This window comes from Pollicipes pollicipes, unplaced genomic scaffold, assembly GCF_011947565.3.
Source record: "Pollicipes pollicipes isolate AB1234 unplaced genomic scaffold, Ppol_2.1 Scaffold_4740;HRSCAF=5597_pilon_pilon_pilon, whole genome shotgun sequence".
Lineage (NCBI taxonomy): Eukaryota > Metazoa > Arthropoda > Thecostraca > Pollicipedomorpha > Pollicipedidae > Pollicipes > Pollicipes pollicipes.
In genome coordinates, this window is record NW_023596545.1 from 24690088 (window position 1) to 24761484 (window position 71397).

The 71397-nt window shown below is 55.9% G+C and overlaps 2 protein-coding genes across 2 annotated transcripts in view; both read right to left on the bottom strand.

The window, feature by feature from the left end:
- Positions 1-6912: 6912 nt before the first annotated feature.
- On the bottom strand, positions 6913-40510 carry LOC119098083 (thrombospondin type-1 domain-containing protein 4). Its single transcript, XM_037221011.1, has 12 exons — positions 40331-40510; positions 19167-19371; positions 15686-15852; positions 14819-15014; positions 13719-13919; positions 13123-13252; positions 12547-12748; positions 11419-11598; positions 10548-10703; positions 9751-9997; positions 8088-8297; positions 6913-7700 (listed from the first exon to the last, which is right to left on the bottom strand). Exons 1-12 carry the CDS (start codon positions 40370-40372, stop codon positions 7591-7593), a joined length of 2046 nt encoding a protein of 681 aa, XP_037076906.1. The 5' UTR covers positions 40373-40510; the 3' UTR covers positions 6913-7590.
- An 11147-nt stretch (positions 40511-51657) lies between these two features.
- Positions 51658-71397, bottom strand: part of LOC119098084 (thrombospondin type-1 domain-containing protein 4) — a 52801-nt gene continuing 33061 nt past the window's right edge. Inside the window, exons 3-7 of the mRNA XM_037221012.1 lie at positions 68718-68878; positions 68273-68345; positions 66499-66601; positions 54280-54424; positions 51658-51661 (exon numbers count right to left, since the gene is read on the bottom strand). Of these exons, the coding sequence (XP_037076907.1) occupies positions 51658-51661; positions 54280-54424; positions 66499-66601; positions 68273-68345; positions 68718-68878 (486 nt within the window). The remainder of the gene's footprint in view (positions 51662-54279; positions 54425-66498; positions 66602-68272; positions 68346-68717; positions 68879-71397) is intronic.

Below are 71397 nucleotides of genomic sequence, written 5' to 3' on the forward strand. Positions count from 1 at the left end.
TAAGTTAGCATTGAGGTGGGGCAGACTCATAGCTTATTCAGCAAAGTTGTTACAATTCCGTCTTCCGGCTCTGTTTCTTGAGATCACGAACTGTAAGGAAGCCTGTGCAGCTGAGATCAAGGAGCCAGCTGGGTCTGGTCTCCAAAGACTGTCTGAGCAGTAGGAGATGAGTCCGCCATCTCTAACTTCGGGAGAAATTGAAATGTGGCCAGGTTGACGGTTGAAAGGCGCGAGTCGAGCATATATATTTCCTTTTATAATGTTGTTTAATGGCTTTCAAAAAGCTCGATTTCAAGGGTTCTGTTTCTATTTTGACCGGGTGCCGTTCACCTGAACACCGGTGTAACTAAGATTACGCCTAGGAGGGATGACATATGATATAGGAAGCCTTTTCAGCCACGGCAGGCCCACTTCGTCGCTACAGTGAGCCTCTTTAATTCGTTGGCCATTGTTAGGCCCAGGAACCCATCCTGACGTCTCGATGACCCATTTTTCGATGCTTTAGAAGCTCTACAGACGTCCTCCGAGGACATGCCCCCAAAAGCCTCTCCCTTCGCAAAGCCCCCCCCCCCCTTTGGAAGCACGGGACAGACTCGCCCGGATAAAGGTCATAGGAACACAGGGTACTGCGTCACACAAGCCAATCCTGCACTGACCGGATTCCCGATGGCATAGCTACTGAAGCCTTGGACTGGAAGATGCATGCTTTAACTGCAGTTGGTTGGTGCATCACGCGACGCGCAGTGCCAACTTTAACATTTCTGACATGGACCATCTTTATTTTCCAGGCCTGGCGTAAACTAGAACCTTCCTGCATCTGTTAATGGAACCATGAATTTCATTGTTATATTGTCTTTAAACTGATGAAAGCGATCTTGAGGTTGTGAATTTCTTTAGAATGAGTCATCCATGCACTTAAGCACCTACCCATAGGTGCACTATGTGCGTTTCGCTGAATCAGGCATATTAATTGCTTTCAGTGGGCTTGCCGTCCCTATTGTCCAGCCTCTCGCTGTTTACATATCCGCACGCACACATTGGTGAAATGAAGAACACTTTTGAAGAAACGTCATTCTTCTCAGGGCACGATTCCTTCTTGACCAATGATCAAAAGCAACCGTGCCAGCCCAGTTGCGGGTCTTGAGTGGGTCCTCACGCATGACCTCAAGAGGCGAAGAAGCGTTTCATAAGACGCCAATCGACTGACTTGCAGTTACAGGATTCAGTGGTGCAACGGCTCTGAGCAAGTGCTGATGTTAATGCTGTGGATCTCACCCCAGACTGACGACGCTCCGGTCAACCAATGCGTTTCATGTGCAGATTTTAGTTGAATGGTGACTTAGGTTGCGTCATGTTGTTTAACATCATGCCTCGGTCACAGGCCATCCTTGGAAACGGGGTCAACGCGTGGTGGTGGTAAGAACTGCGGAGGGGAAGACAACTGGTACCCCATTACGTTTCATGTGCATATTTTAGTTAATGTTGGCTTCATTTGCATCATGGTTTTCAACAATATTACTGTGATCACAGGCCCATCCTTGGAAATGGGAAGTAGGCATGGTGGTGTAGGAACTGGGGAGGGCAATGTTACCCCCATGGCGTATGCAAAGCTCAGCGCGGGTTCTTGTTTGCATTGCTTTGACAGAGAGTTTAAAACTGCGTGCCCCCCCCCCCCCCCCCTCCCCCCAGCCTCTCTCACTCCAAATCGCCAACCCTCAACTTATCAGGAATGGTAAGTCTCGTGGACTGCTACATATGACATTCAAAAATATTACTTCAAAGTATTCCACATAATTCAATTGAGTGCTACATACCTTGAAACTGCTATGAGCTGGATATTTGTTTACTTGGGATCTTCTATAGTGGGCAAACGCTTGGGAGGAAATCCAGAATTTTGTTGCGTAAAATGTTTGAATAGACATTAGACGTCTGTTTTTTTGCGCGCTGGTAACCGAATTTTATGCACTAGCTGGAAGAAATTCACACACAAATGACACTTTTCCTCGCTCCCCTCGTAACTTATGTCGATGACATCCACAATCTGCGCCGTCCAGCTGTACTCAGATTCTTCCACACAGTGTTGTTTGTTGTTGCCGGAGCCTAGCTGTGAAGAAATCGGACGGTGTTTTCCCGCGCATGTCAAACGATGTTCCGGCCAAATAACAGCTCACAAGAGGATAACGTGACTGCGTGGCGGTTGATCTGCGATTAGCCCGCGGCAGTTATCAGTTGTCGCCCCTTCCCCCGTCACTGACTAGCCAAAAACACGCCCCTGCTCGACTCGGCTGGTCTTCGTGGTCGCTCGGTGTCCTGTCTGTCCGGCCTGTCCGGCACCCTGGCCTCGTCTGCCCGGCCTGTCTGGCACCTCGAACCTGACTGCCGGCCCGCCCGGCACCCCGACCCCGTTTGTCCGGCCTGGCTGGCACCTCGACCCTGTCTGTCCGGTCTGTCCGGCACCCCGACCCCGTCTGTCTGACCTGCCCGGCACCCCAACCCCGTCTGTCCGGCCTGTCCGGCACCCCGACCCCGTTTGTCCGGCCTGCCTGGCACCCCGACCCTGCCTGTCCCGGTCTGTCCGGCACCCCGACCCCGTCTGTCCGGCCTGTCCGGCGCCGTGACCCTAACCACCAACTGCAGGTCTTCTCGGTTTAGGTTTTTTTTTTCCCCAATCCACCCGCTATCCATGAAAACTGTGCCCATACTAATCTGTCACCCAGCTGTCATCACTTGTGTTCACATGTTATGCAGTAAAATTATACAGAAGTATTACTGAATGGAGATTTTACACCCGCAACATGATATTAAGGATGATAACGCAAAAGTACTGTAAATAGGGTTATTTATAACACAACATAATAATAAAAGTGATTCACACTATATCCAGGACTGACTTCCTCATACACTCACTGGCCCTCAGGACTGGCTCCGTCATGTACTCTCTGGCCCTCAGTACTGGCTCCGTCATGTACTCACTAGCCATCAGGACTGGCCCCGTCATGTGCTCACTGGCCTTCAGGACTGGCTCCGTCATGTACTCACTGGCGACCAGGACTGGCTCCGTCATGTTCTCACTGGCTTTCAGTACTGGCTCCGTCATGTACTCACTGGCCCTCAGTATTGGCTCCGTCATGTACTCACTGGCTTTCAGTACTGGCTCCGTCATGTACTCACTGGCCATCAGGACTGGCTCCGTCATGTACTCACTGGTCACCGGGACTGGATCCGTCATGTACTCATTGGACATCAGGACGAGCTCCGTAATGTAATCATTGGCCATTAGGACTGGCTCCGTCATGTATCTCGAGACGGGCAAAGGACGACCCACATCAAGTTAAGAGTGTTTACGCTGAGTAACTGACGTACAATATACCACAAGGTAGAGGTCATGGGCGCAAAATGACCCAGATGCTGACGCGCCCTAAAACACCAAATCACCACCGAGGTTGCGCAAACAGGGCTTATCTTGACAGTTCGAAGTTTTAAGCTGGACTTATGGTCACATGTTGAAAGGGTTTAAGCGGATAAGTTTAAGCAAAAAGTTAAATTTGAGAACCAAGGCATGTGAATCGAGAAAATGCTCTGGACCAGTACAGACACTGCCACCCAAAGATGTCAATAACAAAATTATTCGAGCTTTACCACCCGGTCTGACATCTAAACTCTATGCACGGTTTTACGCTGAGGGATGCACGAAATACGGGTGGGCTAAGCGGGAAGGTAACCATGACCCTCACTGAGTATCAGATTAGAAAGTGAATTATTTACGATCATCAGGCACCACAAGTATAACTCGAAACTCACAAGCATCCCAGTAATTCAGGTCACCCCGTCCTGGCACCCAATGATACATGTATCAGTACCGTGTGCATCACTGGACAGCTCGAATTAAAGATGGCTTGGTAGAAAGGTTTCCATGACCCGTGCCGAGCAACAGAAAGTAAAGAAATTTGTAAGCGGGCATCTAGGAGATCTGTAAGGTTCCTCGCGCTCTCTGTAATCGATGCTAACTTACTTGCCTGACGATAATGCATCGCTTTTAGGCATATCATAAGGCGCCCCAAATAAGGGCTGATTGAACCAGGCATTCAGTGTTTTGAGCATAGCCGATCTATGGTTGATGCTTAGTTGCCTGATGAATGATATTCATTGAGCTTTTGCACCAAAGAATAAAACTTTTGTACTGATTCGCAGGCATAAATCGTGTGGTTATCTGTGGTGCCGTTTTAAGTTTGCGATTCTGTGGTCAATCATTTGGGCACATGTATATTACCTAATGTTTATTTTACATATATTTGTGCCAGCTCCCGCAGCCGTATCTGAATGTTTCAGACGCCCGACTCCAGCACGTGGCAGGCACATGGGTTTAAATCCCAGGAGTGGCTGATTTTTTTACCCGGCGTATGTTAGCTGGTGGAGGGCAAAATGGTCTCCATGGTAATACCGTGTGACCATGTCAAAGCATTGGATCACATGTGCAAGGTTCTCCCGGACAGGTGAAGGGAAAGTTGTGTGTTGTACTGGGTGAAGCGGGGGTCTCAAAAATTATACCTGGAGCACGCTCAGACCAAAATAAAAAACATAAAAAACAATGCATTTTTCCAAGACACTGACATGTGGTGTGTGACTTACCTCGGGCAGAACTCAGAAACAATAATGGAACCCAACGTCTTCTCTAAAAAGTTAATTACTCCGTGATCGACCGACTTCGCTGTTCGTTGCATTGTTCGGCGGCCCGTTGACACAGGCCGCCGATTTGTGACTGCCCGACACGCGCGCCTATGGACTCATACCCCTGGAACCAGATCCGTTTACGAAACGCCTCTCGCAACATCATGGCCTTATGATCGCCGTTGTCAGCCGTAGTGACTGCTGGCACATCTCTGAAGTGTCGACGCTCTCCCGAAGACTTAACTCTCAATGAATGGCTCACATGGAACGGCTGAGAGTCACAAGACCGATGTGCGAGGAGTGTGTGACGTCGAGCCTATCCTATAAAGCGAGGGCACAGTGCACATTGCTGATCATTCAACCAGCAAACATCAGGCCACCACGCAGAAACCTTGAACGGTGTCGTGAAGCTCTTATTGAAACGTTCGAAATTTGGCTCATACTTAATAGAATGACTACAAATGGCATTCGGTTGATGAAATAGCGAAATAATGGTGCCAACGGAAGATATTCGCGAGCACTTGGGACATTTTCATGACGTCTGAAATCGCCCAGCAGATGGAGCAATAACGGTAATTTTATGGAAGTCATATGAAACATCGGAGGCAAATAATGGCCAGTTTCTCAGGCCAGTGAGCCAGCCGTGCCTTGAGCTCGGCTCTCCCTGCTCGGTCGCACGCGTGCCCACGTCCAGTGCCGGGTCGAGCCTTGGCGCTGGGAGAGCCGCCGGGCCGCTGTCGGATGCCTGGCCCGTCGGCCGGAGAGGGGAGGGGAGGGGGCGTACCAGCACGCCCCAGCTCGAGATGGGTCGGCTTACAGGCCCGTCACCCCTCCCCTCCCAACCACCCACCGTCCACCGACCGCCGACACACGAGCAACAAACACACCGCGCGCACATACACACAAGCGCGCGCACACCGCGCAGACACCAGCACACGCAGACACACACGCGCGCGCGCGCGTTCTCACCGTCCGGTGTCTCAGACGTGCCTTCCGTGGGCATAACAGCAACACGTGATCGCCCGGAGTCAGTTCAAAACACTTGAACTCAAGCGTTCGGCTGCGAGATCTTTCGATCAATTGTCCCGTCGCGAGATCTTCCGCTCTTGTCCCACCCCGAGCTCTTCAGGCCAAGCGTCCCGCCGCGGGATCTTCAGGCCAAGCGTCCCGCCGGGGGATATTCAGGCCAAGGGCGACAAATACCCGCCACAGCAAGAAAGTTGCGCAAGAATGGTACGTCCAGGATGGGAGAAATATGCTTTTGTTGATGTGTCTGCAGTCCGGAGCAGCAATAGGCAGGTCAGGCCAGTAAACAGTGTTTTGCTTGGGTGATGCCTTGCCTTCGTTTGAAGTGTGGCGTAGTGGGAAACATTCAACTTTTTTATTGAAAAGGGCTTATAAGACTGCTGTCATAGCTCCCTTTTCCTCTCAAAGTGGGTGATTACTATATCCGTCTTCATGCGGCCTCGGACTGACGAGACTGCCCCCTGCCCGCTGCGCATGCAACCAGCAGTCGAGCCCGAGTCCCAGCAGATGTCAAGCGCCTAAAAAGCGTGTCCTGCACCTGACGCCGGCATAGCCTGCTGCAGCAGACCATGCTGCGGGCGGCTCGGCGGTACGCTGCGGCCCAGTCGATCGGCGCCGCCTCTCCCCAGCGCCACCGGCCGGCCCGAGCCAGCCAGGTGAGCGGGCCGGGACCCGGCGGGGAGGGTCGGGTGTCGAGGCCGGCCGCCCGGCCCGGGTCCGGTGTCGGCTGCCGGAGATCCGACACCCGACAGCCAGGGGGTTCGACCTGCCGCGACGGCGCGCACCAGCCGCGCTCGCTCGGCTGAGCGCGAGACAGCTCTCGTTGGTGGCCCTCAGGCAAATATGCGGCGAATTTAGGGGACAATGTTGAAAATTGCTGCGAGTAATGCGGTGCTGTGTCAAACGTCTTGGTCTTGCATTTTACCGAGGCTCGTGCAAATGACTTATTTTTACAATAATTTTGGCACATAATGTGACTCACGAACATGGCGCCGAGACCAAGTGGATAGATCGACAAGAATGGGTCAATACGCTAGCAAGCAGCTTATCTACGCCAACGTTCCGGGGGGATAGGAGAGAAGATGGAGGGCCGTTAAACGGATAAGTTAACGACAGCTTACCATAGATCAGACATTAACGTCGAACTATGCCCGACCACATCCGCAAACCTTTCCAGTCCAGTGAAGTTTCGATGCTGCTATGTCAGCGACAAACACATCATGCTCAATGTTCTTTCGTGTTCTCAGCAACAAACATTAGACAGAACCATGTGCGGCGCGGAACATCGTCAAATTCATACTTCTTCATCAAACACCACGCCGCCTCGAGCCACTCACGTGCGCCAGCCTTTACCATAAATACACCTGACGGCCTATTTCAATTAAGAACAAGGTAATAGAAACACTGTTAAGAGCTGCGGCGCTCAGCCTTCTACACGGTGTCTGACAGTGGCTGTCCGTGCAGCTGTACAGAGAAGATTGCCGGGTGCGCGCCAGCACAGGACGGCGCCGGCCCGAGATTACTGCCGTCTGAAGACGTTTATTAGTCAGCTACACAGTGGTCCTGGCTGCGGGCTGAGCAGCGCCAGCCACGGACCCGCGCCCGACGCCGGTAGGGCGACCTCGCACGGGCAGCGCAGAAGCAGGCACAGCAAGGTGTCCTCATCAGAAGACAGGCAGCACTATTCACACAGCTAGAGCAGTGCGCGCCGCGCTCTGGTGGCCGTCACTGGCCGCCGGCCCCATCCCACGCGCAGCACGTCACTCGTATATGGACCACCGCTGTCAGTCAATTTAGCTTGAGTGAGTTCCTCCGTAAGCGCACAGATGGCACAGCAATCGCCTGAAAGATGGCGCTGGTGCTCGTCACTCACGTGCCAACTTCTGAAATGGAGGTCTACCGAGCGCCTCTGCACGCGGCGCAACACGAGTTTTTATAGTACTTGTATTTGCACAGTCTTGCCTGTTGCACCAACGAGCAGTAGCTGAACTTATCCGTGCAGGAGTCTGGAAGAAGATCAACAGTCACCACAGGGGAATGCTCGCTAAGGTGAAGAGGTCACATGCAAGGTAAACTCAATAACCTAGCGACAATCTGGGTTTTAGAGTGCACCGACCGCTCGGTCGAACTACGTGCACCCGTAAAATTGTTTACATTGAGCTGCATGCATTTAATATGCAGATGGTGAATGCAAGAATCCCAGAGTAATCGACAATATCCAACTCGCTGATAGGATTGCCAGACACGCACGAGACACGGCGGTAGCCTACCTGTGTTATTCGCACTCGCACCACTGCCACTGCCTTCTTTGCGGCCTTCACGGCGCCCGCCTCTGTCTTTGTGCTTCCTGTGTTTGCGTGGATTCGCCAAACCCTCGGTGGTTGCGGCGCTACCATCAGTGACCAATGTGTTCTCGGCTGGCGCCTGCCCGGGGAACGGTGCTCCCCGGAGGCCATTTGCGGAGGGAGGCTTCTCGTCCAGCTCGAATGTGAAGCGGGGCTCCCCATCCAGCTCATTTGTCTCCAGAAGCTCGCTCTCCAGCTCATTCGTGGGTAGCTGCTCCTCCGGCTGGTTGGTCGCCGGAGTCTCCCTCTCCAGCTCTCCTGCTGGCAGCGTCTCACTCGGTAGGCGGGTTGGTTCAGCCCCACCCGCCAGCGCCTCTGTCGCCGCCGCCGAGGTGGCCGTATTTATGGGATCGAGGCCGCCTGACCCGAGCTCCAGCTCACGGCTCACGGCGGCCGCTGTTGGCTCGGAGCTTGAGCCGAGCTCAGTGGCTCCAACACCGGTGGGCTCTGTCGAGCCCACCGGCCCAGCTTCCGTCGGCGTCGGGGCATCCACCGTGATCCACGTGTTCGTGCTTCCCCGCCATCCGCCCACAGTGGCCTCGTCCAGCGTCAGGACGGACGGCCGCTGTTCCACCGACTTGTTCGCGTTTGTGGCTCCCCGCCATCCGCCCAAAGTGGACTCGTCCAGCGTCAGGATGGACGGCCGCTGCTCCACCGACTCGTCCACGACCGTTGGCGGCGGGGGTCCCGTCCGGTGACGCGGCGTCGGCGGTCGGCGCGCTACCTGCTGCTTCAGTCTGCCCGGTGGGCAGGCTGCCCTCCGTCACTGGCTGCCCGGTCGTTGCGGCTACGGGCCGGACCAGCGAGTGAGCAGACCGAAGGCGCAGTCAGTGGTGAGCGGGACGCGCACGCCCGCAGCCACAAGCAAGCCGGACGGACAGGTGGGCGTGTTAACACAGCACACGAGGGTAAGCTGTAGTGATAGCACGTGGCAAACGATGCATTAAAATTGCATACGATACGTGTGGCATGCAAAGTTAACATAGTGCAGTTACGTTTAGCTTTTAATGCCCGACAAAATTTGTGTAAAGGTTTCACAACTGCCTGCCAACAGGTACTATTGTGCGCGTATGCTTTGAAGCGGTTTACGTCCTGATGTGTTTGAGGTGTGTGCTATGTCATACTGCCGTGGGAGCACTGTGGGCGTGTGGACTATCTCGAAGTGGCATGGATCTTTAGCGCGCATGCGCCTCCGCATCCGACTGATTACGTGGTGGAAGAGGTAACGACACAGGAATCTCGTCGTGCACACCTAAACACGCCCGCGTCAGACACGAACGCAAAGCATGGGCAGAGCCGCATAGCGGACGTCACGGTCTCAGCGACAACACAACACAAACACGCCAGAAATCACAGTTGTCAGGACATAGCAAGCGAGACTGACCGTAGCTCAGGCTCTGCAGACTGGAGCCATTCCACCCGCATGTGAAAATTACCACCTAAGCGACCAGGACACACCGTTACCGCCCATCGACGCCAGCGTACGATGACACGCTGGCCCCCACAAACATGCACAACAGTCGGTTCAAGGCAATGTTCGCACGGACATCGACAGACTGAGCACTGCAAGTTCGCAAAGGTGAGCCCTCCAGTCCCGGCGGCGGCCGGTCGTTACGTCCGCGTTACCTACCCATCTCGGGGCAGTCGGCCAGCTGGCAGGCTCGGCTGTGGGCGGGCGCGTCGGCCGGCGGGCAGCCGCCGGCGCGGCGGCCATCGGCGTCGACACAGGCGACGGTGCGCCGCTGCCGACCGATGCCGCAGGTGGCCGAGCAGGCGGCCCACTCGGTGACGAACCAGCGGGGCGGACAGCCGGCGCCGCCGCCGCACGGCTGCCGGTCCGGCGGCCGCGCCGTGGCGGCGCACGCCCGCTCCGCCGCCACGGCGAACTCGGCGTCCGTGCGCCGAATGCAGAGCACGGTGCGTGTGGCCTGGCCGCCGTCGCCGCACTCGTGGGAGCACTGCCGGAGAGCGGCGTCGAGCGACGGCTCGTCAGCGGTGCCGCTGCGGCTCGGCATTGGCCTCGCGTCCAGTGAACAGTCGTCACGGCATTGTCAGATAGAAGCGTCTAGCAACGCTCACACTAATCAGGACCTGTTGGCGGCTGCCAATGGTCCCTGCTCCGAACATAATCTCAGAATTCCGCGATCTCTGCTGCTCCACTGAACCAGCGGTTCCTGTTCTGAATATATATCGTTCGGCAATCCCTCACCTGGCTCCAATTATTCTTATTGGTTTTTATTGGCTACTGTGGCCATCTTGCGCAACAAAGGAAGAGGAATGCTTTCACCTCGCTGCATGGCCTATCTCAACTGGCTTCAGGGTGCGTCTCATCTGGCTCCAGGGTCCGTCTCACCTGGCTCCAGGGTCCGTCTCAAGTCTCACCCGACTCCAGGATCCATCTCACGTCCCACCTGGCTCCAGGATCCGTCTCACCTGGGCTCCAGGGTCTGTCTCACCTGGGCTCCAGGACCCGTCTCACGTCTCACCCGGCTCCAGGGCCCGTCTCACCTGGCTCCAGGGTCCAGTGAACCAGATACCGCCGCAGCCGCGGTCCGTCTTGCAGGGCCGTGTCTGCTGGGGCCGGGAGCCCGGCTGGCATCGGCCGACGTCGCCGCCGCACGTGACTCCGCGCCACTGCACGCCCTGGCCGCACTCCACCGAACACTGCAACACGCCAACAACGCCTCACTTCCATACAGAACGCCCCGCAGGGGTCTCGATCCTCATTCGCTGAACTAGTGAGACATCTGCACGCCTGCACACCATGGTGCGAACATGACTCACCTAACTGTCCCGATGGTGGCCCATGCATGATGTCTGAACGCCGCACGCTGTGTTCTGCTGAGAATCGGACGTGTCTCACGCACGACTTCACAGCCCTTTGGTTACGCCACCCGTGGCATCCATCGCGCCGTGCGTGTTGGGCCTGTCCTGTAACTAGCCTGTCGCCTCACCTCTGCGGCCCCCACGCCGGTCGTCAGCTGCCTGGTACATGTGATCTTTCTGTGCGCTGGCCGACGGGTGTACATTCACTCGTGACCCACATGACAGACGGATGCCGTCTGTCATGAGGCTGTGACCTGCGTGCCGATCTTCATGTGACGTGTGACCTTTGGACCGGGCTTCGTGTGACGTGTGACCTGTGGACCGGGCTTCATGTGACGTATGACTTGTGTGCCAGTCTTCATATGGCGTGTGATCTGTGTGCCCATCTTCATGTGACGTGCGGCCTGCGCGCCTGTTCCCATGTGCCTTATGGCCTGTGTGCCGGTCGCCGGCTGTCGTGTGACGCGTGTGCCGGTCGCCGGCTGTCGTGTGACGCGTGTGCCGGTCGCCGGCTGTCGTGTGACGCGTGTGCCGGTCTCAGCTGGCGGCTGACCTGGTCGGTCCAGTCGGTGGTCATCCAGCCGGCCGGGCGGTGGTCGCTGTGGACCTGCTGCGGGCAGGGCTGGAGGCGGCACGGTGCCGTGTCGCGCGGCCGCTCCGTCGCCGGACAGCGGCCCGGTTCGGCGCAGCTCACGCGACGGGTCCGGCTGCCCCAGTCGCAGCTGACCGAGCACTGCGCCACACACGCCCCGTCAGCACGCACGCGGGGGGGGGGGGGGGCGCAGGCGTACGGATACTGATCCTGCCCCCAACAGCAGCTGACCGAGTGCTGCGCCACACACGCCCCGTCAGCACGCACACGGGCGGCGCAGGCGTGCGGACACTGATCCTGCCCCCCAACAACAGCTGACTGAGCACCGCGCCACACACAGTCCGTCAGCACGCGCACGGGGGGCGCAGGCGTACGGACACTGATCCTGCCCCCCGACAACAGTTGACTGAGCACCGCGCCACACACACTCCGTCAGCACGCGCACGGGGGGCGCAGGTGTGCGGACACAACCCTACCCCCAACAACCCTACCCCCGCAGCTGTAAGCCGTTACGATGATTGGGTAGCTGCACAACTTTGGTTGTGGCTCTATTCTGTGCTCCACGTTTAGTAGCTTATCTTCCATAATAACTCGCCTCCTCAACCAAACCCAAACTCATTGTCCACCAGGTTCTACTGTCCGATCTGCCTCAGAACTAATAGCTGACTGGACTCCACCCGTGATATGCCTAATTGACTCATCAGACTGCATTGTCGTATCCGCCTGAGTAACTTGACCTCGCTTTCCAATCTGCTCCAGTGACACGCAAGATTCTGCCATTTAATCTTCTTCATTGACACATTGGACTGGTCTGTCCAGTCTGCCCCAAATAAATCATCGGTCTCTCCCATCCGATCTGTTAAGTAATTCGCCAAACTACAATGCCTGATATGTGCTCGTAGCACATCGAACGCCCGCGGCCGGTCTGCCACAGAACTTTTACTTGCTGCACACTTCGATCTGCCCCGCTTGCCCGTCGAAACCTGCCTTTCCTCCTGCCCTAGTCATTCACCGGAATCCACTGTCCGACCTGCCCCAGCCACCCACCGGGTTCCACTGCCCATCCTGACCCAGCCACCAGCCACTCACCGGACTCCACTGTCCGATCTGCCAGCGGGCGTTGGCCGGGCAGGGCCCGGCGTCGCACTCCTGCACCTCTGGCTCCGTTGGGCGTCCCTCACACTCCGTCACCTCCACCGGCTGGCCGGCGCGCACGCAGAGGAACGTGCGCGTCTGGTGGCCGGTGCCGCACGTGCTGCTGCATGCTGACCAGGGGTTCGGCTCCCAGCTGCTGCTTGGCACAGTCACCCCCGGCCGCCGTGGATCAGACACACCTCCGCATACATGCGCCGACGTGCGCGACGCACAAGGTAGTCGCCGCCTATGGACCCTTTCGCGCTGCGCAGTATAGTTACGAGGTCATTGAATTCACAATTCGAGCTGTTTGGAAAAGCGCTTCCATATCCCAGGTCTCGTCAACCTAGGCTCTGCTCCATAATTTTATATGTGGAACTGATTCACAGCTAGATGCAGTGCGAGAAACGGAGCTTCTTAGTCAGTTGAACAGCCCAATGCAATGGCGAGAGCAGAAGTGTTCAGCTTGATGCCATCGCCCTGCTTCCGTTTGCATGTAGTCCGCCAATGGCAACAGAGGCCCCCGCTTACCTGACTGGACACGGGAAGGTGTTGCACGGCGTCGCCTTTGGCTTCGGTCGCCGGCGGGGGTCACACTTCCTGTTGCGAGCCAGCTGCTTCCGTTTCCTTCTCATGCACACCACCTCGGCGATTTGCGTTCCTGGAGAATGGGGTTGATGTGGCTGAAGCCTTTACCAATGAGACAGCTGTCAGTGAAGTCTGTTGTCACCTTACATGAGGCGATTTCGGCAATGATTGCGGCGACCGCACGCATGACCGACACTTGAACACACAACATGCGCTGAACTTATCCACCGAACACGCGTCAAGATGGTTTAAAAGCACCACAATTCACGCAAGAGACAAACCTACGCGAACCAGCCTGCCCTCCCCCCGGACCGCAAGTCAGGTGAAGGTGGCTTGCCTCCGATCAATACATGGCGTGCCCCTCAACGACGTGTGTATCACAAAGATCTCTGTCGGTTCACTGGGCTTGAGGTGTGGGGCATGTCTCTAAGGCCGATGACACAGCAGGCAGCGCAAGGCGACACAACTTCGCACCACTCCAGCGAGCGTCGTGCGGGGTCGCCGTGCCCTCCCAGCTGACGGTGGCGCGCCCGTCTCACCTCCGCCGCACGACCTGCTGCAGGCCGAGAAGCCGGTCACCACCCACTGGAACCGATTGCGTCGGCGTCGACGGCGTCGGCGGGCTCCGGCCCGGGCGCCGGCGCCGGCGGCGGAGGGGCCCCCCGGCCGGGGCCGGGTCCGGCCTGGCCTGACTGGCCGCTGAGCCGGCTGGTAGAGCGACGACACAAACCCAGCGCCGCCTGCCGACAGCGGCAGCAGTCGGCGACGGGACAGCACTCGCGCGTCAAGTCGCGAAACACCTAGCATTCGTCAGCGAGCTATGCTGCTCTTCGAGGTGAACGCAAGACAAACCATCTCACAAAATTTCCGGTTTCAACACCATCCTGCGGCTGGGTGTCAATAATACCCGCAACAGTTACACAGGCTCTCATCGAGATGGAGGCCTTTGCAGCTGTTTCCTTTTTCGATGTGTCGCATCGACTCTACGCGGATACCGGTTATGTAATTTTCGCGCCTGAAGCATTCAAGAGTACGGTACACTCACATATATCCGCATACAGTAGTTAATGGGAAGGATCAGGTGAACGTGTTGTGCCCATTTCTTTCTTTGGGTATGGCTGAGTCGGGGTTATAGGCAAATCAGAGCTCCTTTCCCGTAATATTGGAGGGTGATGGATAGTGGCTTTGCAAAAGTGTAGTTAATATTTCGAACATGGCACAAAATAAGACTGGCCGTCGACCTTTTTTTGGCATACTTTGATGCATTTACATGACGTTTGCCATTGGTAAAATAAGCATGATGAATCAAGCATAGGCGTGAAAATCCTCCAGATTGGTCATGGCCTACCCAATTACCCTGAAAATTCCAATTTGAGTTGATTGTATCGCATGGAAATAATCAAATTTATAGAGAACTTTGTGTCTTTTTGGAACGTTCCGACGGCTGCTGTCCCGCATCTGTGCACAAACATTTATCAATATATTGATTACTCAGAGCTAAAACCTTACAATGTTAGGCAGGTGTTTGACTGGCCAATAGGAGAGCCCAGGAATGACAAGAACGCGCGCAGCGCAGCCCTGGCGGGCGGCGGGCGTACTGGGCACAGAACACGGTCCCCGGCGTAGCTCTAGTTCGCACCTCTGGCGCGAGGTGGCGGTGGCGGTGGCGCCACGGCGCTGGGCGCCGGCTGGCGCTGCTGGTCGGCCAGCGTCGGCCTCGGCACCTGCGCGACACCGGTAGCGCTCGGCAGACGGGGCAGCACTGAGCTCAGGGAGTTGTTCCTCTTGATGGCGTACTCGTACTTGATACCGCGGTTGGCTTGCCGGTACAGGATCTGACAGCCCACAGACGCCGGCGGTGACCCTATGCTGGGCGGACTCGCTGCCATGCAAGACTTGGCAAGACACGGCAAGCAGAGGTTGTGTAATGTTCTAGTTGGCTACCGATACACTATTGATAATGGTTCTAGACTAATCAGCATTGGTACAGTATCGATATGGTTCTAGACCAATCTGTCCTGATACAGTATTGATAACGGTTCCAGACTAATTAGTACTGATATAGTATCGATGACAGTTACAGACTCATCAGTACTGATTCGGTATGGATGATAGTTCTGGATCAATCAGTGTTGATCGCAGATCAATCGCTCCATTAGTGGAGGTGTCACAGTCGAGTCACTGTCAGGTATGCCGAGGGTGTCACATTCATAACAGTGAGGCCAAATTATAGCGAACTTCCATTACTGACCAGGCATAGAATGCATTTATACAAGGGAACCGGATGTCATGCATTTTGCGCACACGCACACACATTTATATGCGTGCACGCATGCGTATATGCATAGACACACACATGTATATATTGTATTATTCACCACGGTACCTAGGGGTCAGTGTCACCTACATCATCGCAAGGTCGCTTACATTTCAACAAGCGGCCGGCGCCGCCCCCGGACCGGCACTAGCCATGGGCGGTAGACGGGAGGGGGGGGGACGCTCTCACCACTATGTCCACCGGCTCGGCGATGGGCCCCAGCGCTGAGATCCGCTCGCCGGTGCGCTCCGTCTGGCGCTGGTACCCGAAGCTGGCGCCGGCGCCCTTGTACGTGCCGGAGTTGTCGATGTTCCAGTCACCGTTCAGGATGAACCGGCTGTGGATGTCTCGCAATGCTGGCGACGACGGGGGGGGGGGGGGGGGTGGTCAGGAGGCTGCTGCTGCGTGGTCATGGTCGGAGCGGGCGACAGGCGGGTGAGGTCGGTGGCGCGTTGAGTCTTTAGCGATGATGACCGAGTTTGAGTTCTGCGCATTGTGTGCTAGCTGTGTATGCGGCAATACCCAGAATGAGGTAACTATCACGATACTATGGCGTGAACATGCCTCGACAAGTCACCTAACAGTTGCGCGCTCTTGCTGTGACTGTGTCAGTGGGGTATCCTACAGACACACGGAGGGCCTCCCGCCATGGGCGGCCTGTGAGTGGGGTATCCTACAGACACACGGAGGGCCTCCCGCCATGGGAGGCCTGTGAGTGGGGTATCCTACAGACACACCGAGGGTCTTCCGCCGTGAGAGGCCTGTGAGTGGGGTATCCTACAGACACACGGAGGGCCTCCCGCCATGAGAGGCCTGTGAGTGGGGTATCCTACAGACACACGGAAGGTCTCACGCCGTGAGAGGCCTGTGAGTGGGGTATCCTACAGACACACGGAGGGCCTCCCGCCATGGGAGGCCTGTGAGTGGGGTATCCTACAGACACACGGAAGGTCTCACGCCGTGAGAGGCCTGTGAGTGGGGTATCCTACAGACACACGGAAGGTCTCACGCCGTGAGAGGCCTGTGAGTGGGGTATCCTACAGACACACGGAGGGCCTCCCGCCATGGGAGGCCTGTGAGTGGGGTATCCTACAGACACACGGAAGGTCTCACGCCGTGAGAGGCCTGTGAGTGGGGTATCCTACAGACACACGGAAGGTCTCACGCCGTGAGAGGCCTGTGAGTGGGGTATCCTACAGACACACGGAAGGTCTCACGCCGTGAGAGGCCTGTGAGTGGGGTATCCTACAGACACACGGAGGGCCTCCCGCCATGGGAGGCCTGTGAGTGGGGTATCCTACAGACACACGGAAGGTCTCACGCCGTGAGAGGCCTGTGAGTGGGGTATCCTACAGACACACGGAAGGTCTCACGCCGTGAGAGGCCTGTGAGTGGGGTATCCTACAGACACACGGAAGGTCTCACGCCGTGAGAGGCCTGTGAGTGGGGTATCCTGCAGACACACGGAAGGTCTCACGCCGTGAGAGGCCTGTGAGTGGGGTATCCTACAGACACACGGAAGGTCTCACGCCGTGGGAGGCCTGTGAGTGGGGTATCCTACAGACACACGGAAGGTCTCACGCCGTGGGAGGCCTGTGAGTGGAGTATCCCACAGACAAACGGATGGTGCTCCGCCATGAGAGGCCTGCCAGCGAGGTATGCCGCAGACACACGAAAAGTCTCCCGCCGTGGGAGGCCTGTTAGCGGGGTATGCCGCACACACACGGAAGGTCTCACGCCATAGGAGGCCTGTGAGCGGGGTATCCTACAGACACACCGAGGGTCTTCCGCCGTGGGAGGCCTGTGAGCGGGGTATCCCACGGGCACACGGAGGGTCTTCCGCCGCGGAAGGCCTGTTAGTGGTGCGAACCCTAACAGGTATCAGACGGTTCAAATTACGGTACCAGCAGGCAATGAACGAATTGCCGAGGGTTTCAGAGTTTGATCTTGCAATGCTATTAAGATATCCAGAAACGAGATCGCTTGCATCGATTTTGTGTCACAGAATACTTGGCTCGCGACACCTGCTGCGATTTGTGAGCGATGCAGAAGAAAGGCAGGTGGCGTTGGGGCCGTACGTAGGATTTTGCGATGGGGGACACGTGTCAGTATCTATCCACGCTTACATGAACGCGTGTAGCATGATATGCTATCATTACACAATGGATATATATATATATATATATATATATATATATATATATTATTTGATGTGTTCATGGTTTGATAACAAGACGGGTGAATCCCCTAGGTAATTACGAGCGTGCGCTTCAAGGCGGCACGAACACTCATTTCTAAAATGAATTTTAAGACATCTATGTATATATGTTTTTAGAATACGGGGTGCTGGTCACCTGGTGTTCCGTAACGTTTCGTTATGTATGAAATGCCACTGTATCGTTTGCAGAAAAACATCGCACAGCTACAGTCAACTATGCAAAACATTTCGTTGCCCGCATAATCGCTAGGTGTCTCCGAAGTCACGACATTTGTGCTCTATCAAGAACCATACATCAGCCACCTTAAGCCGTCTTGAAGATGACCATATCTAAACGCGGTTACATCCCCGCAGCAATGACCATACGCGGGGCCGAATAATTATTCTAAAAAGCATTGCTTTTCAAGGGCTATTGAATTTACGTCAGGCAAGGGATTACATCAGCTGGCATGTTCAGCATGATTTAGAAGAAGAAATGCGTTTTGCTCATAGTTTTGGAAAGTAAATAGACCGCGGGCTGGAGCCACTGAGGACCTAAAAATTTTACTGCACCTGCACACGGTGCACCATAACAGCAACACTCAAAACGGATAAAAATGCATGCACCAGCTGTTTTGCTTCATGCAGCTGCAAATAGACACAAGCTGCATACCTTCGCCATACTTAAGAATTCTATCTCGTGTTTACGCTGAGCCATAGATAACAGTGAGCAACAGCAGGAATAAGGCGGACGACGGCGGGAGATCTGTGACTGTCTTATGGACCGGCAGGGGTCCTATTTCATCATATAAACATCAGTCTGGTGATTTCGCTGCAGCTTCGCTGGTAGCCTGGGGCCGTTGTAGTGCAAGCACCGCCAGTGGCCAGCACAAACACGCCATGAATCACGTTCAGAGGTCACTCTTTTATCCGCCCTCGTGCCTGAGAACAGCCTCCTCAGGCGTGAAGGTGATGACGAGCCTGTCATCGCGACTCAGTGGTTAACAGGAAAACCTGAGCTCTCAAGCAGCCCGTGTGTTTAAATCGATGTGAACAATTAAGAATGGATTCCTTTTAACTGATATGCAGACTTAACTGTGCAGCTGGTGCCATGCGCTACAAGAAAACTTAAAACGACTCTCGGCTCACGCGTACGCGTAACGGGCCCCTGGTACCTCACGATGACATTCCCCAGGTACATGATCAGGAACTTGCTCGATTCCTCTGCGTGACCAATTAGTCCACTGCCGCAGCACAGTCGGGCGGTGACGAATTAGTCCACTGTCGCAGTACAATCGGGCGATGACGAATTAGTCCACTGTCGCAGCCCGGTCGGGCGGTGACGAATTCGTCCACTGTCCGTAGTACAGTCGGGCGGTGACGAATTAGTCCACTGTCGCAGTACAATCGGGCGGTGACGAATTCGTCCACAGCCGCAGTACAGTCGGGCGGTGACGCATGTCCGTCGCCTACCGAGATAGTTGTCAGTGATGCCCATCTCCTGGATGTGTATGCTGCACGCGCCGGCCGGGATCTGCGCCACCAGCCGGTAGCCGGCCTCCAGGTACGGTTCGGTGAAGATGCCGGAGATGATCTGGCAGGTGGCGTTGCTGCCGCCGCACACGCCGCACGCGTCCCGCACGCGCGGCGAGCCCACCACGCCGTCGCAGGCGATATGCTGCCGGCGGAGGTGCAACAGCATCAGTGCAAGCCCACCGAGCGTCTCTACACCGCTGGTGTGTGTGTGTGTGGGGGGGGGGGGGTATAGGTATGGGTGTGCGGGGTGTATACACGTGTGAATGCGTGACTATGGTTTCTTGGCCCGCTAGGGACTACATACAATGCATACAGCTCGTTAGGTTGTCAATGATTGTCGCAATCACACGGCGTAAGGGGCGGGGAAATCATCGGTGGCCAATACGTCAGCGTGCCGCGCGAGCGGGGGTAAAGTGTAAGTTGGCAGATAGAGCATCCACCAGACTGATTGTCATTAAAATTGGCATGATTCTGGCATGTTTCAACCATAGATGTTTGTTCCGTCACCTTTACAACATCAACTTTTCCAACCATTCACCATCTGAGTATGTTCTCTGCATTATAAACGGCAGCCTCCTCTCGCAATACTCTTCGCAACGTGGTCGACAATTCCTGTGACCCCCCCCCCCCCCCCCCCCCCCCGACATCTCCTGCATGCTTATTGCGAGACAAAGGATCGGCATATGCACGACTGAATATGTGGGTGATGGGATGAGTGTGTACAGGCAGGCGTGTAAAACGTGATGTTACACTACGCGAAAAAGCATTGGTAATTTATAGAGGCTAATCGCTTTGGTGTCGGCTCTCAGACCTACGACTGGCGCCAAGACTGGCACAATATCGTTAAAACTATATTTAAAAGACTGAAAGTATCGACCAGATTAAGACCCAGTGCAGCCATCGCGCTGGTCACCCCTGTGCCCAACAGGAAGGGATCATTTACATCGACATGTACCATAAAAAGCTGAGTTAAAAGAGCGGAATCTGCCAAAGGGAAAGAGCTTGCTACGCACACGAAGAAGTTTGACATTTTTTTCTTTGTCACGATATTAACCAATTATGTTACTACTCATACCATGGATCTTACAATGAAAGGAACGACATATGTAGCAAGATTTCCAACAATGGACTTGTATTAAATGTTTCAATAAACATCTGATGTTTCACACAAATTCATTGATCGATCTGTAACGAACTGACGCATTTCACGATATTTTCATCTCTCCCGTAACCAGGGTTAGGCTCCTTCGACATATCTTAATAACAATGAGCCCATTAAACGATTATTCACGACTCGCAAAGCCTTTTCAACTTTGTCGCATTTGTTAGACGATGTTTAGGTTTAGTTTACTTATCTGTGACTCGTTAAATATCTACGCACTCAGTAATTTTGGGCGCTGGTGTGCCGCTTTAAAAACCCAAGGACAACTTAACATTTGACGCTGTAACTGGTTATCATCCACGTGCCACAACTGTTTATTTTAGTATGTCAGGAGCCAAACCAGTTTAAAGTTTGTAGCGCTAAGCAAACCGTGTCAGTATCGGACGAAACATGCGCACCACAACCGAGCGGAGTTCGTCGACCAGCGTCGATCTGCAAGCATCCTCGAGCGTCACGCGGCGCCCAGCCGTGTGTCGGTGTGTCGCGAGTCGCGTCGGTCAACATTCCTCAACTGGCTAGCCGGTGACAGCGCGTTACGCCGCGCCGCCGCGCTCATAAACAAACCGTCACATCCGCCGCCGCAAATACGGGTCGGCGTTACGGCCGCCGCCCCGGCGGGCCCGTCTGGGCGCCCGCGGACCGGCCGTGCGGCCGTACCGGTCAGCCGGACACCGGCGCCGGCGATGCCGCGACGGGCGGTGACGCAGCGCAACGAGGAGCGTGTTGAGCAGCCGCTGAGGCGGGGCACGTGCCGACGTGGGCGGCATGAGCGCTCGACTCGGGCCGTCTGTCGGCGCGCTCGCCCTCCACGGCCCCTCTGTCGGCGCTGCGGGCTGAAGCGGAGCCAGCCGTGGTCAGCGGTCGTCGGCCCGTGACCGCGACTTGCTGCTGGTGCTCCAGGAAACTGACAGCATGCGTCTGGACAAACCAAGCCTTTTCCGCGATAATAAGTTGACTTCCTTCTGCTTAGTGGGAATCGGTCAGCTAGGTCATCCGCATTCCTCTTTGTCCTTGGTGAAGGACCACGGCTGGCGGCCGCCCGAGCATCACACATCTCCAGCTGCGCTGCCCGCAGCGCCTGGCCCATTGTATTTATGGTCGGCCTCCCCGACGGAAGGCGGTCAGGTGACGTCTCGAACAGAGGCCCGGTATTGGCACGTCCGCCCGCGCTCCGCTGGTGGTATGACATGTCGCCCATGCCGTGCACGGCGCCGGACAGGACGGGCGGCGGCCGGGCCCGGCTGGCTCATGCGGCTGTCCGCCAGGCACCAGGGGCTGCGGCTGCAGCGGAGAAGCGGCGGGCGGAGCGCCGCGCCGTGGCTGGCCGGCGTCTGCGGTCACCGGCGCCGTCCTCGCCGCGTCGCCCCGGACGGACGGGGCGCCACGGCCGCCGCCGCCGCGGCGCTCACGTCTCCATCGGGCCGGCGGGCGACGCCGCCGCGGCCGGCCGCTCCATTACCACTCTCGCCGGGATACCGCCTGCAGCTCGGCCAGCCGGCGGCGCCAGCCATATACGCCGCGCGCGCGCGCCGATAAGATGGGCCGATAGAGCGGCGCACATCGGTCTCGGCCCCACGTGGGGACGGCTCGCGCACCGCCGCGCTGGAAAGTCTAATGATGTATGGCGGCGGGCCTCATTTGGCGTCGGCCGGACGGCCGCAGGTGGTCTGTCGTTTAAACGGAGCCGGCGCCGGCCGCGGCGCCGTGCCGCCGCCTTCCGTCGGACAGGCCGGCCCGGGCCGCATCATTGTCCGGCCGATGGGCTCATTGTCTGTCACTGGGTGGGCGCCTGCATGAGCTATATTGTGTGTCGCAGACAAGACATGTGACTCGGTCATTGTCCGGCAGACAAGATGCATGAGTGGGTCATCCGTCCGTCATAGACAGATGAAGGTGCTTGACAGTGTCCGGCCGCAGGTATGCAGCTGGACGAGGAATTTGTACGCTATAGATGGGTCGTATGACCAGGTCATTGTCAACCTCAGATAACGTGCGAGCGTTTGGACGACAAAATCATCGCTGGAAATTACGTTAGCGACGTCGCATAGAGCAGCAAACAGTCCCGGTTCGGCAGCCTGAACAGGAAGCTGCAACGGTGCTGATCAAGAAGCGTGCGTGTTGACACTGCCTGTCACTGGCCACGCTCGTCAGCCCGCCCGGCATGCTGCAGTCGATAGTGAGAGGCTGTTCTGACGCCAGGGTCCGCGCCCCAGACGACGGGGCCGTCCGCCAGCTCCGGACTCTCTGACGCCAGGGTCCGCGCCCCAGACGACGGAGCCGTCCGCCAGCTCCGGCCTCTCTGACGCCAGGGTCCGCGCCCCAGACGACGGAGCCGTCCGCCAGCTCCGGCCTCTCTGACGCCAGGGTCCGCGTCCCGGACGACGGAGCCGTCCGCCAGCTCCGGCCTCTCTGACGCCAGGGTCCGCGCCCCGGACGACGGAGCCGTCCGCCAGCTCCGGCCTCTCTGACGCCAGGGTCCGCGCCCCGGACGACGGAGCCGTCCGCCAGCTCCGGCCTCTCTGACGCCAGGGTCCGCGCCCCAGACGACGGAGCCGTCCGCCAGCTCCGGCCTCTCTGACGCCAGGGTCCGCGCCCCGGACGACGGAGCCGTCCGCCAGCTCCGGACTCTCTGACGCCAGGGTCCGCGCCCCAGACGACGGAGCCGTCCGCCAGCTCCGGACTCTCTGACGCCAGGGTCCGCGCCCCAGACGACGGAGCCGTCCGCCAGCTCCGGCCTCTCTGACGCCAGGGTCCGCGCCCCAGACGACGGAGCCGTCCGCCAGCTCCGGACTCTCTGACGCCAGGGTCCGCGCCCCAGACGACGGAGCCGTCCGCCAGCTCCGGACTCTGGCAGCGCTTGGCGTGTGGGTCAGCCCCCTAGTCGATCACTGTCATTCATGCAGCATGCCGGAAACTGTGGGTACGGTGGTAAAGATCGAATCCACACCAGTTTACGTGGAAGGCGAATATCGGCAGTATCTGCAGCAGCGTCACCAGCCTCGCGGCCGGCGCTTCACCCGCCGCGGCCGCCCGCCTGACTCAGCGGCCCACGAGCGCGGCCGTCGGAGGGCAGACGGAGGCGCCGCCCTTCCAGGAATCTGGTCACACGACCCGCTCCCCCGGGGCAGCCAACTATCAGTGTTTAAATACATATGACGGCAGCGGCGCGGTGGAGGCTCGCGCGACATGAGGCACCGCCGGCGCCGTCCGGCCGGCTATCCTCGGCGACAGATACAGCCGATGCGTGGCTGTGGGGCGTCAGATACAGCCTCTGTCCGGCTTCGGGGCGCCAGATACAGCTACTGTCCGGCTTCGGGGCGCCAGGTACAGCTACTGTCCGGGTCCGGGGAGACAGATACAGCCGATGTACGGCTACGGGGCGTCAGATACAGCTACTGTCCGGGCATGGGAAGACAGATATGGCCGCTGTACGGCCCCGGGGCGTCAGATACGGCCGCTGTACGGCTCCGGGGTGACAGTTACAGCCGCTGTCCGGCCCCGGGGCGTCAGATACAGCCAATGTCCGGGTCTGGGGCGACAGATACAGCCGATGCGCGGCTGTGGGGCGTCAGATACAGCCTCTGTCCGGCTCCGGGGCGTCAGATACAGCTACTGTCTGACTCCGGGGAGACAGATACGGCCACTTAACGGCTACGGGGGACAGATGCATCCGCCGTTCGGCATCGGGACGTCAGATATGGCGCTGTCCGACTCCGGGGCGACAGATACAGCCACTGCACGGCTCCTGGGCGTCAGACACAGGGCTTCAGATACAGCCGCTGCTCGGCTCCGGGGCGTCAGATACAGCCGCTGCTCGGCTCCGGGGCGTCAGATACAGTCGCTGTACGGTTGCAGGGCGTCAGATACAGCCGCTGTACAGTTCCAGGGCGTCAGATACAGCCGCTGTACGGTTCCAGGGCGTCAGATACAGCCGCTGTACGGTTGCAGGGCGTCAGATACAGCCGCTGTACGGTTCCAGGGCGTCAGATACAGCCGCTGTTCGGCTCCGGGCGTCAGACACAGCCGCTGTACGGTTCCGTGGTGTCAGACACAGGGCTTCAGATACAGCCGCTGCCCGGCTCCGGGGTGCACGGCTGCCCACCTGCTGCAAGTGCTGCCTTGTAATGGTTGTGATTGGACAGATTAGTGATAGGCTACAGGGCGGAGACGCACGGTATGGTTTTGCAAGCGGCGTTGGATTAGACATTGTCGTGACAGCTCGAGGCTGGTTTTTGATGACAAGGCAAACTGACTGAAATAGTAAGTCTCATCCCCACTGTTGTCACGTCCGGTTGTCCATTTCAGGGGAACAGCACAGGCTACAGCCCCGTCACGCTTCTTACTACGCAACTTCACTTTGTGCATAACGCGGTCACTTAAGCTAAGCTATTTATTTAAAATCGTAGTTAATTGAGGACGCCTTAAATCTTATGATTAATCATGTTTGCCTACTGTATGAATAACCCGATTATGCATAGGAAAATAATGTATGCAACAGATTAATTATACTGAAGTACTTAAATACGTTTTGCAACAGTCATTCAACAAAATTTCACTTTATATGATAAAGACGTCCGCGTTATATCGTAACGCATTCACATTTAACTAGTACGTTGGGGATTCTCGAAAAAGTTATCATTCATTGTCATTATTTCTTTCGATACCAGTGTTGATCTCTGAGAAGTAAACAAACCGTGCATGCAAGGCATATTCATGGTGACAGCAACTGCGCAAAGACATTCTCTGGATGTCGTCAGCGGTTGCATTTTTGATGTCTGAGCATCTCCACGTCATTTCCTGTTCCACATAGGACTCAGATTTTACACCAGCCCGAGATGCACAGTCATGCAGCAGAATCTCCTTAACTGGACAGCGTGAGTGGCAGCGACAAACACGATTAGTTCCGGTGCATCAAATCGCGCATAGGCTTTCCAATCTGCTACCAACGCTTTAATTCCTTTATTTTCTAATCTTAACCTCGTTCCACCGAATCCCGAAATCCACGAAATACTGCAGAGCTCTACAAAAAGGTGGCTCCATCCGAGGAGCATGCTACAGCGTCACCTGCTGGGTCCGCCTCTGCCGTCACACCACTAGCTCCGCCTCTGTCATTCGCGTTGCGACAGTCCCACGCCTCCTCGTGCGCACTGAATCGGCGCCACATGCTGCTGCGCACCGGCGGCGTGCCGCCCGGCGCCGCTCCGGCTGTAATGAGGTGCCGCCATGCACCGGCTCGGACGGCCCCCTGCGCGTGTCCGGGCGGGGCGGGGGATGGGGAAGGGGGCCACGGTGGCGGGTCGGACGGCAGCGACCCACGCCGGCCAGTCGTCGGCCCATCGCCGCACCAACGACTGAGCCACGGAGGAACGGTTACGGAGTCGACGCAGAGGCCGAGCAACGAGAGAAAACGCGCTCGAAATGGTAGCAATACTGCGTCGCAGCTGACGCCGTCGCGTGTGGCTGGAAGAGATCGCTGATGAGCGGCCGTTATCGAAGTTCTTAGCATCTGGCATCATTCTGCATAGCAGGATGCACAATTGTACATATAATTCCAAAGATGGGATCACGGAAGGCAGTGCAAACATTGCAATGCCCAGGCCCCGTGTGAACTCAGACAAACCTAGCAACAGCCAAGGGCGTGACCTGAGGTGTTGTCAGATAGCGGTCAGTACGGCAGCAGAGGCAATGGCGCAGACAGGTGACAGCAGAGCAAACTACATTGCGGGTAGTGGCTAGACAGTACGGAGGACGGGCATCGGGCTGTACACAGTGTCCTGACGAGAAAGTGCCGAGGACAGGGACAGGCCCGCAGACTGTGGTATCTGCAGAGCTGTTGAGCCGTCGGCCTTGCTCTTGTGTGACAGCCGATGAGATCGCGCCGCCAGCGTCCTGCCTTGGCATCGAGAAGGGGGGGGGGGGTGATCAGGCGCCGATCAGCCAGCCGGCCTCCTCATTATCGCCTGCTACTGCCGCCCGGATCGCCGTCTGCCTGTTAACGGCCTGCTAACGGCCTGCTAACGAGCTGGTGACGGCCCGGCTCCGGCGCCGCCCCCGCTGCCGACGGCCCGTCTCCGGCGCCGCCCCCACTCGCTCGTCGGCCTCCTGACTACTGAACACGCCCCTGCCAGGCGGCACCCAGCCGGTACGGAACTGAGAGTGCACTGCCGATCAGAAAGCATGTGGGGGGTTATAGGCCAGCGACCATACCCTGTATGCGGCACATCAACGCTGCCTACGCTGCGGGCAAGATGGTGGGCGCAGGAAGTTTGGTCTGAGGTTTCACAATTTGGGCTTCTTGGCTTAGGGTTCCAGAAGCTCGGCTTTGTTTACCAAAACGCGTACACATCCAGGTATCGGTTGGGCCAAGCTTCCCCATTCAGCACCATTGGCGTGCATCTCTCCAGATCCACCCCGTCCGCGCAATCCACATACATTCCTCCATTCAGCACGACTTGTGAAACACGTGCCCGCACACCCTTGTTTTCAACACGTGATGAACAAATCACGTTAGTTGGTCCTCGCTCGCCAAGCTGCATGCCAGGATGCGTCACCCCTGCATCAATGGCCGCTACCGTCCGACCCGCCGTCACCCAGTGGGCGTCGCCGGGCAGCCGTCGGCGGCTGTGAGCGGGTCGCGTTCACCCGACCCCGCCCCGGCCCGGTGCCGGCTCGACCCGCCGTCCACACGCCGCTGACTGGCCGATTCGGCGCGGCGGCGGCCGACCGCGGCCCGCTCTATTTGGTGCGGCCAGCGCCCGGTCGGCCCCGGCGCGCCTAAGCCTTTATTGATGGTGCGCCCAGCACGCCGGCCAAATACAAATAGGCCCGACAGAGCGGCGACGGCCGACTGACGGACGGCGGCGGGCGGCGGCGGCGGTGGCAGCGGCGACGAGCCAGGTCAGGACAGAGAGGCGGGCTGGGGCGCCGGCCCGGGGCGGCGAGAGAGCGCTCTCTCGGCGGCCGGCACTCCTGCGGCACTCCGCGGGCCGCCGTCCGCCGTCGCTGTCCAGAGCGATGTCCTGTCGATGAACAGCCCGTCACGGTCCCGGTCCGAGTGATGGTCTGTCACTGGGCGGTCCTGCGCCGGCGTCACGGCCGCGTCACGTCACTTAGGGTTTGACTTCTGGCGACTCGATCCAAGCGGCGCTCTGCACCGAGGGGAGGCCCTGTCGAGGCGGCTCTGTCTGTAGTCGAATGTCAGCTGTCAGCCGCTGCCGGATTGCAGAAACGGCACGTCACCATCGAGAGGTTCCGGGGAGCTGCTGGCCACTACCGATAGGGACGAGGAGATGCTGGCCACCACCGAGAGGCCCCGGGGAGCCGCTGGTCACGACCCGCCATCACGGCCAGCCGAGTGTTCGACACCTCTATTCACGGTGGCCGCCGCAAGCCGCGGTCACACGGTGTGTCTCCACAGCTCCTCAGCTGTGTCCCTGCCACCGACAGGCGCCGCTCAGGAGCCGTGCTGCTGAGCTGTGCTCGTCTCGCTGTGCCACGCCCTGGCTGTATACACCGCCGGGCGGGGCAGCCATGCTTGTCAGCCCCCCCCCCGCCCCCCTGGGGCTCAGCACGGGCGCTGAGCAGGCGCAACACCCGTCCACATCGCGAGCTGCAGAGGCGCCGATAAGGTCGCCCTTTAAGGTCACCATTTAAGGTCACCCTTAAGTGGTGACCATAAGGTCACCACCCTTATAGTGTCATCCTTTCGCGCAAAGGGCCAATAATAGCCATGTTGGCACGTCGGATGTAAGCACGGCTGAATCCCAGCGCCGAGGAATGCTACGGATCATTATTCCATGTTCCGATGAATGCGCGTAATCTGAGACGAGCAACGTGCGGATCATCACACTGAGGACTTTACTTCACCCGTGGTCGCGGAAGACTGGCGTCGCTTACACCCCGACTTGCGAAGGCATCCTCACCTTCGGACCTAAAACACGGAGCTCGGAAAACGGGGGAGCAGAAGGTGGTTCTGGTTCTACCCCTGGCGCAGCAGCCCCTCTGCACCCGATCTCGAGCAAACGCGCCGCCTCGTGGCCCCAGTAACAAGGCGCGGCCGCCGGCTGGCTCAACGTCGACCCTGATCGCCCGCGGCTGCCGGCGGCTCGGCTCTGCTGACTTTGGCGCCCGAGCGCGCCACCTATGACACCGACCCATAGTTAATCACGCGGCTCCCCTCCCCGGAACCGCGGCGTCTGCCGCTGCGGATGGCTTGTGGGCTGGCGATGACGTCACTGAACTGTCCCTCGGTCCCGCCTGTCCTGCGGAACACGGCGTACTGGCCGGTTCGTGCCGTGACTGGACCTAGTCTGGCCTGCTGGTGACCTGGTCTATCCCCTTGGTCTGAACTGTCCCAGGCTGTCACGAGAAGCACGACGTGACGGCCGGGTCATGACCGGACGAGATCCGTTTCCGAGCAGGGGCTTGGCTGGAACACAGCTAAACCGGTCCCAGATACAGCGAGATCGCACATCTAGCCGTATCGCCACTAATGCGCAGTGACGCAGCCAACATCGGACAGCGACCGCCACCAACACAAGCTGACAGCTAACGTTTGTGAGCCGGCAGGCCCCGGCAGCGGGGCGATCTGCATTGGTGGCTGTGGCGGCGCGGACAAGCCCCGAGCGAGCCCCCGCTCTGAGGCATCAGGCAGCAGCTCTCGACGTGGTACGAAATCCAGGAGGCCTATATCAGCGCCACCTCGGCACCCCCGAACAAGACCCCAGTGGCGAGCGCAGGCGCCCCCCGACCGCCCCACCGGCGGACAGGCGCATGGATGAAGCTTCGCATCTCTTTGGAGAACTTCCCCGAATGTCGACCTCAGCTTCCGACATGTAAAACCTAAACCACAAAAGTCGCCAAAAAGTGCAAGCAAAAACTCGATTGCCTGCGTATGTCTACCTTCGTAAGCCTTCAGTCCATGGACCGTTCTATTGTTGACCCCAGGCACGCACACGGCGACGAACGCAGTGGCAGCGGTTCGCCCGCTGTCCCGGCTCGCCCGCTGTTCCGGTTCGCCCGCTGTCCGGCTCACCCGCTGCCTCGGCTCGCCTGCTGTTCCGGCACTCCCGCTGTCCCGGCTCGCCCGCTGTCCCGGCTCGCCCGCTGTTCCGGCTTGCCCGCTGTCCCGGCTCGCCCGCTGTCCCGGCTTGCCCGCTGCCTCCGCTCGCCCGCTGTCCCGGCTTGCCCGCTGCCTCGGCTCGCCCGTTGTTCCGGCGCTCCCGCTGTCCCGGTTCGCTGACAGCCGGGTGTGACCTCAGCGGCCCGGTATGCTGTGACGGGGTCGGTGGAGCGGGGTAGGGGGGCGGACGGGGGGGTCATTTGTCAGGTCGGCTCCAGGTCAGGAGGGGGGTGGGCCTTGTTTATGGTCGCCGGCTGCCAGCTTGGCCGCGTCTCCTGCCACCGTTTCCAGACGGAGTTGTCGAGCGGGGGTGGGCGGCCCCTCCCCTCCCCCGGCCATCCCACTGCGATCCGTGGCGCGATTCGTGGCCGGTCACGAGGGAGCACGGCCGCACGGCCAAGCTGCCCAATCCGTCGCCAAAATCCAGATCCACATCTGATCCACATCTGATCCAGATCCATCGCCAAGACGAATCAGTCAGTTATACGCGGGCTCCGATCTGAGATCGACAGAACCTCAGTCACTATGACTGAGTGCTGATCAGTCCGCTCCGTTACGGCTACGGTGACTGATCCGCTGGCTGGTCACGGTAACTGATCCCCTGGCGACCTGATTCCGACCTCTGGGCAGACCGGTCAGCGGATTAAGCCGGTCAACTAATTCCAGTCACTAGGAGGGATCAGCAACATTTATGTTCCATGGACTGACGTCACGGGCCGTGATACTTTTACGCTAATTATAGCCAGGTGATCAAGTAAATATGAGCCGCCTTTCAAGACGATTGCGTTATTAATGTGTGTGATTAGTTCGATTATCGACCTCCAAGAAAACTAAGCTTTTGCTTGTTTATCTACTGACATCATCTGGCACTAAGCTCTGGTGAATTAATTTCACGCAGCGCTGAAGCGCCGAAGCCACCCTGTGAGCGGTGTGCAGTACAATGACACAGCGCGCCAGGACGTACATCATTCACCTTACTCAACCAGCGCCGTCCGAACTGCATTTCCCAAGCAGCAGTGTTCCAACGGCGTGACACAGCGTCCTCCCACGGTCAGGTCAGCAGGGGCAGCAGCGGAGCCGCGGCCGCCGAGCTCGGGACGACCGGCGGCGCGCCGGCGCCGCTCCGGCGAGTGACGCCGGTGCTGACGGGACAGGGACGGTCGCCGCCGCCGCGCCGCCGCCGCCGCCGCCGCCGCCCGATGGGCGGGACTGACCTGGTCAGCGCGGCGAGCGGCACGTGCCCCGCCAGCCCCGCCCCGATCGCCGCCCGTCCGCACGCTTCGGCGTCAAACCGCGCCGTCCACCGGAACAATGCGCCGGCCACCACTCGGTATTCAGCGTCCCGCCTCACAAGTGACGCGCCTGCAGCGCCGGCTGACTCATCAGCCCCACTGGTGGCGTCGCCAATCGTGTCCGGCACGACGCGAAATCAAGCCGTGCTGACGACGGCCGCGAGATCGGCGTCTCTCCCCTCCCCCCCCCCCCCCCCGCCGCGTCCCAACGATTCATACGTATTGTATTCCCTCTTGTGATGCCGGATGGGGACGATATTGGAATGCACAGGGGTATAGAAGCCGTTAGCATATGCTCAGAAATTCACGGCTCACATGCTAGCCCTGCCACCCCCCCCCCCCCCCTCTCTCTCTCTCTCTCTCTCTCTCTCTCTCTCTCTCTCTCTCTCTCTGTCTCTCCTCCGTCTCCTCTCTGAGTGTCCACAAGGCGCGTGGCACAAAAGTATAGAACTGCGTGTGTTTAGAACAGTGTACGGGCACGCATGAGTGGAAGTGGGCCCGTTACAGGTACCGGAGCCGGTGGGTGCGTGGGAGCTGTGGGTGGCTACAGGGGTGACGGTTATAAGAGACGCGGCACTGGACCCATCGAGCACACAGCCCACGCCGACACCGACAGCGGCTCAGCTGGCGTGGCTGGAATGTGAGTTCAAAAGAAGAAGACGGGAGGGTGAGAAGGGAAAATGGAAGGAGAATGGATGACGTCTCCTTCCATGGAACCACTGGCGCCACGTAACCAGACTACCTAGTGCTTGATTATTTGGTTGTTTGGATTCGAGCCCTTTCGGCCGGTCACGGCCACTTCAGGGCTATGAGATGAAGCACAGTGGATAACGGTGAGGTGGAAATATGCGCACCTGAGGGTTCATCCAATACAACACACATCCCCACAGGGACCACTCTTCGAAGTTTGTGCTGGGCGCTGGGACGGGCTTGTGTTCGGCGCTGAGACGGGGCTTGTGCTCGGTGCTGGGACGGGGCTTGTGCTCGGCACTGAGACGGGACTTGTGCTCGGCGATGGGACGGGGCTTGTGCTCGGTGCTGGGACGGGGCTTGTGCTCAGTGCTGGGACGGGGCTTGTGCTCGGTGCTGAGACGGGGCTTGTGCTCGGTGCTGGGACGGGGCTTGTGCTCGGCGCTGAGACGGGGCTTGTGCTCGGCGATGGGACGGGGTTTGTGCTCGGTGCTGGGACGGGGCTTGTGCTCGGTGCTAGGACGGGGGACGGGGTATGTGCTCGCCGCTGGGATGGAGGGGGCAGTTGAGCCCATTTTCGCTGGCTCATGTAGTCTGTCCGGGATAAACGGGTGTCGAGGATGTGCCGGATAAAGCAAGAATGATGATAACATGGACGGATGATGGGAGGACGGATAGATGACTAGTGCCATGAACGGCGATTTGTCATACAACCCACCCCTGTTGAAACGTGTTGTAGCACATTATTACAGTTCTCCTCGGCCACCAGCGGCCAGAGCTTCAGCTGAAGAGGACCACACATGGGCGGCTTCGCACGGCTCTAGCCTAAGTCGGGAGCGAGAGGGCGCGGTTTGCCGCGTCGCGTCCGTGGTCGTGTACAATAGACCCTCGACTGTTGCCGGATGTAAGCCATCGGCCGGCGGTGCGCGGCGAAAGTGATCGCCTCGTCTCCCTCCCCGCCGCACCGGCCGCCGCCGCGACCTTGTTAGGCACCGCGCACCGGAATGTAAACAGGCTGAATAGCCGGCACGTTCGGAACAATGGGCGAGCTCGGACAGACTCATCTGACACCGGAGCTGGACCAACAGATTGGTCGAGAATGGGAGACAGGAACGGCTCGCAAACAACAGCCCGCCCTGGCACCTATACCTGCCCACATCAGCGAGACAGGACACTGGCCCGCTGCATCCGGTTCGGGCGCACATCCCGGTCCGCAGCAGCGAGACAGGACATTGGTCCATAGCAACCAGCCAGGGCAACCGTACCGAACAACGTCCAGCTGCTCTAGAATAAGGCCACTGATCAAGCTGCCACATCGGCTCACTGACACGAGACGGGGTCTCTTGCGTCCTGCGCCGGTATCATGTACGGCGTGTGATGGCCAGAGATAGTGTCACTGGCCGCGCGCCGCTAGACGCAAGCCCGGCTATCAGAGGCAGGCACTGCAGAAGCAGACCCGGCTACCGGGGCAGGCGCCGCCAGACCCAGGCCCGGCTACCGGGGGCAGGCGCCGCCAGACCCAGACCCGGCTACCAGGGCAGGCGCCGTCAGACCCAGACCCGGCTACCAGGGCAGGCGCTACTGAAGAATGTCCGGCTTCAACCAGGCCCGTTCGCAAACTTCCCATCCAGCCCCACGTTTTCCTCACCTTTTGTTCTGTCTCTCGGCCTGGGGTGGAATTGCGGCAAGTCACCTAAGCAGAGTGCAAGGGGCGATAAACTCTGGGCCAAGATCGTCACCGATGCTCGTCGGCGATATTCCATGGCGGCGACTATTCAGACGCCGGGCTGGCGCGGTGTTGGTGAGCTTGTCACCCACTGTGACGGCCTCGCTGTATTCAGGGCCTGCCATGACTCGCGGGCTCCGGTGACGATCCGGTCCCTGTTCTCTCCTGCGTACCTCTGTATGTCAGCGTGCCACCCGGACGGCAGCGGCGGGAGCTCTTGATCTACCAGCTCTCCGCCTGCCGGTGGCATGCTCGACGTTCTCGTATCACGCAGCCTCATCCTAGAGCCTGGTGCCGACCATCACCGCCTCTCGCACCCGCAATGAGTTCCGCACCAGACTGTAGGATTTAGACGGGCACGTTGTGGGATCATGGCCTGCCTGTCGTTATATGTAACATGTGTCCACGATTTAGCTATCAACTGATGACTTTGTTTTTGACGAGGTTTGTGTGAACGACTGGATGGTGAATAGCGTGTGAATGTGGTCGCGTTGTCATCATGTTTTGATATTACATTCATACTACCATTGTAATTGTACGGTATCAAACAATGAGCCACTTGCTGGAATGATTCGTAAATGTGATGAAATGAACAGACGCAGGCACACGAGGCCCGGGGCGAGACAACGCCGGACCAGGCCGCTCAGACGGCTTCAGACCACTAGCGACCGGCCTGGTCACGAGCCATCGGGGCTGGCGTGGCTGCTAGCTAGTTTATTGACCTGGGATCAGTGTTCGCAAACAGAGGCCCTGCTCCGCCGTTACGCGTCGTCACTCAGCATTCCTCTCGCGCCTCTGCAGCGGTGTTTCTTGTGCGCGTGCTCATGTATGCATTACGTGATGCCTCGAGAGATGGTATTGCCAACATTGGAGAGAAACCCAGATTTGTACCCGGTGTTCACTCGGCTCACCGGCAGTTGGAACAGATCGAAGCTACCGAATGGGGCCGGCGAACTGAACACGCGCAGTGTATTCAAACAAGGCCCATCAGAGCACCTTCAGTGCTTACACAGGGCATCAGGTATGGCACGTTGCTTTTGATGCAGTGGTAATACCCTAGAATGTTCTCCAGTTGAGAGGTAAGCAGCTGTATTTCCAAGGAATGTGAAGTATGTCATGCATGCAGTCAGCTGACCAAAATGCATTGCAGTGATGGCTCACGAGCCGAGTAAGACTAACGGACTTGTAATTACGGCCGAGTGTAGTGTCCCGGCAGTCTCTGGGTCGCAAGGTGTAATGCTCAATGTGTGTTAATAAAAAAATGCATGCTCAATGTGTAATACTGGAGGCGTAATATGCAAATGCACGAAGGCATGACATGCAAAGCACTGACCAAGGTCTCTGCTACCGCTCTTTACTCTCCGAGAATATCGTTGCAAAGAACGCGAGATGCGTCGGTGTTCTACTATATCCCCGTGGTATCACGATTTCAGCAGGGTCAAGACCGTTTTCAATCATTTGCAAAGCGGGGACGGCCGTCCGTCAGCTAGCAGGGGCGCCCCGGCGCGCCGCTCGGCACTCTTCGACCTTTATCGGAGCTCGACCAGCACCCGAGCCCGCCGGGCAGACAGCACCCGCCTGGTGCACTGCAGCGGAGCGTCCGGCCGGATAGGACCGGGTACGGGTCGAGCTGGCTGGATCGGGCCAGACCGGACCGATGCAAAGCGAACCAAACCGGACTGGACCGGGCCGCACCGGACCGCGACGTACTCATGGCCGACTCCCGGACTGGGCCAGAACATGGCAGACTAGACCAGATCAGACCCAACGTGAAGGACCGGGCCGGACCGGACTGGACTGGACCGGACCGGACCGGACCGGATCGGACCGGACCGGACCGGACTGGACTGGACTGGACTGGACCGGACCGGACCGGACCGGACCGGACCGGACCGAACTGGACTGGACCGGACCGGACCGGACCGGACCGGACCGGACCGGACCGGACCGGACCGGACCGGACCGGACCGGACCGGACCGGACCGGACCGGACCGGATCAGACTGGATGTGACATTAGGCAATCGGTAAATGGTCTCGTAGCACCAATGGACATGACTTGTGTTTTTTCGCGCGATGAGAGCTTCTTCCAGCCGCCGGCTGTGCTCGCGGAGTGTGCCATCGGTGCGCCACGCCGCCGGTGTTCGCACCGTTTGTGTTCACGCCGCCGGTGATTACGCCGTCTGTGTTTGCGCCGTCGGTGTTCACGCAGTCGGTGCTCGCGCATTCGGTGTTCGCATCGGTCGTGTTCACGCCGTCAGTGTTCATGCCGTCTGGGTTCTCGCCGTTGATGCTCGCGCAGTCGGTGTTCGCGCAATCATTGTTCACACGCCACCGACCTGTGGTGGCCTAGACCCATCTGTCCTGGTTGGATGGCAGCCAGCGATTCTGACCAATCACCGCGCTTGGCTTTTGTCTCGTGTGCTGCTGTTCCATGTTGAAGGACGTTGGTTTGGTTGATTTTTACGGTGTTCTTGTCGGTTGTGAGTTGTAACTTTCTTTAGTTTGCAGGTGACCGAAGTCCTGGAAGCCTTGTGGTGTTGAGGCTTGTCGGTACGACGGTGCTGACGTTAGCCGTGCAGCCCACGCTGTGAACAGATTTGTTTAAATGTTGAAAAAATAAATAAATAAACAGTGGAAATGCACATTAGCAGTCAGCAATGACGTAACAAGCGGTCCGCTCCGTCGACAACCGCAAATAGGACGTCCCGCACACAACTGAAAATATCGTACGAGTACTGGCGCGAAACCGTACTCCCAGTGATTGCGTGTCACCGTAAGGGATGCATAATCATTCTCCTGAATCATGATGTACCATTTCAACACATATGTTGACCTTCTCTGGCACGGGTGTTTATACAACCCTCCAGTTTGCCGAGGGTACCTGCCAAAGTGTTTCATGCATCAAAATGAAGTTTAGTCTGCTTACTCTGAGACAATTTTTGCATGCCCGCAATGAATTATCGCCAATTTAGGTCACCGATTTGCGAACTTATTCTTAGAGCTTCGCATGAAATATTTAAAAACTGGGCGCCTTGCGATGAATTCTTAGTCCCATGTGAGTCAGGTTTTTTTTCTTCCAATGGTTCGGAGGATGCGCAGCGTCTATGAGATGTGCATCGTCAGTTATCTTGACCCTTCTTAAGGTCATTTGTAAAGGTCATTAATCCAAGTCTTGGTAATACGTGAATATGTTCCTCAACTGCGTTATGCCATGAGCTAGCATGACTGAGAAATGTCCATGGTAGTGTGCTGGTCAGTCAAGGTCAAGATCATGTCAGTCTAAATATCTGCAAAACTTCCCCCGGGCAATGCAAATAAATATCACGGTGTCATGACGATGAGCGCTACGTTTTCTCAGGTCAAAGTCATGGCAGGCTGCGAAATATCCTCATGTGATCTCATATCATCCCTTCAAGGAAAATGATGGCATGCTTTTAGTTGAATTAACTATATTTTGAGCCTACGTAAGGCTATGGAAAAACAGTGAAACAGCTGATTGCACGGCGCTTGTTCTGACACGTCAGGGCAGCCGTCACAGACACCGGTGATGTCCCGGAGTAAAGGCGGAATGTCGCGTGCAGGCCGCCCACCCGTTGTCGAATGTTGCTGTTGCACTTTGCGTGACTGATCAGCAAGCGGGTTAAACATTTCCTGTGACATTGGATGCAGCAAACAAGCACGTGTGGGCGAAGATTATGAGACGGACCATGCAGAACGCCGTACAGACTGCGTCGCGTCTGTCGCTCGCAGCCGCCGCAGCCTTCTGCACACAGTCACGTTCCTTTTACCAGGGGAAAGAAGACATCCGCTTGAGATACCAGCGATACCTCGTGTGACTCGATACATAATGCATGCGAGACGCAGCGGCCCGGGAGCATGTACCGCATACATATGTTGCCTCGTTGAAGCCAGCTCTGGTCCTGAGCGGTTCTTAGGTGCATTCGCCCACGCAACCGGCCATAGCCTTGAGTCTATGGTACCTGCTGTCAAGGATTCGCTCTCACACCAGGCCATAGCCTTGAGTCTATGGCACCTGCTGTCGCCGAATCGCTTTGACATTCGGCCAAAGTCGCGAGCCTGCGGTACCTGCTGTCAAGGATTCGCTCTCACACCTGGCCATAGCCTTGAGTTTATGACACCTGCTGTCAAGGATTCGCTCTCACACCTAGCCATAGCCTTGAGTCCATGGTACCTGCTGTCAAGGATTCGCTCTCACACCTGGCCATAGCCTTGAGTCTATGACACCTGCTGTCAAGGATTCGCTCTCACACCTGGCCATAGCCTTGAGTCTATGGTACCTGCTGTCAAGGGTTCGCTCTCACACCCGGCCATAGCCTTGAGTCCATGGTACCTGCTGTCAAGGATTCGCTCTCACACCCGGCCATAGCCGCGGGCCTGCGGTACCTGCCGCCACGGATTTATGTGCACACTCGCACTGCTCGGCAATATGCTAACTACTGGCACTCCGTATAGGGACACGGCCTGCCTATCAAAGCCATTTCCTGACACCCGTGTGTAATTTAATGGAGCAGAGCAGACATTTATCAAACTTGGCGACTGACGTTAGATAGCGGGCCAGATGCGGTCTGGCCGCCGCTCTCGGCGGCTGGCAGGCTCTGGCTACCGTGACGGAACGCTCTGGCCCGTTCGAAGCTCACGCGGGCCTGTGGCGCGGTGCTGCACGGCGGTGGATCACGTCCGAAACAGTGTCCGAGCACACTGTGCCGCGTCCAGCATGCTTATCTCAGTTTTAGGCAAATGCCTCCCGAGTCACGTGTTAGTTTGCATTCAGACTTGGACAGTATTACGGTGGAGCAGATATGTGTTAGAGGCGTAAATCGTTCGGGCAATATCGGTATGTGCGGAAGTTATATAACAAAGCACTCCCAGCGGTGGGCGGAGGCATTACCGACGAAAATTATTAATTATTATTGGCAAGAAGTTGACGGCTTCTTGGCGTCGTTGCGCTCCGATCAGAAGCACGTGGCAAGCGAGACGCACCATTGGCTCCTCAGTGAAATTCCATGGGCAAATGTTGCGCCCGAAACGAAGCCAGTCTGGGTTTGGACACGTGCGTTATCCTACCTTGTTGGGAGTGACGGAGCAAACCGCGCTCTTTCCAACGTTTTTTCGCACACCGCATGGATGGAGAATGTTTAGAAAGGTCGGCAGAGCAAAGCTACTTCTGAGCCTAAATCTTTATGACAGTTAGCATGGTGACTGTCAGCCTGCCCCATTACATTCTCCACCATGGGCTGATGACTGCAAGCAATACCCTGCCACTATGACGTTTCAGTAAAAGGGCGGAATGATAGCAGGCAATCGGAGAATTCTGATCGGTTAGCTCCAAGGTTCTAGCACTACCAGAAAAAGTATATTTACATTTTACGGGTAGCATTTGACCAGGAAGATTCCAACGTCTGCTCCGTATGAGCACAGATACGTTTGTTATGCGCAACACGGTCAATCGATGTAGTCGTTGTCAAGAAGGAAAATCTAAGACGTCTCGAGTACCAGTCATGCAATGCATCACTCATCCAGGTTGTGACGACTACGACAACGGAGCGCGCATTCTAACAATCAGCCCCGCATGTCGATTCTGAGGGCTTTGCACGATATCCTGGTGGCAGTCACAATCTAGTGACTGTAAGACATTGCTGACACGGGCCGGCAGACTTTAAACCGTCATCAGTGTCTCAGAGCGTTTGGAAATGAGATAATCTTAGCATTAAAGTACATTTGCCTCTCAAAGCCTGTCTCTTTTGGAAAGATCCAGCTTTATCTATCATTCTTGGTGAAACTGACTGAACCGTGGACAACGAGCATGTATGTATGCCACTCCCATGTCAAATGTCCTTCGATGGTCAGCTCTATTACATTTCTGGGGTGCAAAACTCTGAGCACGCATTAGAAGTCGACAGCGACAGCACGCATACGCCAGTGACGCAACTATGTTTTCTTAAGGCTACAACACACCTGGTAGCAACCAGAGCAGCACAAAAGGCGTGATGAGATTGGGCATCCGGCGCAATTTCGGCGCGCTGCTTTGCTTTGCTCACATGTTATGTGACATGTGCAGCATGTATCTTTGGGTACGCGCATGGAGTGGCGCGTGAGCCGAAGCAGCTTGAGTATGCCCCTCCCTTAGAATTATATGTGAGGCGATTGGGCAGCATTTGTAACCCGATTTATCAGTTCTGTCTAGCTCTGTAGCTTTTGGTAGAAGTGCAGAGCTCTTTTAGTTATTTTAGCTTTCAGTTCTGTAATTGTAGTTCTTAGCATAAGAATGATATGCAAGCTCAACTGCACCAGAAAATATGGGTCAGCTGTTCCAAAAACTTTAATGAAATGCTTGAAATCCAAAGAAAAGCATATTTTTACTGTAGCGTATGGTGGTTTGTTAGCCAAAATGCTTAAACGTACTTCGCTTTAAGCCTGCGACAAGTTGGTAGAGGTCAATTTTTATCGGGTGGTGAGTTTTCCGCATCTACCGGTGTCCGGAGAAAACCCGCTTGAATATCTGCAGATTCAAGCAATTCCTATCAAAACGATGCTAAATGCGAAGAGTTTGCCGTCAACCAAGTGGTAAAACATGTGTACTTGCTTTGCACCGCTTGTCGCGGGTTGGCCCTCCACGCAAGTGTAAAAAACTTGTTTTCTGGAATACGTCCACACACCGACCCCGATATCGTACCAGCTCCTCCCAGGCACACAATGGTGCGTTTTGCCTTTGTCAGAGAAATTCAGTACACGTGCTCGCCGAGTCAATTTCTCATACGCATGATGTCCTGAAATGTGCTTGCAAGCAGCAGCTTGGCAGCATAAGGTAGGAGACAAAAATTACTGAAACGAGCCATCATTACCATGCGACTAAACTCGCCACGGCGATTTCAATACGGCCCTCGAACGGTGCATACCACGTGATGACATCAGTATCACGGAAGATGCGAGACGTATGGTACAGGAACTGAGATTGTGGGTTTCACTTCCGGACATAAAGCTTCATGGACTCCATCGTCTCCAACGGAAATAGAGCGGGCCAATCGACGACATCGCCCGGCTCCTCCGTGCAAGATCGCCGTAGATCACAATGCTCCGATGTCACTTACCATCAGATGCAGCAGAAGCAGGCACGCTACTCTGCGTGGCATGGTGAGGCGCTGGTAGGCTGGTGAACAATTCACATAGTGCCCGCGCTCTGCCGCGCACCAGCCACGCTCCGCGTCGCTGTCCTCCCTCCGGCGGGTCGGCAGAGGCGGCCGGGAGCAGCGGCACCGCGTCCCACTGGGTCGGACGAGCACCGAATTATGGAAAACAAACCCGCCGCGGCGGCGTCGGCGCACGCTGGTGCTGCCACCTGCCGTACGGCGGCTCAACCGCCGGCTGGTGCTAGCGTCGTGTGCGCGGCGAGCGCGGCCGGCGCCGCGGTCTCCGGCGTCCGTGCCGGCGCCTCCGGCGGCCCATTGGGCACGGCCGGCGACACGCAGCGTCGGCCTTCGACGCAGCGGTGTCCTACTCTGGCCGAACAAGGCCTGATCCCACGTCGGCACCCTTCCTCCGCCGGACGGGTGCCAGCGCGGGATCCAGAGCGCGGAGTCCGGCGTTGGGGGTTGGGCTCGCCGACGCGGGTGGGGTCGACAGGCGCCACCACACGTCGGCGATGGGACGGCCGTCCGCCGGCCGGGCGCGCACCGCAGGGCGGGATTAGGCCTTGTTCGGCCAGAGTGGGACTGGCGTGGCGGTGTAAGCCGTGCCACGTCGTGTCGCTCGTCGTTGCGCTAGACGGCAATTGTCCGAGCTCAACCGGCGGACATTGGTGGACGTCTCATCGACACGTCCCATTGTCCCGATCTGCACGGGCCTCTCGCCAGAGCCGCGCTCTGCCGCCTCTAATCCGCCGTGTGAATCGAGCGGACGGTGGCTGGCGCAGCCACGTCCCCCGTTCGTTCCCAGGCTGTACGTCCAGCCGCTTGAGGTCTGACCAGCCAGGAGGCAGCGCTGGAGGAAATGCCACTGCTGGCCAGCCTTCGTTGGCCGGCGGGTGCAGACACCACCGGTCAGGTCTCATTCCTTTGTCACCTCATCACCCGCCCATTGGTCTCCCGTAGAGGCACGTTAAATTTGGCCGACTCAAACTAAGCCATGAGTGGGTGACTGTTGTTCGGCGTTTTGCATAGTGATTATGGGTTACGAGCAGTTTATATTAAGTGGGGATTTGGATGCCGCACCGCTCCTCATTCAAGCCTCATGGAATGCCGTTACAATGACAGTCGGGATGATAGATAGCAAACATGATGATAAAAGGCCGTTCAGCGAGTTCACGGCGTGCACAGGAGAATGGGTAAAAACAGATCGCCGGTGTGGTTCGTCGACGGACAAGGGTGCAGTCGATTCCACTCCACCAATGCCGACAATTGACTGGGTAACCTGACTTCTCAGCTGGCCTGATATGTTCTCAGGGTGAAGCTCATCTCTGCTCAGGGCGACTGGCCGCCGGGTGCCATAATCCAGCTAACCCTGTTCCTAATTCCTCAGCTGCTTGGAGTACCCGATGACTTACTGGAGGGCGGGAACACAATTACGCTGCTGTCTCGACTCAAAACTCTCGAGCTCGTTAGAGGAGCGGCAATGCATTACATTCTCCGGTTTGAAGGCTTTACGCTGCTAAGAAGACATTGCACGTGGTTGTCGGGTGCAGAGAAACGAAGACGCTGCAAGTCGAGCAAGGCAGCCGTGCATTCCCTGGCACGCATTACAGGCATAACTTTGCCAACTAGAACTGAATGTTGTTTTGTAGGCATGTATATTCAACCGCTTTTGCAGACCCCAAACACTCTTAACGACACTTTGCCGAGGAGGTATTCAAACAGTCAAGTTTTCAGCCACCCCCTTGGAATTTAATATGTTTTATTTTAGCGTCTACGGAGGCTCCCATCTATTCGCCGCGTCCCGAACTTGCATCTTAGCACCGGCCATTTTGTTGGAAACGGCCGTGTCTGGCTGGCCAGCCGTCGCGCCACTGACCGGCTCCGGCCCGGCCAGCCTCGTCTCCATTTTCGGCTAACGAGGAGCCAGTTCCGGCTGCAGTCGGCGCCGCTGTGTCCGAGGGGTGAGATGTAAATGAGCCGGCACCTCTTCAGATTAATGCCTCACAGTCAGAGAATGGCTCAGACAGGGCCGGCACGAACACAGCCATATATAACGCCTGGCGCGACCGCGAATAGTCGGCGCCATCTGCCGAGGGCAAGCCCTTCTGTGTCTCCGCAGTCATGTCAGCTTGCGAGAGCCAGCCTATCTGGGCCCCATAGCCGTGACACATGGTGGGGGCGAGCCTCTCCGGGGCCGGCACAATTATGGCGGCCGGTGGCGACAGCCTTTTAGCCATGTCATTGCCGTCATGACAGATAGATTCTGGAAAACCTTTTTAATTTTTTCGAAACTATGATACTTTGTTGGTAAAAGTTATGCCTTTATTCTCTTCATATTGTAACCATAAGGTGGAGCCAGTGTAAGTCAGGCAAGTGTGATGTTGCTGAGATATCATTTCTTATTTATGCCAAACCACGTAACTTATAGATATCGTTGTCTGTTGCATGCATACAAAACATTCGTGAGATAATCAATTGCTTGACTTATTTCTCAATCAAATGCCGTCTGCCACGGCTGCAATGGCTTAATCCTCGTCCCGGTTGGACGATTTTCATATGACAAACTGAAAAAAGGTTCGATGCGAATCCCCCCCCCCCGGCGTTTTTGAGCTGATATAGATTGAGCTTAACAAAAAAAAACACCAGTAGATTGGTCGTCTCAACCAGATTTCGCGATTAGTGCTAGTTTGCATGTTGATAGATTAGAAACTGACCTCACTATTCCAGGTTAAAAGTCAAACTTTCGTCAAAGCCGCCGTTTTTCAGCTATATAACATCATACCTCCGAAACTATGTCTTGTAACGGTTCAAAACACAAACAGGTTTGCTTTCTCGTTTAATTCCGAGTATAACGGTGCATGCTTTAATGGGTTTTAAGCATATCTTTATGACATATGACTCTGTTACAGTAGCAATGTCGGCCCGCTGCGCGCGTTTCGTGGCATCGTCGGGTTGTCGGCCCGCGCCGGCCGTAGATCGTCTTGCAGTGTTCATCAAAAACCGCCGCTACTCTAAAACCAGAAAAGCCAGGGCCACATTTTTGGTGTCAGAACACGTGCAATGGATGACCCATAGCTAATGCAAATTTGGGGGTATCTTCAAAAGACCTAAGTGTGTGGGGAGGGGGGGGGGGCTGCATCGACCCTTTCCTGTCAGGGCGAGGGTTAAAACATGTAATAGCTGTGAAAACACACTTGAACATTATCCGACCAAATCGACCTATCTCGCTAGCCCGAGCGGTAAAGATATTCTTGGATTGTACAAACCCGGCACGGACGTCTGTTGATCTAGACGTCACTGGTGGCGTTGCAGGTCAGGCCTGAGAGCGTGCATTTTCCAAGTTTGGTAACTTCGCAACTGGTGCATAATGTGGAATGTACCGCGATGTATGGTTCATGTATCCGCATTAAATCAACGGTCTTTAAACCATCTAAATAATCTGAATGGTCACGCTTGGTGAAGCCATAAAAGAGAAGGTCAGCCTTGATGACAACATAATTGCTAACAGTTTATTTGAGTGAGCACTGCACGGTCGAGTGAGCGCTGAGTAGTAAAATTCCTCCTTTGTGCGACACTTATGTATCAAACTTTACGGTCTCTGCATTTTGTAGCCAATCAGCATGGATGCTTTCTATTTAATAAAACAAACCTATGGCACACGTCGTAAGCCATCGGCGCAAACGATCCAAATTCATAACACTTAGGAAAATTGAACAGGTTCCAAAATTACACACGCTGCTTACAATTGACTGAGTGACGTCATAGTGGCATGATCTTCGGTGATCCTGATTTGAACTGACAAACTTAGAGTTCGGATCGCAAGGCGTGCATCACCATGGGGCTGAAGGCCCTTGCTTTGCACAAAGTTATTATGATATATTCATTACCCAGGGTCAGAAATAAATAGCATGGCTTAATTTAAGTACCTAAATTTAGTCTCGGAAACCTAACTCGGTACCGCACGGCAGCTTCATTTACGAGATCATTGTGGCTTTAAATAACATGACTTGAGCATTTGTTTAACCATCATGAGTTCACGACTCACATCAGTTGCACAAAACAGCCTTGCAGTAAAAAAAAAAACACGCATGCGTATAAAGCCCGATCGCAAGTCAAACATTTCAGGGCTGTCTACATGTACAACTAACCACGGGGCTGTCTACATGTACAACTAACCACTGGGCTGTCTACATGTACAACTAACCACGGGGCTGTCTACATGTACAACTAACCACGGGGCTGTCTACATGTACAACTAACCACGGGGCTGTCTACATGTACAACTAACCACGGGGCTGTCTACATGTACAACTAACCACTGGGCTGTCTACATGTGCAACCAACCACAGGGCTGTCTACAGGTACAACCAACCACAGGGCTGTCTGCAGGTACAACTAACCACAGGGCTGTCTGCTGGTACAACCAGCCGCAGGGCTGTCTGCGGGTACAACTAACCACAGGGCTGTCTACGGGTACAATCAGCCAAAGGGCTGTCTGCGGGTACGACGAAGCACCCACGCGCCAGTGATACCACGGCACACACCGACGAAAGCTGAACAGCTGAGTTAAGACGGCGGGTTGAGCTGAGCCGCGCTCCGCGGACCGTGACCGCCAGACATTCCAATATCGAGACATTCCGATAGCGCCGGCCGCACGGCCCCGGACGTGCCCGAAGCGAATCGCCTGGACGGCATTATCAGACGGCGCAGATTTACATGGTGCAGGCTGCAACCCCGGAGACACCTGATCAAGTCACTGACGATGTTCTATGCACATTCCATGCCGGTCGTGCATGTGTAGATTACAAAGCGATGCATGCCGTGTCCATTGGCGAGCTGGGGTATCAATGCCTGCCTATATATTCTCGGTAATTCATTTCGGAATCATGACGCGCCATTTCCCATTGAAAAGGCTCAGGGACACGGCCGACCAATCGAGCGTTTGATTGGCTTGGCTCTAGCCCTTCACCGCTTACTTTGCGTCAATAAGCTCCGCTTTAAGCCTGCAAATGGTATACTTCGCAGCCACGCAAAATCACTTGTCAAAGTCCATGCAAGCAACATACATGAGATGCGTAGCCAATTCCAACACAATTCCAAGTCAATATGCCACGCAGTTTTGTGATGTACGTGAACGTATCCGGCAGCCGTTCGACCCGCATTGTATCAGCATTCTTGGAACACGCCGTATCTTGTTAAATCAACGCACATGCGTCATATAAGCCGGCCAAATTAAATTCATCGTCCGATTTGTACTGTTCATGTTTCTGGTTCGTCTTTCGCAGCGAAGAATTCATACAGAGAGTTGTGGGATATGCGTTCTGCACGTTCGCGAGCGTTCCGAACGATCGGCGCCCCAGCGCAGCTAGCACGGGACAGTGGTCTGCTGATTTAGAGCGGCTACCAGACGGCGGCGGCGGCGCACCGGCCAGCGGGCCCAGCCAACTCTGTCCAGCGGCGCCCGCCGTCGTCTGCCGTGGGAGCCGGCGGCAGCCTCCAGCGGCGCCCGCTGCCGTCTGCCGTGGGAGCTGGCGGCAGCCTCCAGCGGCGCCCGCTGTCGCCTGCCGTCGGAGCCGGCGGCAGCCTCCAGCGGCGCCCTCTGTCGTCTGCCGTGGGAGCCGGCAGCAGCTTCCAGCGGCGCCCGCTGTATTCTGCCGTGGGAGCCGGCGGCAGCCTCCAGCGGCGCCCGCTGTCGTCTGCCGTAGGAGCCGGCGGCAGCCTCCAGCGGCGCCCGCTGTATTCTGCCGTGGGAGCCGGCGGCAGCCTCCAGCGGCGCCCGCTGTCGTCTGCCGTGGGAGCCGGCGGCAGCCTCCAGCGGCGCCCGCTGTATTCTGCCGTGGGAGCCGGCGGCAGCCTCCAGCGGCGCCCGCTGTCGTCTGCCGTGGGAGCCGGCGCAGCCTCCAGCGGCGCCCGCTGTATTCTGCCGTGGGAGCCGGCGGCAGCCTCCAGCGGCGCCCGCTGTCGTCTGCCGTGGGAGCCGGCGGCAGCCTCCAGCGGCGGCCCGCTGTATTCTGCCGTGGGAGCCGGCGGCAGCCTCCAGCGGCGCCCGCTGTATTCTGCCGTGGGAGCCGGCAGCAGCCTCCAGCGTCGCCCGCTGTCGTCTGCCGTAGGAGCCGGCAGCAGCCTCCAGCGGCACCCGCTGTCGTCTGCCGTAGGAGCCGGCGGCAGCCTCCAGCGGCGCCCGCGGTCGTCTGCCGTAGGAGCCGGCAGCAGCCTCCAGCGGCGCCCGCGGTCGTCTGCTGGAGGAGCCGGCGGCAGCCTCCAGCGGCGCCCGCGGTCGTCTGCCGTAGGAGCCGGCGGCAGCCTCCAGCGGCGCCCGCGGTCGTCTGCTGGAGGAGCCGGCGGCAGCCTCCAGCGGCGCCCGCTGTCGTCCGCCGTAGGAGCCGGCAGCAGCCTCCAGCGGCCCGCGGTCGTCTGCTGGAGAGCCGGCGGCAGCCTCCAGCGGCGCCCGCTGTCGTCTGCCGTGGGAGCCGGCAGCAGCCTCCAGCGGCGCCCGCTGTATTCTGCCGTGGGAGCCGGCGGCAGCCTCCAGCGGCGCTCGCTGTCGTCTGCCGTGGGAGCCGGCGGCAGCCTCCAGCAGCGCCCGCTGTCGTCTGCTGGAGGAGCCGGCGGCAGCCTCCAGCGGCGCCCGCTGTTGTCTGCCGTCGGAGCCGGCGGCAGCCTCCAGCAGCGCCTGCTACCGTCCGCAGGCGGGCCGGCGGGATCGGATTAGCCCTCACGTGGAGACGAGCACAGGGCCGGGGTGGATGCAACCGACGGGAAATGGGGCAGTCGCCTTGGAGTGGGGGGAGGGGTGCCGACAGCCCAACCACCGCCGATCCGACCTCCCACGGTGGCAGCACAGCGGTGCAGGAGGTCCTAGCCGTGTAGGGCACGACGACCTGAAGGGATACAGAAGCTGTGTGCTCACTGTAAATCAGCGACGAGACGTTTGAATAGGTTGCCATAAAGCATGGTATTCAGCAACAGGATTTTGAAAATGGACGAGACGTTTCAACTTCCTTGCAACACATGGTGTGACATGTCTATATTTTGGGCTGTCAGTCGTTGATAATATGTGTCATTGAGAAACCAGACGGGTTATGAGTCACCAAAACCGTCTCTCTCTCTCTCTCTCTCTCTCTCTCTCTCTCTCTTCTCTCTCTCTCTCTCTCTCTCTCTCTCTCTCTCTCTCTCTCTCTCTCTCTCTCTCTCTCTCTCTCTCTCTCTCTCTCTCTCTCTCTCTCTCTCTCTCTCTCTCTCTCTCTCTCTCTCTCTCTCTCTCTCTCTCTCTCTCTCTCTCTCTCTCTCTCTCTCTCTCTCTCTCTCTCTCTCTCTCTCTCTCTCTCTCTCTCTCTCTCTCTCTCTCTCTCTCTCTCTCTCTCTCTCTCTCTCTCTCTTCCCATGCTAACTAGCCTCGCGGCAGCCCAACAGCTCACCACGTACTACCATTACCAGGTGATATCATCCCACCAAGCTCGCGCGGCTTTCTATCCAAAGTCACAGTCAATCGCTATGCCGGCCGGGGCCACCTGCGCTGACCCCGGCAGGGATCGGCAGCTCTCCATAAGGTGGCGGCGGCGGCGGCGGCGGCGGCGGTGTCTGCCGCTGACAATGGCCCGTCGAGCGGAGGGCGCCGCCGCCGGCCGAGCCCTCGCCGCGCTGATCTCGGCGGCGCCCCAGCACACCCCTCTCCCCACGCCGGTGACGCAGCAGCGCCACCAGGCCCGAATCGGGGCGTCCTGCGTCCTCGACTGGTCCAGGGAGGAGAGCCATGATGGGATGAATGGTCAGACGCGGGGACGGGGGGCGACGAGGGCCAGGGCATCACTCTACACGCCTAAGGAAACCCGGCCATGCGTGGTGGCAATCATGTTTACCATCTATAGAAAATATTGCACACGAACAAAAGCAAGACAAAACTCCTAAACAGAGAAAAACAAAATCGTGCCTCTTAAGGTAAAGTCAGTGGTTTAACCGAATGATGCATAGATCGCTGACGAAATTATTGATGAATGCAAACAATTAATCGGCGTATGACGTGAAGTTAATTTCGCTTCTAACCAGACGACAATTTTGACAGCAGTATGCTGCTTTGGGGGCTGTTTTTTTAATGCCGACATTCCCAGTTTGCACAATGAGTAAAGGCACAGCTATGCGTCGCACAAACGCGTGTTGGCTATACGAATTGCAGTTGGTATGCTGGTCACACTTTGAAGTTGGATTCTCGCCTTCACTGGGTCTGGCTGCCGAGTTGTGACATAAAGCGTGAAGAATGTCAAGAGCGGGGAAATCCGTCTTGGCCGCTGCTGTGCACGTGACACGTGGCCCGGGCAGCCTTGTGGTCGCTTTTCTAGTCTTGCCAGCTGCTTCTCGGGCCGCCCGTGCAAAATAAATGTGCCAAAAAAACAGCTTGTCACGCTCGCCAACGGCGGCGGATCCAGAAGAGGGGGGGGGGGGGGAGGGGGCAAGGAGCCATAGTTGGGTCCCGGAGGGACATAAGCAAAGAGTGGGCAGGACCGAACTCGCAGAACTGACGTAGTCTTCAACACAAAACACAACAAAGTTGGGCGTCTTAGGACCTCCAGGCAACCATGAATGGTCGCGGGTCAAAAGGGGTCGACTATGAGCAGATACAGATAAGTTTCAGCTGATTGACAGGTTGGTGCTTGGAAAGATTTTGAGGCTCTTTACGCTGTTCGGAGTCGTGTGCTGCTGCCGGGGCCCCATGCGTCCACTTGCCGGGTCAACACGATAGCTACGGAGCCTCCCGCGTTGCCCTTGATCATTTGCGGATGACCCTTCACTCTTGTCGGGGTTCGGTCTATTAACTGTCCCTGGCACTGTAGATAGCACAGGGGATCGCTACAATGGTCTTAGATACTTCATATTTGCTTGGAGGACGCTACATTGTTGTCCAGGGCCTTTGCGTTTATCTGCTAAGATACTCTCGATCGCTCAAGGGCATTGCTTCATGTACACTGGCCTTGGGTTCTTCCCGGTTGCTCGGAGGTTCCAGCGCTCTGGCTGGGTCCCTTATATTAACCTGCCAGTGCACCCCCCGATCGTTCAGGAGCCACCACGTTAGTCTTGGATTCTTCTCGCTTGCAATGAAGACCTTACACTGTTAACGGGATCCTCTTTGGTGGTCTCCCATCATACCACCGATTGCTCAGATGTCGTCCCTATTGGTCTTGGGTTTTCTCTTTTTCTCGCAGGGCCTACGCCGTTGACGCGGAACTAATTTTGAATCGGCCGGGGTACTCTTGATCGCTCCGGGGCCGTCCATGTTGGTCGAAGGCTCTTCCGATGAAGTCACAGGGATCCACTCTGTTGCCGAAACCACCAGATGTGCTTGAAAGCGCCAGGGCGCTTCGCCTGCTCGTGCGTACGAGTCTGGTCAAAGTAAACCATGTTCATAAGTCTGAAATCTACACGATGACGGCATTCCTTGGCAGCTTAGCACTGGAGCAGCAGTAAGAACCACCTCGATGCATTTTACGCGTACTGGCCGAAGACAATGCTACACGCCGCAGGCGTCGCTTATGCCAGTTCCGTTGGTTGTTGGAGTTGTCACACTTGCCTGCTGATGCTTACGTTTCCTGCAATGTCACACTTGCCTGCATCTGCTGATGCCTACGTTTCCGGTATAAAAACATGCTAAAGAGTTTTCAAGTTAGGTGGCTGGAATATCAGGATTTTTAGAGGTCTGCAATGTTGTATGGCTCCCTTTGACATAATCCCGGATCCGCCACTGTTAACCACGCGCCGCACGTTGATCACGATAGCACGAAACTCACCATGGCACACTGCCTTGTGCGCACGTGCGCCGTGTCAAAATTTCGTCTTTCAGCAAATGGCTGTTTGACCTGTACGCGGCTTAAAAGACCAAAATGACGGCAAGCAGACAGATGCACGTACTCTGTTCATTGAGGCTCCTAAGGTACTAAAAGTTGAGGAAAGTTTTGCAAAATTTTCCTGACCCAACTTTACGTTACTTTTTCCACGCATTGGAGGCTCAGGGGGCGTCGGGGGTCAAAGCAGCAATGGGGGCCCTTCCCCTCCCTCAAAGTGAATGAAGTGACATTTGGAACCCAACAAATAGCATACAAGACCGATTCACTACCGCAGAAGTTCAGGGATTACGTTCGAACATTTGTGTGTGCATTTCAGATGGATCATTGCATTCTAAGAAGTGCTGATTACGTAAGAACTGATGGAAAATTAAACCGGTCTTCGGCACCACGTTCCAACCGACCAACGCAACGGATAGCGCCCCCTCACCGCACTATCTTACACTGAAGCTTCCCACAACGCTCTGTAGATGTCAGGGTACAATCACCGTTCCGACTCGCCGTTCAGAAGCTGCTTGGGTGGCCGGCGGCATTCTTTCGCGCCCAATGGAGACTTCTGAACAGGCCACCCGTCGCCGGTTCCGTTCACGTCTGGTGCGTAACTTGTCGTCAGCTGACATCCCTGCCACGGCAGATAAACCGCGCCCGTCCGCTGTCTCCCTTTAGGTATGACACCCGCGGTGAAGGCCCTTTCAGCTGCTGTCAAATGTCTTATTATGGCCCTGGAGGAGAGCTAGTTTATGTTGCTGCCCGTACACTTGTATTGGCTAAGCCCCGGTCGCGCTGCTCCCAGCTAGTATCGACAAACCAGACGCTGAGGAGCGCCGCCGACCGCGGCCGACAGCTGAGCGCTGACGATGAGGTCACGACGCACGCGTGAGCGCTGACGCTGACGGAACGGTAACGTCACGGGCGCGTCGGCCCGGGTGAGGTGCAGAGCTGAGTAGTGTCCGGCGTGCCTCTGGGTCACGCCCGTCTGAGCCGACACGGGCCGGGTCGGCGCCCCGACCCAGCTGACACGGCCAGGTCAGGGCGCGGTCAGGTCAGGTCAGGTCAGAGCCAGGCTGCCGCCCCGGTCCAGCTGACTCGGCAGGGTCAGAGCGTAGTCAGGCCAGGTCAGGACTGGGTCGGTGCCGCGACCCAGCTGACACGGCAGGGTCAGGGCGCAGTCAGGTCAGGCTAGGACCGGGTCGGTACCCCGGCCCAGTTGACACGGCAGGGTCAGGGCGTAGTCAGGTCAGGCTAGGACCGGGTCGGTACCCCGGCCCAGCTGACACGGCAGGGTCAGAACGCAGTCAGGTCAGGTTAGGACCGGGTCGGCGCCCCGGCCCAGCTGACACGGCAGGGTCAGAACACAGTCAGGTCAGGTAAGGACCGGGTCGGCGCCCCGGCCCAGCTGACACGGCAGGGTCAGGGCGCAGTCAGGTCATGTTAGGACTGGATCGGTACCCCGGCTCAGCTGACACGGCAGGGTCAGGGCGCAGTCAGGTCAGGCTAGGACTGGGTCGGTGCCCCGGCCCAGCTGACACGGCAGAGCCAAGGCGCAGTCAGGTCAGGTCAGGACGCTCGGTGGCTGGGACAAGCCCGTGGCTCCGTGGATAAGCCGATGTCCCCGTTGAGGACCCATCCAGCTCAGCCACGACACATTGCTGGCAGACGACCGGCGGCACCAGGTAACGTGTGACGGGACACTACTCTAACGTGTGACACTATTCATCGCACTTCCTGTGCTCACGCTTGTGCACTAGCCGTCTGCACATGTCACTCCGTGGCCGCCAACGCTGGCAGCTAAGCAGACGAGCCGACTAATGCATGCTCGCATAAATGTTGTAAATATTCGGCATGCGAGTCATCTTGGAAGACTCTCCAGGCACACCTTCCAGGATCTTGCAACGCGTAACTCTCTGCATCTCATGACTTCCATGCATCTGCTGCTGGCGTATACTGTCCATTGGCCGCCCACCACTGCACCAGTGTTGTGATGTTGTGTTTGCAGCAATTTAGAAGGACAGTGCACATGAAGTAGCGTCCCGGTCTGGGGCGCCCACCTCTCGCTGAGGACAGGGTCAGGTCAGGCTAGGACAGGGGCGAAATGGCCAAAAGCCGAGCCATGCTGCTAATCCGGTCTTATTTCAAAGTACTGGGAATGGTTGCTGATCTCTCTCATACTTCATTCATCCTTCATCTCATACTTCCTTTCTATCTAATCAATCGTGTGCCTTTTCCAAACTCGGAAAAAACGCTTGCCGTCGCCGGTGTTCGTGTTATGTATACAATCAGGAAGGTATGCATTAGTCTGCGCCTGTTTCGCCTCCCCATGTTCGTGTCTGTGTGGGTGTGGGTGTGGGTGAGTGGCGTGAGTGTGGGTGAGTGGTGTTAGTGTAGGTGAGTGGTATTGGTGTGGATGTGGGTGCGGGGTGGTAAGTGTGGGTGAGTGGCGTGGGTATGGGTGAATGGTGTAGGTGTGAGTGAGTGGTGTGGGTTCGGGTGAGTGGTGGTGAGTGTGGGTGAGCGGTGTAGGGATTCCGGAATAAGATTTGGTAGTGTCGTGGTGAGGAACTGTCCTCGAGACGGACGGGGGGGGGGGGGGGGGCTTTAAAGCCCCATGAGTCCCTCCCCCTCCTTGGCTGCACTACTGGTCTGGCATGATCAAGATGAAAATTCACTAGGTTGCAGGCTTAGCTTAGACTTTTAAGTGTCTTTTTTAGTGTCTTATCTTGCGGGCCAGAGCACTGAGAACGTCAAGGTCCATTTCAGAGGCTCAGGCACCGACACTGGCGAACACTGGAAGAAACATCTACAAACACAGACCTACCTAGCCCATACGTAAACATCTGCCTTTCTGGCGGGCATTGGCGACCCAGTGAGTTCATCTTCTGAATCACGTAAAGGTCACGCACAGGACAGTCCGATGGTGGTTGGTCGGGGAGGTGAGCGGCTGGGCCCCGCCCCGTCCGGTCCTGTGGCGCGCCAGCGTGCGTCTCGCTCCAGCTGACCGGACCCCCTGCGGCGATTGGCCAGCCGCGCCGCGCGCACGGCGGCCGCGGCTAATTGTGGCGCGGAGTGACGCGGTGACCGGTGCCGCCCAGGCCCGGTGTCCGGTGGCGGTGTTGTATGCCGGGCCGGCCGACGAGGGGAGGGGGCTGCCGCCGGCCGCCGCCCTCCCGGCACCGCCGCGTCACCACCAGGAAAACAGCGGTGCCCAGCCCGGCGGCGCCGCTCCGGCGCGGAAACACGGCACACGGCTCGCTAACCGAGCTGGCATCTGCATGCGGGTGGTGCGTTTTTCTCACTGGAACTGGTTTTGGACACCCCGTTGTCAGGCGGTTGAAAACCAGAAGCGTTCACCGTATCATGCAGGCCGCAGTCCCGACCGCGAGCCTCGGAACTGCCGGCATCGGGCGCCACTCTGACCGGTGATTTCTCGGACTCTACATTTTTGTTTGAACCTGCCCGCGGTGGTATGTCCCCCAGTGTAGCTACAGCGCCATCCACCTAATTACCATAACAGCAGGTACCTGACCACTATAGTAGACATAAGCCTCGCAAGTCCTGACGTTCCTCGCAGACGCGGTCGTCCCGGTCCTGGACTGACTGACCTGACAGACTCCGGCGGCGCAGATGTGGTCGTCCCGGTCCTGAGTTGACTGACCTGGCAGGCTCCGGCGGCGCAAACGTGGTCCAGCTGGTCCTGGACTGACTGACCTGACAGACTCCAGCGGTGCAGACGTGGTCGTCCCGGTCCTGGGCTGACTGACCTGGCAGACTCCGGCGGCGCAGACGTGGTCTTCCCGGTCCCGAACTGGCTGACCTGACAGACTCCGGCGGCGCAGACGTGGTCTTCCCGTTCCTGGGCTGACTGACCTGACAGAGTCCGGCGGCGCAGACGTCGTCTTCCCGGTCCTGGGCTGACTGACCTGACAGAGTCCGGCGGCGCAGACGTGGTCTTCCCGGTCCTGGGCTGACTGACCTGACAAGAGTCCGGCGGCGCAGACGTGGTCTTCCCGGTCCCGGACTGACTGACCTGACAGACTCCGGCGGCGCAGACGTCGTCTTCCCGGTCCTGGGCTGACTGACCTGACAGAGTCCGGCGGCGCAGACGTGGTCGTCCCGGTCCTCGCCCCCGTCCGGGTTGCAGCGTGTACCATCACGGACTCGGCGGCGCAGCGTGACGTAGAACGAGCGGCCGGCAGGCTGCAGGTGAGCGAGCAGGGCCGGGCGGCTGCGGTTGAACGGGCGCCAGTCAGGTCAGCCGGCCGGGTACAGGTCACGGCAGCGGCGTGATGCAACATGTCAGCAGGACAGCTTGCCTTACCTTCCAGGTGGGCAATGCTGCAGCATCATGTGAGGTCAAGACTGTGGTGCAGCTCATGTCAGCAGGAAACCCGGTCATCTCACCAGGGTGAGAGCACATCAGCTCTGCATGACCATGAGCCTCATCGGTATACGGGGAGGGGGGGGGGGGGCAGAGGAGACGCGTTCCTCAGACGTGCGGAGTTTAGCATTATGCTTATGGTGTTCCGTGCCAACAGCGGCCTTAACAGCCAATATCTCCTGATTAGGGCGATAAATTAGGTTAACTGGGCCACGCACTGGTCAAGGGGGCAACGTGTTGGTGGGCTCGGTAATGGGTCTGGTCAGCGGAGTGTCGTGTCCGGTCAGCGGAGTGTCGTGTCTGGTCAGCGGAGTGTCGTGTCCGATCAGCGGAGTGTCGTGTCTGGTCAGCGGAGTGGCATGCCCGATCAGTAGGACAGCAACAGGAGGCCAGCCATGTGGTATGTCAACACAGGATCCACACCCCACAGAATCTAGATCCGCACTCCATAGCATCCACACACGCACTCGGCAAAATCCAGATGCGCACTCCACAGGATTCGGATCCGCACTCTACAAGATCCAGATCCGTACTCCAGAATTACACTCCGCAGAGGCAACAGACGCAAGTTTAATGTGAGAAGGGCAGGGCCCATGCTTGTGACAACATGACTAGCGCATGAACAAACGGTAGGAATGTTCCCAGTCTGTTTTGGGTCTACTACGTTCTCAACCCCGAAGCTTGGGATAAACACTAAGCGGTCAGGATCCAAGATACAGCTTTGCACTGAACATGTGTGCGACATCGCATTCCGCACGCTTGGCAGTGCAGCAACTCCAAGGCCGTGGTCATGAGAGCGATCCAGGGCCGGGGTGAGAGTAGGGGCAACACGGCACTAACGCCAGGCCAGCTATCTGCATCGCCCCTGATTATAAGCGGTCGTGCAGACCGCATTATCAAATCAAGCGCAATCCGTTGACGTACGACCAGCGCGGACTGTCGGCCGGCGCTGACGGACCGTCGGGCGCAGCGCTGGGCTCAGGCCGAGCCGGGCAGGCCGCGTTGTTCGCCAGCCACCCCGCAGTGGCCCACCCTCCTGCGGTCCAGCTACACCCCGGTGGTGGGTCTCTGCAGTATAGCGATACCTGGCTCTGGAGCTCTCAGCACGATGCTCGCGAGGTAGGGTTTGCAAGCTAGGATGGTTCGTACGTAGGCAGAAGCGCATCTGCACTGAACTGATTCATGTGATTGATCGTGTGATTCATTGTGATTTATGACCAAGGAATGGATAACCTCGAAATTCTAAGTTCTTTTGCCGTTTTTTATGGCAACTGTTCGATTTTTTGCGTTACGCATTGAGGGACCAGGACATGTATGGAGAGTTGCTCTAAAACTGGGCATAAGCGTGTTCTTTACAGTGTCGACTTCGGAAAAAGGGGGCATGTCATCCCACTCTCCTCCCCAAAAAGACGTATGCAGCCATATAGGAATAGCCATTGGAAGCCACTGTCAACAAAAAACGGGCTGTGACGCGCGGCATCATGGAATTTCACTGAACCGGTCACCTAAAATATTAGGTGTTTTTCAAACAGGAAATCAAAAAATTACATCGATTTTTCCAAACAATAGTCCTCCGGACTGTCGATGCCTTTTGGATAACCTTTCCCTAACCTTCACCTTCTCCATCCCTGAACATCACGAATCCGCTCGGCCTGGTCACAGAGTCACTGACTATCTCCGAGTCATTTAAACGTCGGGCCCATTGACCGCAACGCCTTTGTCGTCCCTTCGGGGTTCATAACCGTTTCCAGGCCCATGCCCCGTCACCAGAGACTCTCAACACCCGAGGGCTCCGAATCCCTTGCGGCGACTCTTCCCAATATCGATGTCAACTAGCAGTCTCCTATCCATCCTATCCTAGCTGTCCGTTGACGATATTAAGTTTGTTTGAATGGTTCAGCTCTAAGGAGGAGACGGGCAAAACTATAAGCAATGCAGAACTGTGAGAGACAGCGGACCGAAGAGACTCTTTCAAACAGTTCACAAGACAAACGAGGCAGGATCGCCATTCCCCTCAAAATCATTTTATTCTTGCAGAATCGTGCTCAAACAAGGTGCCCAGCAAAGGATTGAGTCTAAGAGATGCTGAAACGTCTTTGATGCAGTAAACGGCACTTGAGCGGCTCTGGAACCTCAGACATTCATGAGGTATCAATAAAATCATGGGTTTCTGAGAACAGCCTCAGACCGTCGAGTCGTTCTGATGTGTAAAAGATCCCTGCACGGTTAAAATGAGACAGAAACACTTAACTCCGAGACTCCAAGACATCCAAGACTCCAACACTAGCCGGACTCCAAGACGGCGACCAGAGTACTGTCACTTCATTTGAGACTGTTACTAAGGCCTTCGGCCTTCAGAGACCACCGTTTGATGGACAACACGCAATTACTAGTTATTGGTGCATTGGATGCAGTCTAGGACCAATTTATTCACCAAGCGGAGGAATAACGTGCTCGAACGGGGACCGCTTGGGACATAGATCACGGAACGTTCTTGAAATATGAACATTAGCCCTTTCCCGGTACACGAAAATATTCCTTCCAGATGGTTCGTTACCCTTAAGTGACGTTATGTCATCATCTTTGTGACTCAAAATGGCATAGGACAATCCAAAATAAAGCTCATGGCGCTGAGGCGGTGAAAAAGCCCGCGTGGCTCGAAAGGAATGAAAATATATATAAAGCACCTCGGAAACGCCACGGACCCCGAAATGGTTCAAAGATCGGGGCTAGCCAAGCGTGCCTTTAGGAATACATAGATACCGTGGGCAAATCGGTGTCGGGAGAGTTCAGAGATCAGAGTTGTTCGAGGTGAGCGGTCTTCCGTACGCCCCGCGGGCCTGTCATGACATGGGTACCGGGAGAGTTCAGAGATCAGAGCTGTTCGAGGTGAGCGGTCTTCAGTACGCCCGCGGGCCTGTCATGACATGGGTACCGGGAGAGTTCAGAGATCAGAGCTGTTCGAGGTGAGCGGTCTTCCATACGCCCGCGGGCCTGTCATGACATGGGTACCGGGAGAGTTCAGAGATCAGAGCTGTTCGAGGTGAGTGGTCTTCAGTACGCCCGCGGGCCTGTCATGACATGGGTACCGGGAGAGTTCAGAGATCAGAGCTGTTCGAGGTGAGCGGTCTTCCATACGCCCGCGGGCCTGTCATGACATGGGTACCGGGGAGAGTTCAGAGATCAGAGCTGTTCGGGGTGAGCGGTCTTCAGTACGCCCGCGGGCCTGTCATGACATGGGTACCGGGAGAGTTCAGAGATCAGAGCTGTTCGAGGTGAGCGGTCTTCCATACGCCCGCGGGCCTGTCATGACATGGGTACCGGGAGAGTTCAGAGATCAGAGCTGTTCGGGGTGAGCGGTCTTCAGTACGCCCGCGGGCCTGTCATGACATGGGTACCGGGAGAGTTCAGAGATCAGAGCTGTTCGAGGTGAGCGGTCTTCCATACGCCCGCGGGCCTGTCATGACATGGGTACCGGGAGAGTTCAGAGATCAGAGCTGTTCGGGGTGAGTGGTCTTCAGTACGCCCGCGGGCCTGTCATGACATGGGTACCGGGAGAGTTCAGAGATCAGAGCTGTTCGGGGTGAGCGGTCTTCAGTACGCCCGCGGGCCTGTCATGACATGGGTACCGGGAGAGTTCAGAGATCAGAGCTGTTCGGGGTGAGCGGTCTTCCATACGCCCGCGGGCCTGTCATGACATGGGTACCGGGAGAGTTCAGAGATCAGAGCTGTTCGGGGTGAGTGGTCTTCAGTACGCCCGCGGGCCTGTCATGACATGGGTACCGGGAGAGTTCAGAGATCAGAGCTGTTCGGGGTGAGCGGTCTTCAGTACGCCCGCGGGCCTGTCATGACATGGGTACCGGGAGAGTTGTAGAGCTAGGGGGTCTTCAGTACGCCCGCGGGCCTGTCATGGGGTCGTTCGTACCCCGCTAGCCTCCTCATGCCTGAATGCGGCCCTTGCTTTGTCGGCATTGCTTCCTTCACTTGACTTCACAAATGTCGCGCACCTGTCCAAATTGCCTGCGTGTTTTAAGAAGTTTGCTAAGATGGGTCGTTTTGGGAGGTTGATGTAGTCCGTTTGGAATAAAAGGAATTGAGGTGTGCGTTATGTCTGAGTGAGATGCGAATGAGATGTGAGTGGGGTGTGAACTGTGACAGGAATGTGACTGAGATATGAGCGAGGGGTAGGTGATTTGTAAACAAGGCGTAGATGGGGTGTGAGTGCGGCACATGACGGGTGTGAGCAAGATGCGAGTAAGGCACGGCTGTGACGTCGGTAAGATGTGAGTTTGCTGCGTGAGGCGCAGGCGAGGTGTGAGTTATGGAAGTGTTTCACAATTTTATGGGGTTTTGAACTGAAATAGCCCTCTTGAAGACCTTCCGGTGCTGATCACAGTCCTGTGCTTCTTAGGACCTAAGCCCCTCTAGTTTCTGAGCCACACGCCAGCGAAAATGGGGAAAGGTATAGCTGAGAAGGTATTTCAGTCATCTTGGCATTCGTGACGTCATAATATCGGCATTCAAATCCTGTTATTCCGTAAGCCATGCAGCAATCAAGGCCAACAAAAATATAGTTGTCGAGGCGTTCATATCTGGCGTTCGTGAGCGCGATATCCAGATATCTCGGCTGTCAAATGGCTCTCCATAAGTGTTGTGCAAGGTACGATGACCTAATCAAATCATGACGCATTGAGGAGCACTTCTACTAAACAGAGAATTGTGCAGTCTAGAGCAGTCTTTTCACTTAAAAAGTCTACCAACAGTTATAAGAGAGCCTGTTTCATCATATCTGATGCTTACTTTAATACCTTTAAATGTGAGACATTCCCTTTACGGTGAAAGACACTGTAATGAGGAGGCAATTAGGCGTGAGCGAGGCTGATTGACCGACGACGGACGCGTTAGTGGCATGCGAGTGAGGCACGGATGCGGTGTGAATGGCGCGTGCCTGAGTGACCGACAACGAACGTATCAGTGGCGTGTGAGTGGGGCACGAGTGCGGTATGAGTGACGCGTGTATGAATGACCGACGACGGACGTATCAGTGGCGTGTGAGTGAGGCACGAGTGCGGTATAAGCGGCGCGTGTAGGAGCGCCCATCGCTCGTTGGCCTGCAGAACACGGCCCGTCGCTGGGCACGCGCTGCCTGTCTGTCACCCTAGACGAGACGCCGCCGCCGGCCGCTGTCGAACGGCAACAGCTGGCCCCAGGCAGATCGCCGCGATACGGTAGCGCTCCTGAACGGAGGTGAGGGTGGCCACAAATGACTCGTGCTGAGTGGGAGATAGCTGAGCTCTTCGCAGATTACACTTTCAGCATCCGGTCAAATCCGGCCCGTGGAGTCTAGAAATCAAGCGAAAAGCAATCCGGTTTTACCCCCTCAACCTTTGCACAGTTACTGTCATGACACTTTATAGTTGAAAATTGTGGGCGTTGACATATATTGTCCACAAGGTTGCAGGGAATTTCCGTTGGCAGCATTAAAGGAAATGTTCCACATTTACATGGGATCTGAACTGAGATCGTCACTTTAAACTCACAGATACATTTGTATGCTCTAGGAATGTTTTTATTTATGACATTTATTTGTCAAACTGGAACGCCGATAATGTAGTGGTTAACGCATAACCAGAGGTGCGGGCTTCGATTTCTCGTGGTGTCCGCCTTTCCTGCCAGGCGAAGAGACAGGCGACGCCATATGACCTCAGCAGCTGAGTACGTCGTAAAGCCCCAGCGACCGTGGATACGCACGCAAGAACACAAGGAGAAAGGGCGAAAACACCAGCATCTAGCGTTTTTGCTTAGTGACTTGAAACGCCAGCATCGCGCGAAACGCCTTGCTTTTTTCCCGACGTGCCGGTCACGCTAAACACCTACGACGCATTCTTCTCAAAATGCATGAACCTAAGCTGAGGAGATGTTTAGCGGATAGGCGGCGGAACCAAGGCTATATAAACAGACAGAACGGAGGTTTGGGTACTAGACTAGCTTACAGTTTGTTCCAAAAATTAGCCATTCGTTCGCTGCACATGATAGCAGAAAATGACGTCACTCACAACACGAGACCATTTGTTCAGCACGGTTGAGGAAGACGGCGGGTGAACTGGACAAATGGGCATGCATGTCTTAGTAGTACAAAAGTAAGGTAAACACATATTACATCTGAAAACTGGGGCAAGTTAATATTGCCGCCCCACTCCTTAAAAAGTCGGGTTTTGGCCTATTGCCCCCCCCCCCCCGTCATTGTCTTTTCCTACATCCGGGGGATAAAAATCGGAAACCAAGTGACATGAAACAAAAATGAAAGCATGACTTAAAGCTTTCCGTGGCTAATTCATAGTGATGCGGCGCACTTAATGTCTTGCACGGCGTGCAACACCGCATGCTGTTGATCTAGCCAGTTCAACGTGTCTTGCTCAAAGCATGTTTCGATATCGACATTCGCTAACATACGTATTAGTGCATGTAAAAGCTATTCGTGAGGAACGCACGTGCCGCCTGTTCCCATTCCCATCCGCTCAATGCGCCACGGGTTATAACCATGTCAGTGGCAAGGAAAACTGAAATGTCATTTTGTAAACACCCGAGGTATTTTGCGCACTGCCCAGGGAGTTTGCGAATTCGCTCAGGTGTTCGCGAATTCCCTGATCACCAGTGCAGTTTGCTAACTTTCGAGTAGTTCAAACGTTCCATAATGCAAGTACGTATTACACATGACCCACTGCTGTAACACAAGATGAACAGGAAGGTAGAAGACATAATTTATTGTTTGATTTATCATGATTTAAGACATGAATAACGATATCGGTAAGTCACAGTACAGGCCGCAATGTGATACCAAAGGATTTAAATCCGTGCGAATCTTTGTGACCTGCAGATGGCATAATGTGGTCGGGTTCCGAGTGTGATGTTGGTAGTTCTCCAATGCAGTCCAGTCCAATATCTGGATGAGCTCGTACGCCGTGGATTTATTCAGTCTGCGAAAAGCTCTCGGATACAAGAAAAAGGCATGCGACAAACAAATGAAGCAGGATACTTCGATGCGTCGAGCGTGCACCGACGTTGAAATCCATAGAGGCAGGAAAGGCTCAAGAATTCATCGCATACACCCCTGCCTGAACGTCAAACCTCCACCATAAGTAAGAGGGGCATACCCATCCCTGACCACCCTGATTCCCACGCCTTTGCGACACTTCAAACACTGATATCGAACGGCTCAACGATCCCATTGCCGCCGCCATATCAGCTGAGGCGAGCTGTTGGGCACGGCGCGCAGCTGGTTTAAGCGATGCGCTCTTCAAACTAGGTGCCTTCTTGACCATAGTGCAATGCGAAGTCCAAGGATGGACCAGCTGTCCGTCCAAAAAGTGTCCAAAAATTGAGATCGTCCAAAACCTTTGATTTTTTCTAAAGTACCAAATAACTAGCACCCACGCCCAGTCACTTCTCATGTCGCTGCATTCCCTCACTGGAATCGAATGAAAGGAAAGAAAGCGTGCGTAGGTAAGACATGCGTATCATAGGGTTTCGCGAAAGCATCCACGACTCATAATGTCCATCGATGTTCTTTAAGCTTGACCATCGCCAGGCTTAGCGACAGCTTTGTCGGACGCTTATTTGGTATTGGTAACTTATATTGGTAACGAATCGTATCAGGGTAAGTAATGAGCATCACAGGCTTTCCTGAAGATATCAACATCGATGTCCTTGATATCGTTGCTCTTTATCATAGGCACTTTCTATCTCTTGTTTCAGAAAGCATTATTTTCTGGTGTGCTCTATACTTGTTTATGCTCCTGAATCTAACTTTGATCAACACGAGCAGCATTTAAAAAGTTGAAATTCATGCCAATTTGGGATACGACAGAATGATATTGCGTGCCAAAAGCATTGAAACACCTTTGTCCCTTCCCGTCTAATGTTCAAAACAGACCTTGAGAACACGCAAAACGTGTGAATGTCAAAAATGACACGCATAACATTTTTTTTAATGTCAAAAATATAGAATATAATTGGCCCCTTTTGTCCCAGACTGGCGTCGACACCGAGCCTATCTGCCGGGCTGCCAGCGACGGAGCGCAGTCGCCCACCGGCGGCTGCTGCTGTCCGGTCTGCTGCGGTCGCTGCGCAGTGCTATCAGCGCGCCGGCTATCGCGCAGGCTCGGAGGTGCGCGGCCAGCACAGCACCGCGCCAGCTCTGCCGTCACCGCCCAGTGGCAGCGGCACATGCACGAGGTGGCCGAGTCGTCCCCGCAGCAGCTGACCGCTATCTGGCAGGGTCATGGCCTGTGGCGCGTGCTATCTGCTACTATGTAGCTTATCGGCGAGGCACGTGGCCCATCCCTACACACGGCGCTCTATGACATCCTGTTGGCAGCCTGCACGCACTGCCGCACTGGCTGCCGGCATTTCTGCTTTTCTGCGTTTCTATGTATATACATACATGTGTATATATTTACTTATGTACTGATCTATATATGCATATATATATATATATATATATATATATATATATATATATATATATATATATATATATATATATACATATACATACATACATATATATACATATACATACATATATACATATATATATATATATATATATATATATATACATATGCATATAAATATATTTATATCCAAATATATGTATCACTGCATATCAACTTGATGCTTATCCCCAGCCTAAGCACGATTTCTCGTATCCATGTATTCAGCTTGTCGAAACACTATGCTGAGTTGGCCTTGCAGGCTGGCAACACGCACTGTCTGTGTGCCAGACGCTGATAAGCCGTGTTATCCGGGCGATCGCTTGAGAACGCAGAGCACCCTCAAAAGCTAGCTTACTCATGCTGCGCCGCCCGGCAGCCACCGCCCGCCGCCTCCGCTGCTCAGGCCAGCCTTGGCTGGGCGGTCCACGCGCCTGCCAACAGCTATGTTGACGGGGTGTCGGCCGGGCAGCTGGCTTTGATTGGGCGCGTTACGCACGGCCTCAGCAGCAATCACGGACGCTCGGCCAGCGGCGCCGTTTAACCCCGTCTAAAATAGGTGCGGCTGGGCCCGCCGCGGTCATGCAAGTGGGCCAGGGCCACCCATCTAAGTCGGTCGCTGAGTAGAGGGTGGTTATGCTCATAGAATTCCGTCGGTGCTATAAGCCCTCTAGTTGCCTGGGTGCGTTGCAGGTATATGTGGGCGGCGCGGTACCTGTTTTCTCTGCAATATGCTGACTTGGACTTTGATGGCTGAGATAATTCGGCGACCGATATTTCTCTCCACCGGACGCTGTGGACCTGCCCACTGTTGGTCGTGGTCTACAGTCGTTCGTGTGCGATTTAATCACTTGTGGAGTCACTGGCAAGTACGCCAAAGAAGTTCGCTGGTATGTACATCGCGGAAGTTTAATATCAAGCCGAACGTTCAATATCGACTCTGCTGGGACCAAATATAGACCCGTGTCCAGTGAAGCTAGCCAACTACTAGGTAGAGGTCTGCGCATCGTGTCTCGATATGCAGACCGCCATGCATGTAATCTCATGTAGTTATTATGATAATCAGACAACAAAATATGCTATCAGTTAGGTATTTATTCGGCCAAGCTTTCGCGAATCTACCCCTCTCACGCAGATTTTGAACGGAGTAGAACTTACATAAGACAGTATTTACATACTTATTCGTTCGGAAAAACCGGGGAGAATGGAGAGATAGATGCGTTGATATTTCGGCAACGCGCCTTTATCGAAACGAATAACAGAAGAAAACGGACAAGTCTGCTATTCGTTTCCATAAATGCATGTTCCCGAAATACCAACGCATCTGTATCTCCATTCTTCTGGTTTTCTTTCCGAGAACTAAGGCTATTACTACTGTCTTATCTATGTGAATAATGCTCCTCCCAAATGCACCGAACAACTTACGTAGGAGCAGAACTTGCCTAATTCCTCCCTAAAGTAAATTGATTTTGCACTGATTCTGACACCCTACGTAACCATTCATTAAGTCCCATGCATAGATTACCCCCTTCCCCATCCCCCACCCACATCCCCACCCCCATCCCACCCCGATGCAACAGGCGAGTCCTGCGGTGTAAACTGGTTCGGCCAGTTCATCGCCCGCTAGATGAGGGTGTGTGTGTGGGCGGGGGGATGTATGGTTAGGCACGTATCTGTGATGAATATTTCCCGTAACCAATTGATTTAAGTGAATGCTTGCACTACTCCGTAGACGGGTACATACGAGACATCACTACAAGGCTGATTCCTACCCACATGGACACCAGCAGTAAGCAAAAGATCCACATCCGTCATCGCTCATGAGTTTCTGTGTTTGATATGGTGAGCGATGTTTGAGCTACATTGTCCGGAATACTACGCTAACGAAGGGAACTGAGGTGTTAGATAGCTGGTTATTTTTTCGTTTTCCATGCCTGTAACACCAAAACTGAATCAAACTTTACACCTCGTCGTGATGCTGTTCCAGGCGTCAACAGGGGTATGAGTCCTGGTAGGTCGGCTGGCCACCTGCGCGGCCTAACTGATGGTCTTGGGGGGGGGGGGGGTTGATGGTTTATGGACACCTATGGAGGCCAAACTGGCGGTTTAGGGACCAATGATTTGTGGGTCAAACATTGAGACAAAAGGCCCGAGACCATCACTGGAGCAGACAGAGCGCGTGTGGACAAACGGTCATGCCCTACCTGTCTCAAGCCCACTCATTGGTGACGTACCTAGGTCAGGGTCCTCGGAGTCAGACCTGGGTGCAAACTCCAAGCAGTGCTGAGAAATGTTTGTCAGGAGAGATGACTCACTGACATACCGAACCGAATATTTGTGGACATTGAGAGTGATGATGGCGATTTCCACTGTCTTGCATTGCAGGGCTCTATATGCGGCATTTATACTCAGTTCAGAGATACTGGCCGCCTCAGATATCTTGTCTGACTCAGAAACCCTTCGACTGTCATCGAGCCCTTTTTCGGGCGGGCTACCCGCGTGACGTCAGGACTCATAGCATCTGTTGGTGACGTTCAGATCACCAGTCCGAGGGCCTGCAGATATCCCACAGCTACTGATCGACACGAGAAGAACATGACGGACTATCATCAGTAACGTACGCTCCCGCGTCTCCGGGAGGGACGGAACGCTGCGCTTCCCAGCAGAGCCCGAAGCTGTCTTATGCCGTCGTGCGCTTGCGCTATCACGGACAGTACCATTGGCGGCGTATTGCCGCATGCGCCATTCCACGCATTATCACAACAGTTACAAAGGGGCCATCCATAAATTAAGTCGCGCGTAAAAGGGAGGCTTTAAGGAACGTAATCAAAGCGTGACTGGGGGATGGGGATTCGCACATGGTAACGCTACACTCGGGTGTGGTTGAAAATCGTGCCGCAATCCAAAAAAAGAACGTTGCAATAACGTGAATATAAGGGAGGGGGCTTCCACCCAGCGTAACAAGTAGTGAAATCAGGGGAGGGTTGAAATGTTTAAAAATGCGTAGCGTAAGTTATGGACGGCCCCGAACGTTAGAACGGATGCTCTACCGTCCGCTACCAGGATCTACCGGGCTCCACCGCCAGCCCGGCGTCGGTCGGCGGCCGGGCCGTGCGGCGCAGCACGCGTCAGGGGCAGCTCTGGCCGGGCGGGCGGGGCGGAGCGAACTAAAGACACCGGCGGGTAGCGGCGCCGGGTCTCACGCTGTGTACAAGCGAAGCAAACAACGGCCTGGCGTCGGAAGAGGGTATGACCACATATCATAAGATATAACCACATAACCACAGCGACGGGCGTCACGGTATTGGGACGCAGCGGTTGTCAGCCAGCACAGTATGCGAATTAACCATTGAACATATTTTGTATCGTATGGCAGTGTATCCAAGGATCGGTGCGGTCTTGTTTAGAAAAAAAGCTGGGACTCACTGCTGTAGTGGGGTCGCCACCTGTAGAGCTTAGAGTTGTATGGCTTCTTGTTGAACTTGGTGCATTGTTCTTCTCGCAAATCTGTCGCCGGTCCCGGGCAGTCCTGTCAGCACCCGCCGCGTCTGTCAGCACTCATCACCAGCAGGCCATCAGAGACCGTATCCATTCGTCAGCACCCGTCATTGCTTGTTAGCGTGGGCCAGCGGCCATGGCAATCCGTCAGAAGCCGCGTCAGAAGACCGCCAGCAAAAGCTGACACCCAGCGGCATGCGTTGGCGCCCTCAGGGGCTGTCAGCACCCGTTGGCACCCGGCGGCACCCGTCAGCACCCCTTGGTATCGTTTGCACCCGTCGGAATCCGTCAGCATCCGTCAGCACTTGTCAGCACCCGTTAGCATCCGTCAGCACCCGTCAGCACTCGTCAGCACCCGGTAGCATCCGTCAGCACCCGTAAGCACCCGTCAGCATCCGTCAGCATCCGTCAGCACCCGTCAGCACCCGTCAGCACCCGTCGGCGCCCATCAGCACGTATCGGCACCCGTCGGCGCCCGTCGGCACCCGTTAGCACCCGTCGGAACCCTTCAGCACCCGTCGAGGCACCTCAGTGCGGCCATCGGTGCCGTCAGCACAAATCAGCACACGTCACCACCTGCCAACAGCGGCCAGAGCGGCCGTCAGAACACAGTGACGCCAGGGCAGATGAGGTCATGCCAGCGGCGCTCGCCCGGTGGGCTGTGCCCCCCCCCCCCCCCCCCCCCCAGGGAGGCGCAGAAGGCCAGTCCACTGCCCAGGCGGGAGTCGGCTCCACCGACGGGGCACCCGGTGTCCGGCGTACAGGCCGTGCGCGCCGCTGGCCCGCCGCCAACCAGACGTGCGCCCGCTCTCGGCTATGGCTGCGCGAACGGTCACGTGATCGACTACCTTGAGACCGTGTAATCGATCAGGTCACACGCCCCTTCAGCGGTCCTTTATCTCCAGGCATCTCGAATCCAGAACAATTATGGCGACGTCGTACCCCAACTGTGAAATAAGCGCGCAAACACAATTGGACGCCGCTCCGCCGCTCAGCTAACGCCCTGACTTAGAGATATGGTGATGAGTTGTCGTTCTGGAAGCGTCCACGCCGAGCTGTGAGCTGCCATCACTCAATGCATGTGACTGCGTAGCCCGCGGAAGCGGAAGGCGCCCGTGACGCTGTTGCTACAGGCCTGACGTCGAATCGACTGGCCGCACAAACATTTGACCAGCCCAGTGTTGTTGTTTTGTCTATCGGTTGAATTCACAGGCAGCGATTGCCTAATTGAACCATAAACAGCGGGTGAAGGAAAACATAACACTGACGATCAAATCAAGGCAAACAACGTATCACACCAAATCTAAATTAATCTCTGACATGTGAGAGGTGCGCAGTGGCTTATTAAACCGAAAGAATTCGATTACAATTAACGTACGCCCGCCCAAACGACCATCCCGCCCGCTCGGTTACGAAGAACCACTTCCCACGTCTGTTCAGCTGTCGTCACTCCTGTTCCGTCAACTTAAACAACCTTACAAACATTTTGGGCCATCAAAATACAAAATCAAAACCGATCGCCACCCATCGAAATGCAGCGCATCATCCAAGAGCAGGACTGTACCGACGCACGGATAGCACGGGCACCTCGGAAGCGCGCTGTGCGACAATGATGCACTTGGTCTGAAAAACACGCGCGGTGTGGTCGGCGAGTGGCCCTTGGTCTTATCATGGTCCTCTATAGCCCGTCGCCGATACTCACCCGCTCGCTGCAGATGTGGAAGCGCCTGAATATGCCGATACACTGCGAAGTTCTGAGCCGCCGGCGCGGCCCGCTGGAATAGCACGGGAACACGTATTGAACGGCTGAAGGTGTCCCCAGCAGCAGCGGGGACACGTACTGAACTGCTGAAGGTGTCCCCACCAGCAGCGATACATACTGCAGAAGAACACAGCGGATTGAGGCAGTGCAACGCAAATCCTTCGCTGGTTTATCACCCGTTCTCATTTTTCTTGAATCCCTTGCTCCAGCCAGATTAACAAATTTCTCTCCATCCCCCTTTCTCATCTCCCGTCTCCCCCTACAGCCATGGCCGCCATTTCTCCTCTCCTCCTCCCTCCCCTTTCCCTTACAACCCTCCCTCTCTTCTTCCCTTCTCCGTATTTCCTCCTCCAACCCCTCGTCCTTCTCTTTCTTCCTCCGATACCTGGTGGTGCTGTTGGCGCTCTGCAGACAGTGGCGCGTCTGGGTGGTGACGCCTCCGCCGCAGGAGAGTGAGCAAGGCGACCAGCCGCCCCAGCCCGACCACTCGCCCAGCTGAGAACCCCACTGGCGGCGTGCCAGATGCTCCTGCACCATCGCGTGCACCTGAACACAGGACAGAACACACCCACACCTGACATGGCTGACCAAACAAACCTGAACACAGAACAGAGCATGCACACCTGACACAGCGAACCAAACAAACCTGGACGGCGAATAAAGCCCTGGTTTTCGGCATTGTGCTTTGGGAGTTCTTGTGATAACAACCCTTAGTACACCGGAAGGTACTGGTTTGACGGCGCTATCAAACCAGCATTGGTTATATCAACAAAACTGGACATCTCCGACACAGCCGATGGTCATAAGTGGCTGGTCTGACTCTTGATCATCAGCATTTGATTGATACCGTTGGGGATTTCCGGTATACTGAGGGTCGAGTATTGTCCGAATGGGAACTCCCAACTCCTAGCGCACGTCCTTCGGCACAGCAGAACATGCAACTGTTAAAGAATACACAAAATGAAATATGCCGTTGGGATCATTCGCATGACTATATGCTCGACGGGCTAGTGACAATGTCCCAGCCGACGGGACATTGTCTCAAAAACCTGCAGAACTCGCAATGTTTTAACAGCAATCCGTCAAGTTGCAGGCGTAAAAACATCGCCCAAAACAGCTATTCCACGTATCACCGGCAACTGTCCTGTGAAGCTTTGCAATAAACTATTGTTATTGTTGGTCTTGTCTCATAAACATCACTCGAGCATACCGGCCAAGTTGGCTGGAAGTGGGCAGAATGGAGTGTTTAATGTTGGCTGGGAGTGGGCAGAATGGAGTGTTTCATCCTGACCGAGCCGCGGCCCCGCTCGCAAAGCTTTTACGAAATGAGATAGAGCTTTGTGTTTAGATGAGTGGCCCAACCCGCCCAAATGCTTTTTGGCAGGCTTACAACTTTGCGGTCATACCAGTGTGGCGTTTCAACTAGGTTTCAATCAGGTTCTCCCGATTGTGAGTCTAAGTTTCAAGCTCCAAGAGCTCGCATTCCAGCGATTCCATGGAGACAATTCAGATTGTGACGCATACATGGCTGAAGCCAAAAAGCCACTCAGCCCTGCTCAGGTCTCCACAGCACCTGACGACGGGACCGGAGAGTTAACCGGCCGAAGCGTTGTGTACATACCTACGCGCCAGACGGGGGTGATAGTCCGAGCAATTATTCCACCCGTGAGAGCCAAGTCGTATCTGAGTCAAAACAAAACCAACCCTCCGGGCAGCGCCAGCAGGTAAGCGCGAACTGGAGGGAGATGTTGCCATATGCACTCAGCTGAAAAGACCTGCTATAGCCGCCAGCAACAGGGATAGGGCTTCCACAGACATCGGGTATTCGGACCCGAGCGAATTGTCAGGAGTTCAACTGTACGGAACTGTTTGTGGTTCCTAAATACTATACCTGTTTAAAACACTTTTCTTCACCTATCAGTCATTGGTATATATATATATATATATATATATATATATATATATATATATATATATATATCTCTCTCTCTCTCTCTCTCTCTCTCTCTCTCTCTCTCTCTCTCTCTCTCTCTCTCTCTCTCTCTCTCTCTCTCTCTCTCTCTCTCTCTCTCTCTCTCTCTCTCTCTCTCTCTCTCTCTCTCTCTCTCCGTGGGTTGTGTGTGTGTCTCTGTCTCTGGGATCTAGGTGCGGTCTCTCCCTCTCTCTCTCATCTCTCTCCTCGGTGTGCTAGATCTTCTCTCTTATCTGCTCTTGCTCCCTCTCTCCTCTTCTCTCTCTGTGTGTGGGTGTGTGTGTTGTGTGTGTGTGGTGTGTGTGTGGTGTGTGTGTTTGTGTGTGTGTGTGTGTGTGTGTGTGGTGTGTGGGGGTGTGTTTTGTGTGTGTGGGTGTGTTTGTGTGTGGGTGTGTGGGTGTGGGTGTGGGTGTGGTTGGGTGTGGGTGTGGGTGTGTGGGTGTGGGTGTGGGTGCGGGTGTGGGTGTGGGTGTGGGTGTGGGTGTGGGTGTGGCGTGGTGTGGGTGTGTGTGTGTGTGACACACACACACATTGTGATTGTGTGACAATCCAACGAACATAAGCCATGTGTATTCCTACCTCGTATATATAGGTATATATATATATATATATATATATATATATATATATGAGTTTGTATGATATATATATATATATATATATATATATATATATATATATATGTATGTATATGTATGTGGTAGAAATGCGCATGCCTTATGTTCATTGGAGTATCTCACATTCGCGTAGGATTTTGAACTGATACAGTCATCCTGAATATCATTCGGTGTGGTTTACAGCCCTGCCCTTCTTTAGACCTAAGCCGCTCTAGCTTCTGAGCTACATGCCCGCGAGGATGTGCAGACTATTTTAAGGCCACCCAAGCATCCATGACGCCATAATAATGTCACACAAAAATGGTCGTAACTAAGACGGGGCATGACAAGAAGTTTGCGAATTTGATCGTGTTGCAGTTCGTTTACATTCTGAATGGGTGCTAGCTTTACCGGTCTGACATGATTACGTGCACCATTTATCACCAAACTGGTGGCCCACATTGCAGTCCTAAACACGGACGCCTGATAAATGTTTG

Coding starts and splice junctions, on each gene's coding strand:
- LOC119098083 (XM_037221011.1), bottom strand. CDS start 40,372: ATGCCACGCAGAGTAGCGTGCCTGCTTCTGCTGCATCTGATG. Junction 15,853..19,166: donor CATCACTGACAACTATCTCG/GTAGGCGACGGA, acceptor CGTCGTCGCCAG/CATTGCGAGACATCCACAGC. Junction 8,298..9,750: donor CGCCTGTGTCGACGCCGATG/GCCGCCGCGCCG, acceptor CGCTGCCAGCAG/GAGAGCTGGAGAGGGAGACT.